The sequence below is a fragment of the Elaeis guineensis genome, chromosome 5, assembly GCF_000442705.2.
Source record: "Elaeis guineensis isolate ETL-2024a chromosome 5, EG11, whole genome shotgun sequence".
NCBI lineage: Eukaryota > Viridiplantae > Streptophyta > Magnoliopsida > Arecales > Arecaceae > Elaeis > Elaeis guineensis.
The window spans coordinates 19,053,780-19,125,868 of NC_025997.2; the positions used below are offsets into that span (position 1 = coordinate 19,053,780).

Sequence of the window (72,089 nt, forward strand, 5' to 3'; positions counted from 1 at the left end):
AACAAACACTAAGAATTTATAGTAGTTCGATGCCAACCTTGCACCTACATCCACTCCCCAAGTCTCTACTTGAGAATTCAATCTACTAAATGGATTTCAAGAATACAACATGTTGGACACCTCCGACCCTTGCTATCCAAGCAAGAATATTTATTTTTCAAGTACAAGCTAACTCTCAACAATCTAATTCAGGGTTCAGATCAACCCAACTGAGTTTTGAAATCCTCCAAAACTCAAAAATCTAAAAATAATATGAAAAAAATAGGATACAAAAAATTCAGCATAATATCCCTTAAATAAACATAATAAATGCAATATAAATACAATACTTAAAGGAAAAAAGTTTTTACTGAACATCCTCAATGAATTGCATACTTGATTGCTGTAGGAGAGTGGTTGGTGAAGTGTTTAAATGCTTCTATTTCTCTCTTTAGGGCTGATTGAGCTTTTTCGGATTTGAACTTGAGTGCTTGCAAAACTTTATGATTTTCTACTTCAAGAGAGTATTTATAGTCACTATTTACCCTTAAGAATATCTTAGAGTTCATTTCGAGCCGCTGGAGAGTGTTTAATGTGCATTAAATACACTAAAAATAGGCTGAAAACTAGCTGTTACGAACTCGCCCAAAATGGATCGTCCCATTGTGACTGGAAAGTCCCATGAGCCACCTCATTTGGCCAGATAGAAAGTTCAGCTTTCTATTTTGATTTCAGGGTATCAAGGGTCATCTCAGGTGGGTCATCCCACTGCATGGATCTTTCCAAGTGGGTCATCCCACTACATGCCATGAGCCAAAATGAAGTGTGCCGACTACCCAATGAAAGGGGATGACCTAGATGGGTCACTTCATTTTGTTGCAACCTAATTTTTTATGTATTTAAGATTTAAAACTTACCAAAATACTTTCAAATACTCTCAAATGGCTTCAAATCAATTAGACACTCTCAGAAGACTTCAAAAACTTCTTTAACTTGCAGAAACTTCAATTTTGGCACACTTGATGAAGCTTTTCAAGTCCAATCTTTTGGACTACCTGAAATATCACAAAAATATTTTTTAAAGATAAGAAACATATTAATAGTCTCCTCAAATAATTTGCGATTATCAAAATCATTCTTGAAGCAACAATCTCTTCCTTTTTGATGATGATAAAATATTTGAGTGTTCATAAAATAAGTCCTTAAAGCTTAAAAAATTTGGGTTTGTGAAGCACTTATAGAAATATGCCAAAGATTAATTATAAAAAATCATGAGATACATATTTTTAAAAATTTTAATGTTCCAATTTATTTTGCTGAAACTCATTTGTGAAGATATCAGAGTTTTTCTAAAGATTGTTCTTAGTCAGTTAAAATCCTTTCCATTCTTATTTGAAATAGATAAAATAATCATTTTGACCATTTTGAAAAAGATCTCTCCCTTTCTTATATAAAGAGTGTTCAATTTGTAAAAATTTTTCTTATTGAAGCAGAGATGGCTCATAAAAAAAATTTATTTTTTTTTTATTTTTAATATCAGAGCAATAAATGTGAAAGAAATATTTTTTTCTCTTTTTCTTATTTTGATATTAAAGCAAGAATGAAACTATTTGAACAAGAGTTAAAAAAGAAGAAATTGGAGCATTTTGTAAAATCAAAAATGAATGTGTTGAGTCATTTTGGTATCAATGCAAAAAATAAAATTATCGAAATACTCAAAAAAATAGATGTATTAGAATAATTTTTTAAATAGTATCAAAATGAAGGTAACAAAAATAGATGTGTCAGAGTAAAAAATGGACGTATCAGAGGTGTATCAGTGCAAAATACTATATCAAAGCAAAAAATTTAAAAGAGCATGTAAATTTAAAAAATTTAGATAGACAATACACTACTTTCTCCATTATGATACCATTCTCTCCCTTTTTGACATCATCAAAAAAAAATAGACTAAAGAGAATAAGATTTTTCATGATTGCATATTAGGTATCAATGTAATAGTGTATTCATTCAAGTATAATAGGCATTCATCCATGCATTCATCCAAAAAAAAAATGAGCCAAATAAAATGATAATAACCTCATTCATTAATACCAAAAAGAGAGGTTACAAGAGTCATAATGAGCATAAAGCTCTCATACATCCAATCTATAAAATATAACTAAGTAACCTAATACAAAATAATAAAATTAGTGAGACTAGGCATCAAGCACGAGATCAAGATAGGTAAAAGATGATCAGCCTCATCCTCGATCGAAGGATCTGGCCCGAGAGGAAGATATCAAAGGATGAAAAGTAATGAGCTGAACAAAGGCTGGCTCACTAGATGCAGAGGGTTTAGACTGAAGCTGAGTCCTAATAGCATCAAGCTGAGACAAGATCCTCCTCACTGTAAGTCAGAGCCCATCTAGATCAGTAGATACAAAGTCTCTGGAGTCTCTGATGTCTGTCCAAATCAGCACAAGAGAAGAACGAAGCTGGCTATGGAGTCTTTCTATCTCTTGAGCTAAATCATCCAACTGAGGTGAAGTGATGGTCGAAGTACTTGCTCCTCTTAATAGAGAAACTAAAATCTGTCTGATCTTTCTCTCAATATCAAAAATCCTACCACTAAATCTGAGTAGGGAGCTCTCCACACTCTCCAGTCTAGTACTCGGATCAAACAAGAGCTCCATCAATGAAGATATGTGTGGCACTATAGAAAAGTTCGAGGAAGGATCAGAGAAAGAACTCGATGGAGCCTGGAGATACTACTGCTGCTGCACCAACTGGAGGATCTACTGTTGAAACTGGTGAGATTGCTGAAGAAACTGATCCTGAAACTGCTGCTGCTGAACAGATAAGATCCCTGCCACTCTCTCAGCTAGCTGTCCCATATCAACATCCTCCAAGCTAAAAGTAGGCACGGTACGGCTCAATGGGGGTACTCTGACTGAGGGTCCTGTCTCAGACTTCGATACAGGATGATCAACTGGACTCTACTTGGGTACAGATGAAGATGGACCCTCCCCCTCATCATCCTCCTCCTCCTCCTCAACTGCAGCTACACGACCCTTGGTCCAACGGCCATCTACTTTGACAAACCCCATGCACCGAAGGGAGTGATTATTGTAGATGTCGGTATATGACAGTCTACAAACAACCTCCCCCTCAAAACTCACTCTAGACTCCCTAAAAATCATAGTGAGAGCTATGCCATATGGCAAGAGAGCTTTGGATCTGTTCAAGGCCTCCCTCATGACATCGATCATCAGGAAAGGTAGGTTTAGGGGAGTCTCAGAAACAACACAGTGCATCAAGCAAATATCCCTACCAGTCATCAAATCATATCTTCCCCCTCTAGGGAAGAAAATCCTAGACACTATGTGGTGGAGCAACCTCATTTCCATACTCAGATCCTTGGCTTCAATTTTCAAAAAATCTTCTATATCTTCTCTTCCAAGGATAGTCCTAAGTCTAATTTCTTTTTTTGGTAGCTCATTTAGGCAACTACCCTCATAAGGCATCTGAAGGAGTCTACCTAGCCTAGGTGCATTCAAAATGATTTGGACTCCCTTCACAGTAGACCTCAAAACACCATTAGAGAAAATCAAATTTGAATAAAATTTTTTGACCAAATCAATATAAACTGGCTTAGACAAACTTAGAAAAAATTTTCATCCTTGCTTAATTAATTTTTCTCCAATTGAAAAACCATCATGCCTCAAAAACTTAAAATCTACATTTCTTTCCAACGCAACCTTCCTTGCAGATAGAGGAATCTTACTTGGAGTGGCCGGTGGAGATGCTTGGGTTGGCTCTTGTGTTGCCTTCTTCCTCCGTTCCTCAGCCTCCAAAGATCTAACCGACTTTCTTCTCTGCGGCAATCTTATTTTGGAGGCCATGTCCCAAGGAGAGGATGAAAATTGATCAAGAGGGTAAAGAGAGATGTGAAATGAAGGAAAATTGAGAGGAGAAGAGGATTTTGGAGAGTTGCTCATGGATTTTGTGGGTTAGGGTTTGGAATTTGGGAAAATCAAGAGAGTGAGCCATGAGATCAAAAAATTTGAGGAGAGTAATCCATGATTTTATAGGATTTTAGAGTTTTTGGGAGATCTAGAATGAGATTCCTAGGTTTAGGATGAGAGGGAGAGAAAGGGTTTTGGGGTTTGAGATGCTCCAAAAGCCTATTTAATAGAATAGAAAATGGGTCAGCTCACATAAAATCTATTTGCCCGATCAATTGGGACGTCCCACATGGGTTGTCCCATCCAAAAAGGTTCAAGCGATAAGAAAAAAAATTTTAAAAAAAGAAAAAAAATTAAAAAAAAATAAAATTGGTCATATCGAGTTGAGATGATCATGAGAAATCCAAATAAATTTTGATATAATTTTTGATTAAGTATTTCAATAAAAAAAATTGAAAAGATATCTGAATAGCACTGATGATTTTTAATTATCTTGAAAAAATCTCAAAAAAAAGATAGATGGCCCCCAAAATTAAGATAATGATGTCAAAAAATTTTAGAAAAATTTTAGGAGTGAAATTTTGATTGAAAATCAAGCAAAAAGGTCTAAGATGTCTAATTCCCTTCTAATTTCATAAAATTTATTTTTATTAAGTACTTTGGTAAAAATATTAGCTAATTGATTTTCAGCGTTTATGTATTCAAGTGTTATGTCATTATTTTGAATATGTTCTCTTATGAAATGATGTCTAATTTCAATGTATTTTGATCTAGAGTGTAGAATTAAATTTTTGGTCAAATTGATGGCACTAGTATTATCATATTTTATGAGGATATTTTTAAGTTCAATATCAAAATATATGAGTTGTGACTTGATCCACAAGATTTGAGCACAGTAACTTTCAGCTGTAATATATTCGATCTCGACCGTAGACAATGCCATTGAATTTTGCTTCTTGCTGAACCAAGAGATTAAGGTTACTTCTAAAAATTGACAAGTTCCACTAATACTTTTCCTATCTAATTTACATCCAGCAAAGTCTACATCTGAATAACCTATTAAGTCCATAGAAGATTGTTTTAAAAATCAAAAGCCTAGATTTTATGTTCCTTTTAAATATCTAAAAAAAATTTTAACAGTATTTAAGTGAGATAATTTAGAATTTGATTGATATCTAACACACATACATACACTGAACATTATATCAGGTCTACTTGCAATCAGATATAATAAAGAGCCTATCATGCCTTTATAGAGCTTTGAATCAATATTTTTATCATGCTCATCTTTTTCTAATTTATAGTAAGGGATCATAGGTGTACTTATAATTTTTGAGCTCTCCATTCTAAATTTCTTTAATAGTTCTCTTGTGTACTTACTTTGGATGATAGAGATTCCTTCCTTCATTTGCTTAATCTGGAGTCTGAAAAAGAAAGTAAGTTCTCCCATCATGCTCATCTCGAACTTCTCCTGCATGAGCTTGGCAAACTCTTGGTATAAATCTTCATTAGTAGATCCAAATATAATGTCATCAACATATATTTGTATAACTAAAATTTCTTAATCTTTTCTTTTTATAAATAGAGTTGTATCAATTTTTTTTTTGAAATTTTTTTTTAATAAGAATTTACTTAATCTTTGATACCAAGCCCTAGGAGTTTGTTTTAAACCATATAATGCTTTGTTTAACTTAAATACATTATCTAAAAATTTATGACTTTCAAAACCTGGAGGTTGTTCTACATATATTTTTTTAGCAATATAATCATTTAAAAAAATACTCTTAACATCCATTTAAAATAATTTAAAGTTCATAAAACAAACAAAAGCAAGTAACATTCTTATGGCTTCAAGTCTAGCAACAGGAGCAAATATTTTTCATCAAAATTAATTTCTTCTTATTGATTGTATCCTTTAGTAACTAATCTTGCTTTGTTTCTTATTATATTTCTATCTTCATCTAATTTATTCCTATATACCCATTTAGTTCTTATTATAGGATAATTTTTAGGTCTAGCAACTAGTGTCCATACATTGTTTCTTTCAAATTGGTTTAGTTCTTCTTGCATGGCAATTATCCAGTTATGATCTTTTTCAGCTTCATCTATTATTTTAGATTCTAGATGTGAAATAAAAGCTACATAATTACAAACATCTTTAAGTGAGGATCTAGTTCTTACTCCTTGTGTCGGATCATCAATTATTAATTCTTTAGGATAATTATGGACATACCTTTATTCTCTTGGAAGATTACCTATGTCTTGAGGTTGTTCTTGAATGTTCTGATCATTGATGCTTTCATCCTCAGATTTTTCATCCAATTGATTCTTGTTTCGCTTAATTGAGTCATTAAGGGTGAGCTCTTTCATTCCATCTTCTATGATACCTGCATCATCAACACCTTCTTTCTTTCTTGATGGAAGATCATTAGTTTCATCAAAAAAATAACATGAATTGACTCTTTCACTACAGTGTTCTTTTATTAAATACTCTAAAAATTTTACTAGAAGTGAAACAACCAAGAAAGATAGCTTCATCAGATTTAGAATCAAATTTGCCTAAGCTATCTTTGTCATTATTCAAAACAAAACACCGACAACCAAAAATATGAAAATAACCTATATTAGGTTTTCTACCTTTTCATAATTTATAAAATATTTTTTTAAAATAGGACTTATTAAAGCATGATTTAAAATGTAATATGCTGTCAATTGCCTCTGCCCAAAAGTACTTTAAGAGCTTGCTTTCACATAGTATGGTACGAGCCATTTCTTCTAGGATTCTATTTTTTTTTTCAACAACTTTATTTTGTTGTGATGTTCTAGGTGTTGAAAAATTATGATCTATATATTTTTCATCACAAAATTTTTTAAAATTTTTATTTTCAAATTCAGTGCTATGGTCTCTTCAAATAGAAATAATTGATAAACTTTTTTTATTCAAAACTTTTCGATAAAACTTAGAGAATGCTGAAAATGCTTCATCCTTAGAAGCTAAAAATAAAATCCAAGTGAAACACAAAAAATCATCAATAATTATAAAATCATATCTTTTACCTCCTAGACTAGTTGTCCGACCAAATAAATCTATATGTAAGAGCTCTAAAGGTTTAGAAGTTGAAATAATATTTTTAGATTTAAAGAAAACTTGTTTGTTTATCTAATTGACATGCATCACAAATTTTATCTTTATCAAAATTAATTTTTGGCAAATCAAAAACTAAATTTTTTTTAATAATTTTAAAAAGTATATACATTCTAATATGTACAAGCCTATGGTGATAAAGCTAACTAGTCTCATTAATTTTAGCATTCATGACCATAAGACATTGCATATTTTGTAAGGATAGATTATCCAAATCAATCATGTATACATTGTCATGTCTATGTCCAATGAATCTAGTGCTAACATCAGAGAGACTAGTTATAATATACATAGATGATTCAAAAACTACTTTGTAATCTTTATTACATAATTGACTAATACTTAAAAGATTATGCTTAAAACCATCTACAAGTAATACATTTTCAATACAAGTAGAGGGAGTGATACCAATGTTACCAATGTCGATGATCTTTCCTTTGTCATTATCTCCAAAAGTGACCATCCCTCCATTCTTGACTTTTAATGTGATAAATTTGAGATTCATCACCAGTCATGTATCTTGAGCATCTATTATCGAGATACCATTTTCATTTTATTACTTGAGAAGCAAGACACACCTGCACACATGAAATCAAGTTTTAACCTTAGGTACCCAAGCTAACTTGGATCTTTTGGGGTTAGTCATAATGGTTGATGCGTAGTCGTTGATAGCACCAAAAATAACTCTACTCACTACATAGGTAGGATGAGTCGAGATCGTATCCTCAGGGACCTTGGGCTAAGTTGAGATTGCAAAATAAAAGAAAAAAGTATTATTTTTGATTTAGAAAATAAATTATCTTAAAATTGATGTAATTAGAAAATAAAGAGCTCAGGAGTTTTGAATTAATTTTATACTAGTAGAGTTGTATCTCTTTTTTTTTAATTAAATAGATGTGATTAATCTTAAGAAAAATATCTGTCTTTTCTCGGCATGCCCCGTACCCATAGATCACGGCACGTCTCCGAAAAGTACTAGGTAAACAACTCTTCTTTCCTCAGCACGTCCCGTATCCGTAGATCACGATGCATCTTCGAAAAGTAAAAGTTGTTCTTAATATTAATCTAACAAGAAAGTATAAATAAAAGCATATGAAGGAGAGCAAATAAAGAACTCATGATAATTTAAATAAAAAATATAATCTTTATTGCATATAAAGAAATACAAGAAAGTTTAGAACAATAAACCATCTCTGTGTTGTTACAAAATTTCTTCTCTACTCCCGAGACTGCTAACCTAACTGCTCATGAAGTAGTCCATTTCTTTTCCTCTATGCAAGGCTCTAGAAGAATTTTTGGGCTCCCCCCTAATGGGAGTACAAAAACTTTTTTATAGGTGTTAGGAGGGAGGAGTTTTATATGGTTTTCCGATGTGGGACTAAAGAATCCTCTTGAAGTATTTCCAAATATTAAATTTTTTCCTTTAATTTCCAGATCCCTCGCCACTGTGTCCGCCATGCCAAATTCCCCACGAACCCACCGTCCCGTGCGCCCGCTGCCACGTTCGCTGTCGCGCCCGCGCCCGCTGTCCCGCCCCGCGTCCATTCCATTCACGTTAACACTCTTTTTTTATTTCAAAAAGAAACTTTTGTTTCTTTACAATGACATCTATATCCTTTTGGGTTCCTTACATAGTATCTTCATTTTCTATAATACTGTATGCATCTTTTTTTATTTTAATTTTATTTTAAATCTAATTTTCTTCAAACTTGAGTCTTTTTGATCTATGAATCAGACTTTTTGTATCGACGAATACCTTTTCTGTAAAATATAAAAAGAAGTATCAAATTTTTAATAAATAAAAAAAATTAAATATAATTTTCTGCTTTAAATGACTTAAATTAAGTGTTTATCACACTCTCCAACTTGAATTTTGCTCATCCTCGAGTAAAATAGATATATCAGCATTGTGTACCGACTCGGTCTTGAATAAAAAATTAGGTTAGGCATCCCAAAAGATAAATGATACCTGGTCAGACCATTAAAAAGATATTTCATTGAATTATCAATTTGACCCAATTAGTGGCTGAGTATTAACTAAAGAAATTTCAAGAGTTTTTCTTTCACAAACTCCCCACTTTACTCTTTAAATCCTCTAACTTAATGTGAGAGAGGTTTATTATCTTCTTGTAATTTAGTCTCCTTATTATCCACTATTTTTTTTTTTAATATTGCCCACCTTTTTACGCGAACCACAATGCTTACTTAGGCGAAAGGGCCCGATTACTCAGTAGGAAACCAATATATTTTTTTTTTAAATAAAAAGCATATTTTAAGGAGAATTTTTGCATACCTTGACCTTTCCACCCAATCTCTCATGAAGCAGATTCTTTATGGAGATCAGTAAGAAAAGGGTTGTAGAATCACTCCTAAAATTTGGTCTAGTCCAAACCCTATCATTCATTGGGTTTTCTTAATAATTTATTCTTCAGTATCTCTAAAATTCTCTTGACCGTTAATCATTCATTGATTAGGATGCCTAATTGACTCTTAATCAAAATAAAATTCGGATACACAAAACTAATTATTTCTGACCATACTCGAAGATTTGATTAATTTCCTTCCCCCCCAACTTAATCTATATTGTCCTCAATGGAGTAGGAAAGCAAAAAAAATAAAAGGAGAGAGTGCACCTGGGATAATTTTGCTTTGGAAGTTGAAGATAGCTTCATTGATTAATAGGCTCTTGTTCTAAATTCTTGTAGCTGCAATAAAGTAAAAAAAAAAATAAAATTGTTGGGTTGCTTCCCAACAAGCGCTAAGTTTTACGTCTTCAGCCAGACGTCAAGTTTATTAACAGACTCTTCCATATAGAGCGGTCCTTTATTCTTAAAAAAAATGAAGATCAGTTAAAACAAAATAAAAAAAATTTGGGTTGCCTCTCAAAAAGTGCTCAGTTTAACATCTTCAGCCAGACGTCATATGCAATAAAACCAACAAAATGTGGGCAATGGCTCATACTTGATTGTCCATGGAGGAGTGGTTTTATCGTGTGGTGTATCCAACAAGGTGTTAACTTCTTTCATATATCCCTCAAAGTCATACACTCCAAAGTGAGCCAAGCAAGTATCTAAGGGGTCTGGTGCTAGAATTGTGGGTGTTGCATCTTCTATAATGTCGTCTAGTGTATTTACTTTGAAGCAACTATCCATTGATGGTCTTTGAGAAGCACCAAACACATTCAGTCTCAGTTTCTTATTTCCAAATGATATGTCCATGACTCTTGTCCTACAATTAATGCATGCATTTGCTGTAGCTAGAAAGGGTCGTCCTAAGATAATGAGAATTTGTCTTGGGTTGCCACTTAGTTTCATGTCGAGAACCAGAAAATCTACTAGAAAGTAAAACTCATCTACCTTGACCAAGACATCCTCAAGCATTCCACATGGTTCTTTAATTGATCTGTCGGCTAATTACAGTGTGACTGATGTGGGTTTTAGTTCTCCGAATCCAAAAAGTTCATACACTGAACTAGGTAAAAGATTCACACTTGCCCCTAAGTCCAGAAGAGCTTTTTCAATGTGATAATTTCCTATAACACAGGAAATGATGGAGGCTCCTGGGTCCTTAAGCTTTGGAGGAGTGGCATGCTGGAAGACAGAACTAGCCTGTTCAGTGAGGCATACTTTCTTTAGGATTTGTGATCTAGATTTACATTTTTGGGTGCACAAATCTTTCAAAAATTTGGCATAAGCAGGGACCTGTTTGATTGCGTCTAGAAGGAAAAGATTAATTTGGACTTATTTAAATAATTCCAACATCTCGTCAAGTCTTCCTCCCTTCTTATCTACAGGAATAGGGACTTCAGAGCATCCGAAAATGGGGCTTTAGGCAAGTAAGATGCTGGGTTTACAGGTTCTTTCCTCTCTTTAGATTTCTTCTTTTCTGTTGTAGCTGAAATTGGTTGCTCTTGTTGTTGGATTGCTTCAGGTTGATTTAAGATTTTTTCGTTTCTAAGGGTCATGATCGATTTGGCATGTTCGGAAAAAGTTTCAAGACCAATGGAGCTTTCAGCCATGTACTGACCTTTTGGGTTATTAATAGGCTGACTAGGTAATTTGCCTTCTTCCCTCCTACTGATAGCTGTTGCTAGCTGACCTATCTGGGTCTCTAGCTTCGCTATTGATTGCATATGGGAGTGAAGGAGTTGGGTATTCATTTCTAATCCTTTAAGTGCTTGCAGTATCTTTTCTTCGAAAGTCGAGCTATGAGTACTCGGAGTGGGTTGAGGAGGGTTCTGGTATTGTGACTGGGATGGATGCCTAAAAGTTACATCCGGGTAACCTGATCTTTGTTGCACCGGAGGAACCACTGGTTGTGATTTCCATGAGAAATTCGGATGGTTTCTCCATCCCGGATTGTACGTACTAGAATAGGGGTTGTTTTTTATCTATGAGTACTTTGGGCTTGATGGACTTGTTCTTGTACATGTTCAGAAAACTGTGGTGCAACCGGACAATCATTCACACAATGAGTGGGGCTCGAACACAATGCACATATATCTTATATCTGACGGGATGGAGAAGGTGACTGTCCCATACTTAATAATCGATCTAACTTTTGGAACAATTCATCTACCTTATGATGGATATCTATGGCATTTCCTACTTCATATATTCCACCTCTCTTTGGGTTTAATATGGGTTTATCTCTAATAGAGGCAGACATATGATGTAATAAATTTTCACTTAAAATTTCAAACAGTTGCCATGCCTCATCCTCACTTTTCAGCATGAATGTCCCACCGCATGATGCATCAACCATTTGTCGATGTCTTTCAGATAGCCCATCATAAAAATATTGGATTAACTGCCACTTGGGTACAGCATGGGGGGGATATTTTCTAATAAGGTCCTTTAATCTCTCCCATGTTTCATAAAATATTTCTCCATCTAATTGAGAAAAACTAGTTATGGCTTTCCTTATTTGATTAGTTTTTCCTATGAAAAAATATTTCTTGAGAAACTCTCCTTGCAGCTGGTCCCAGGTTGATATAGTCATAGAATCCAAAGTATGTTGCCAGTATTTGGCTTTGTCCTTAAGTGAGCAAGGGAATAATTTTAACCTAAGAGCATCATCGGAGAAGTTGTGAATTTTGATAATTGAGCATATCTCAAGAAATTCTTCAAGATGTTTATAAGGGTCCTCATTACTAAGTCCATAAAATGAAGGTAACATTTGGATTATACTGGACTTAATTTCATATTGAGTGGCCTCCACAGGGGGCACTTGAATACAAGGAGAGTAGGTATATGTGGAAGGAGTAAAGTACTCCTTCAATTGCTTGAGTGGATCGTTCTCCTGATTTCGATCCATATTTTTATGTCTGTTGGCTCTAAAAATTCTTTCTATTTCTGGATCAAAAGGTTGGATTTCTGGTCGTAACGATCTACGGCCAAGCATACACCTTACAATTATACTTTAGAGCAAACATAGAAAATTTTAGTTTTTATAATATATATATATATTTATAATAAAGTGAGAAAAGAATAAAAAAAATCTAAAGAGAAGAACCTAAGAATCTTAAATCTATGAAAAGAGAGAAATTAGTTAATGTTTAGATGTTAATTGCAATCAACTTAAACAAGCATGGACTCTCTATCCTAAGGTTAACTTAGATCTAGACAGCTCCTAACTTTCAAGACCGCCTTTGAGCACTCCAAGCTTAAGACTGACTAACTGACTCGGCCAGGTAAGCGTAAGATGTGGGAGGTTTCCTACTCGTTGCTTTCCTTAGACACCAACTGAGTTGGCCAGGTTAGTCAACGGAACCAATTGAAAATCACTTTCTTTAACCACTTGCCTTAGACACCGAGCAATTAATCAATCCGCACTCGGTTCAACTCTAGAGCTTTCTTATCCTATTGAGCTCGAAATTCCTAGGGCTGGCGTCTAGTTGATTTTAAAATTAAGGTCTGGGTTATGCAAATGCAAGGGAGTGATTTGTGGGTCAAGAAAGGGTGATCAAATCCCCACCTTATCTGATTAATGGGTTATTACCCTTAAGATTAATTATGGAGATGAGATGCAAAGAAACAAGGTGTCCAATCAAGTTAGAAATTTTTATATTTGAGGTTACGCTATTTTAATTAAGTGTTATGGAATATCAATGGCTTTTTTTTTAATTTAATTCAATCGTGTCAAGGTCCTCGACAATGATGCCAAAATTTGATGCGTAGTCGTTGATAGCATCAAAAATAACTCTACTTACTACATAGGTAGGATGAGTCAAGATCGTATCCTCAGGGACCTTGGGCTAAGTTGAGATTGCAAAATAAAAGAAAAAAGTATTATTTTTGATTTAGAAAATAAATTATCTTAAAATTGATATAATTAGAAAATAAAGAGCTCGGGAGTTTTGAATTAATTTTGCACTAGTAGAGTTGTATCTCTTTTTTTTTAATTAAATAGATGTGATTAATCTTAGAAAAAATACCTGTCTTTCCTCGGCACGCCCCATACCCATAGATCACGGTGCGTCTCCGGAAAGTACTAAGTAAATAACTCTTCTTTCCTTGGCATACTCCATATCCGTAGATCACGGTGCATCTCCAAAAAGTAAAAATTGTTTCTAATATTAATCTAACAAGAAAGCATAAATAAAAGTATATGAAGGAGAGCAAATAAAGAACTCATAACGATTTAAATAAAAAGCATAATCTTTATTGCATATAAAGAAATACAAGAAAGTTTAGAACAATAAACCATCTCTGTGTCATTACAAAATTTCTTCTTCACTCCCGAGACTGCTAGCCTAGCTGCTCTGAAGTAGTCCCTTTCTTTTTCTCTGTGCAAGGCTCTAGAAGAATTTCTGGGCTCCCCCCTAATGGGAGTACAAAAACCTTTTTATAGGTGTTAGGAGGGAGGAATTTTATATGGTTTTTCGATGTGGGACTAAAGAATCCTCTTGAAGTATTTCTAAAAGTTAATTTTTTTTCTTTAATTTTCAGATCCCTCGCCACTGTGTCCGCCATGCCAAATTTCCCGTGAACCCGCCATCCCGTGCACCCACTGCCGCGTTCGCTGTCGCACCCGCTGCCGCGCCCGCGCCCCGCGTCCATTCCATTCACGTTAACACTCTTTTTTTTATTCCAAAAAGAAACTTTTGTTTCTTTACAATGACATCTATATCCTTTTGGGTTCCTTACATAGTATCTTCATTTTTTATAATACCGTATGTGTCTTTTTTTTATTTTAATTTTATTTTAAGTCTAATTTTCTTCAAACTTGAGTCTTTTTGATCTATGAATCGGACTCTTTGTATCGGCGAATACCTTTCCTGTAAAACATAAAAAGAAGCATCAAATTTTTAATAAATAAAATAAATTAAATATAATTTTTTACTTTAAATGACTTAAATTAAGTGTTTATCAATGGTTTCTTTTGAAACTCATATTTTCTTAATATTTCTACCATCAAATTTATTAGATAAATATGAATAAGCTTTATGCCCTACTTCACCATATTTAAAATAAGTAATATTTGATAATTTTCTTATAGATACATTGACAAAAATGTTTTTCAAAAATTTTTATTTTCTTAGAGTGTTATAGCCAAGTCTGACTTTATCATATACAGCTTTTTGACTGTGAATGATTATCTGAAGTTTATTTGAACTTAATGTAAATCTATCAACTATAGGTTTTAACTTGGTTACCTCTTCTTTTAGTTTTTGATTTTTTTTTACAAGAGTTTTATTTTGACTAAAAAGTTCATCTTTTTCTTTTATTAGAGACTGATTCTTTAGTTATAATTCTTCATTTTTCTTATCAACTTCTTCTATTTCCTTAGCTAATACTTGGTTTCTTGATTTCAGATTTTTATTTTTTGTTTCTAATTCTTTTAGGTCATTTAAAAGTTTATGAAAAATTTCTAACAGTTCATCATAAGTAAATTCATTTTGAGTTTCAGATGTTACCTCATTTTCGTATGTCATAAGGCACAGGTTGGCTTCTTCATGAGATTCTTCATCAGTGGTGGAGTCATCACTATCGCTCCATGTAGCCATCATGATCTTTTTCTTCTTGAACTTTTTTTGACCTTTCTTGAGTTGGGGGCATTCTGATCTGAAGTGGCCTGACTTCTTGCATACATAGCAGATGATAGGCTATTCTTTTTCATTTTCTTTACTTGATTCCCCCTTAGCTGGTAGTCTTCTCTTAGTCCCTTGTCTTTCTCTTCTCATGAAGCGTCTAAATTTTTTGGTGATCAGGGCTAAGTCCTCATTTTTCTCGCTATTGTCTGATTTTTTTGTGTATTCTTCTTCCTGAGCTATCAATTTCAGAGTGATGCTCCTCTTTCTTTTGAGTTTCTCCTCAGTGTGTTGCTTCATGGTCGGTTCGTGAGTCATGAGGGATCCAAGCAGCTCCTCCAATGGTAGAGTATTTAAATCTTTGACCTCTTGGATTGTAGTGATTTTTGCCTCCCACAATCTTGATAAGGATCTGAGCACTTTTTTCACAAGATCACTGTTAGAATAATATTTATCAAGACTTTTTAAATCATTTATGATATTAGTAAATGAGTGAATATTTGAGTAATTGATTCTTTAGATTTCATTTTAAATAGTTCGTAGTTGTGCACAAGCATATTGATCTTATATTCTTTTACTTAGTTTGTACCTTCGTGTGTGACTTCTAAGCTATCCTAAATTTTTTTAGCTAAATTACATGTAAAAATATGATTAAATTTATTAGCATCCAAAGCATAATATAAAACATTCATGGCTTTAGCATTGAGCTGAGCCATTTTCTTATCAAATTCATCCCATTCATCTTCCGACTTAAGGAGAGACATACCATCAATCAATTTAGTGGGTGTGTGGGATTCATTTACTATGATACTCTACATATCATAGTCAAGTGCTTGAATAAAAATTCTTATCCGAGCTTTCCAATAGGTGTAGTTTGACTTATTGAAAAGTGAAGATCGATTTGTGGATTACCCCTCGACTAGGGATGTGCCAAATTGGGCTGCCATTGACCTTTAGCTCTTAATGGTTAAATCAAATAAGGACTAGAGCATCGGGCTCTGATACTACTTATTGCCCAGATATGGAGCCCAAGAGGGAGGGTGAATTAGGTCTTTTTAAAATTTTTAAGATTAGTGCACTTAAATAATGTGCTAAGGTATTGAGTGGAATGAGTTGATTTGCAATAAAGATAAAATCAAACATAAATGAGAGATAAACAAGTATTGAATACAAAGAGCAAGTAAAAAGATGCAAGCACAATAAACACTAAGAATTTATAGTGGTTCAGTGCCAACCTTGTACCTACATCCACTCTCCAAGTTCTTACTTGAAAATTCAATCCACTAAATGGATTTCAAGAATACAACACATTGGACATCTCCGACCCTTGCTATCCAAGCAAGAACACTTATTTTTTGGGTACAAACCAATCCTCAATAATTTGATTCAGAGTTTGAATCAACCCAATCGAGTTTTGGAATCCTCCAAAACTCAAAAACCCAAAAATAATATGAGAAAAATAGGGTATAAAAAATTTAGCACAATATCTCCTTAAATAAACATAATAAATATAATATAAATACAATACTTAAGGAAAAAAAGTTTTTGCTGAACATCCTCAATGACTTGCACACTTAATTGCTACAGGAGAGTGATTGGTGAAGTATTTAAATACTTTTATTTTTCTCTTTAGAGGTGATTGAGCTTTTCTCGGATTTGAACTTGAGTGCTTGCAAAATCTTATGATTTTTCACTTTAAGAGAGCATTTATAGTCATCATTTAGCCTTGAGAATATCTTAGAGTTCATTTAGAGCCATTGGAGAGTATTTAATACGCATTAAATACATCAAAAATAGACTAAAAATTAACTGTTACGATGTTGCCCAGCTATGCAACCCAAGAGGGGGGGTGAATTGGGTTTCTAAAAATTTTAGGCTTAATTAATTACTTATGATGAATGAGAACAAAGACTTTAAATCAATATTAATTTTTTAAAGCAAGAATGCAAGGATATAATAAAGAAATAAAGAGAAACAATAAAGCACACCACAAACATAAGGATTTATAGTGGTTCGGTGCCAACCTTGCACCTACATCCACTCCCCAAGCTCCTACTTGGGAATTCTAATCCACTATACTTGTATTCAACCTGAATACAAACCGTCGGAAACTCCAACACTAGCTATCCCAAGCTAGTCTACTTGTTTCCCGGGTACAAGCTAACCCAAAACACTCCGATTTCAGGTTCGGATCAACCTTCTCTTGTTTTGAAAACCCTCCAAAAATAAGAACAATTTCTCATAAATATTAAGATAGTTTAGAGCACAAATTAATACAATAACAGCTCCTTAAATGAGCGAATATAATAATAAAAATACTTTACTCAAATGAAGAATCCCCTTTTGGATTTTCTCAAGGTGGATGAACGCTTGAATGAATGCTTGAGAAGAAGATGATCTTTGATTGAAGACTTCTTGAAGGCTTTGAAAGATCTCTTGATCAAGGTTGAACAATATGCGTGCAAAATCTCTCTTTGAATGCTCTTGCTTTTCTCTTTCACAATCTCTCTTGTATATTGTGGATCACCTGTCTTTTTTTTTTGGGTATTTCGTTGATCTCAGGCTTTTTCGTGTAGATTTTGGATCCTTTTGTATATAGGTTTGATCTCTCCTTTTTGATCTTCAATTTCTTTCACCATTTGAAATATTTTATAGCAATAAGAAATAAGAGAAAACAATTTAGGCAGATAAAGAGCCGTTAGAGCAATTTTAGGAAGCATAAAAGGCAATTAAAACGGGCTAAAAACTAGCCATTGCGGATGTTTTCCGTCGCAGGGGTCGACTCATGAGTCGACTCATGCTTCAGGGGTCGACTCATGAGTCGACCTCTGTTGCAAAGACCAGAGATCTGGTTTCTGGAATTTTTTGGCTCAAATCAGCAGAGGTCGACTCATGAGTCGACTCATGCCTTGTGGGTCGACTCATGAGTCGACTCACAGGTCGTGCCAAGCCAAAAATCCAGCGTGCCATGGGTGATTTTTGCGTGCCAATCAGCTCACAGTGACATGAGTTGACTCATGAGTCGACTCATGCACTTCAAACCTTCATAACTTCAAAAATATAAGTCCAAAAATAATGAAATTTTCACCAATAGATTTCAAATCATTTGTTATACCAAATGGTACTATCAAATCAGGATTTTAGCAAAATTATGATTTTGCCCTTGAAGAGCATAAGGACTTTTTCAATTTAAAATTATTTGTATCCCTTCAATCTGCTTTGTAATCATCAAAATCAATCTAGGAGCAATAATCTCCCCCTTTTTGATGATGATAAAATATTTAAACAAAAGCATTTATGTGAAACACTAATTTCAAAAGAATGCATTATAGGTGTATATGCTTGAAAAGAGTATGATTCTTTTGGCATGTAATATAAATGGTCATATACAAAAATAATTTATCCATTTGCTTAAGGATTTGATGATATGCTCATTGGATTATGTGATTTTGGTGTTAGAGCGAAAAACTTGTTTTTGTTATCAGATTAAGCTGTATTTTGAAAATTTCATTCTCATTTGATTTTAGTTTTAGCATCAGAGCAAAAAAATACTTATGTGCTTTAATTGCTTTTTGATACAAAAAAAATAATTATGTGTGCCAAAGCATGTTTAAGAGTTGATTTGGAAACTGTATTAGATCATTTTGAGTTTAAGATGTATCAAAGCAAGAGAAATATAAATTTTACAATTTATCAGAGCAAGAAAAATAATTTTACAAAGTTATCAGAAAAATTTTACAATGTATCAGAGAAAATTTTATAATGTATCAGAGCAAATTTTATAATGTATCAGAGCAAAATTTTATAATGTATCAGAGCAAGTTAAAAAAATTTTAAGATGTATCAGGGTAAGATAAATTTCTTAAGATGTATCAGAGCAAGTTGTAATTTTGAAGTATATCAGAGCATATTTAAATTTTTAATGTAAATCAGAGCATATATAAAGAAGTAATTTAAAAGTTACTTATTTGCATTGTACTTAGCATTGTATTTTTGATATTGTTCTTTAAATTTTCAATTCATTCATTAATTTCTCATAATTTGTGGTTTTGATTGCTTTTTCTTTAATTGCTCATAATTTATGGTTTTGCTTTTGATGGATGGCTTTTTGTTTAATTTCTGTCTGATACCAAATTTCTCTTTAATTTTTGTTTAATTATTTCTCTCCCTTTTTGACATCATCAAACATGGTTAACTTCTCCTTTTAAAAAAATTCTTTAATTTCTTCCCCTTTAGAGTTAATTATAGATGTTTGCTCCCCCTTAATACAGCAATTATTAACAGCAAACAACAACAAAGAGAAGACAATATTTCAACAAGGAGAATATATATAACCAAAATATGATCAACATCATTACAAAAGGTAGAAATATAAGTAAAAGATGATTCCATTAAAGTCATAATTATTTCAATACATAGTTCATATTATAAAAATCAACCAGCTAATTGTCAATACATGGCCCCCAGATACAGATCCTAGACAAGACACTAACACTTAGGGTCTAGTAATGATCAAGACAAGTCAAGGATCGGAGTCATCAGATATGGTATGAGAAGCTGATGGATCAGAAGTGCGTCCTCTACCCCGTCTGCCTCTGGCACGAGCAGGAGAGCGAGATGAACTGGATGGCTGAGTACGCTGAGATGCTAAGGACTGAACAGAAAGGATGAGTCTGATGGAATCAAGTACGTTCAATGCTCTGAAAACAGATTGAAGTAGAGCAGTGAACTGAGTGGTAGCATGCTCACTCGATCCTCGTATCTCTTTCCTCAGTAACTCATATCCTCCCTCTAGTGCTCCTCTGAGCCTTCCAACCTCTGCAGTGAGGTCTGTGACCTCAATAGTAGACTCCTGTGGCTTGGGATGGGCCAAAGCAAGGACTTGCCCCTGCAAGTCTAGAACTCTGCCAGTCAGTCTCCAGACTGTGTCCTCAAGCTGCTGGATCTGGATGGACTGATCTGACATCATCTGAATCACAGTGGAGATGTGGGGAGTAATGGTCTGATCAGAAGAAGTGGCTCCCGGTGCAAAAGTAGTACTACTCCACTGACAAGATAAAAATAGGCCACACGCTGTGATATATGCTCGATCTGATCGTCAGCCAGTCTGAACTCTGATGATGTGCTCTGGTCTCTGGCTGATATACTGGTGTGGGCATCCTAATAAACTCTGAAGGGCCAGCCTCTGTATAAGGAATGAACTGGGTATCTGGTGATGCTGCCCTGAAGTCATGTACAGGAGAAGATGGACCTTCTTCTTCTACTCTGCCTTCAGTTCTGTCTTCAGCTCTTGTTTCAGCTCTATCCTCAGTTCTTTCTTCAGAACCCTTGATCCAACCACCATCAGTCTTTGTAATTCCCATTCTGTGCAGGCTGTGTTGGTTGAAAGTGTCCACATGAGATAGCTTGGTAGGTGCCTCCCCCTCACAGCTAACTCCAAACCTCCTAAATACTCTAGTAAGGGCCATACCATAAGGCAAGTGTGCCTTGGATCTGTTCAAAGTTTCTCTCATGGCCTCTATCATAAGTGCAGGAAGGTTCAGGGGGGTCTGAGTGATGACATGAAACATGATACAACATCTCTGCTGAAGTAGATCATGCCTACCACTCCTAGGAAAGAAGAGCTTCGTAACCATCTGATGTAGGATCTTCATCTCAATGGACAAAATCTTTGCTTCCAATTTTTTAAACTCCTGAATAAGTTTCTCCTAAATAATTCTGATCCCCTCTTCTTTTACTGGGAGTTCCATGTAGAATAACCTTCACTAGGCAATGTAATATTTCTCCCAATATACTAGAATCCAAGCAGATATCAATTCCCTTGACTGTTGAAGTCACTGACCCATTTCCATAATGTAGGTTCTGGTAGAATTCTCTAACTAGGTCAACATAGGTGACTTCCTTAAGGGAGCAGTAGAAATCCCATCCTTGGTTTTTAATTTGGTAGCAAAAGTAAAGCCCACTTTCTCAAAGAACCGAAAATCTATATTTTTTCCGGTTTCTACTTTTCTATCAGAAAGAGGATTCACACTGGGGCTTATGGAGGATTGAGAGGGACCTTGAGCAGATACTGAACTGGAGTGGGAGCAGTGAAGACTGAGCATGCCTTTTCTTTCGGACAATTTCTTCAGGCTCACGGATTGACTTTCTTCTTTGGGAAAGTTTCATCTTCGGAGCCATATTCAATATAGTAGCAGACAAGAAGACTTGGAGGAACGTGAATGAGTGGAGGAGGGATCACAAGAGTAAAGAGGAATTTTGGTGGAGAAAAGAAGTGGATTTGTGAAGATCGGTGAAGTGCTAGGGCACGTTCCAACCGCGCCAAACAATGCGAGAAAGCACAAAAAATCCCTTTCTAAGGTGGCAATTTTTGGTGGAGAGGAGGAGGGAGAATGCTTCGAATTGGATCCTTGGATTTGGAGCAAAAGAATTGGAGAAGTCGGCTTTTGGAAGGAGGACGATGAGAAGATGAGTCGTCTCACAAACAGGGTCCTTATAAAAACAATGAACCCGATGGAAGTTGGTGGGATTTACAAGTTTGCCATTGAGTCGACTCATGGGGGTCGACTCATGAAGTTCAGAAAATCAGAAAAAATATGAATAAATTCCAGAAAAATTTGAAATTTTGGGAGAAGAGTTTTGCTCAATGATAAGTTTTTAGAATGATAAACTTGAGCTTTTGGGATCAGGATAGATGTTGGAAATTGAGCTCTAATAGTTTTTGACATCAATTCTTTGGAATTGAGAAAAATTCAGGCATATGGATCTAGAATTCTTAGATTTCTCCTAATTTCACAGAATCTATCCTCACTAAGGGCCTTTGTAAAGATATCAGCTAATTGATTTCAGTGCAAACATATTCAAGAATTACATTTTTGTTTTGAACATGTTTTCTTATAAAATGATGTCTTATTTCAATATGTTTGGATTTGAGTGTTGAATTGGATTTTTAGATAGATTTATGGCACTTGTGTTATCACATCTTATTGGTGTTTCATTAAGTTTGATTCCAAAGTCTTCGAGTTGTTGCTTAATCCACAAGATTTGAGCACAACAACTTCCGGCTGTAATGTATTCGGCCTCAGCCGTAGACAGTGCCACCGAATTTTGTTTCTTGCTAAACCATGAGATTAGGTTAACTCCAAGAAATTGGCAAGTTCCACTTGTGCTTTTTCTATCTAATTTACATCCAGCAAAATCAGCATCTGAATATCCTAATAAATCAATTTGTGAGTCCTTAGAGTACCATAACCCTAGAGTTTGAGTACCATTTAAGTATCTAAGGATTCTTTTAACAGCATTCAAATGAGATTCTTTAGGATTAGATTGATATCTAGCACATAAACAAACACTAAACATGATATCAGGCCTACTTGCAGTTAAATATAATAATGAGCCAATCATACCTCTATAGTATTTTAAGTCTACACATTTACCTTCATCATCCTTATCAAGCTTACTTGAGGGATTCATTGGTGTGCCAATTGGTTTGCAGTTCTCCATTCCAAATCTTTTGAGTAGTTCCTTGGTGTACTTGCTTTGGGTGATGGAGATTCCCTCTTTTGATTTTTTGATTTGAAGTCCGAGGAAGAAGGTGAGTTCTCCCATCATGCTCATCTCGAACTCCCCCTGCATAAGCTTAGCAAAGTCTTGACAAAGGGATTCATTAGTAGACCCAAAAATTATGTCATCAACATAAATTTGTATAACTAGCATATCATTTTGATTTCTTTTAATAAAGAGGGTTGTATCTACATTACCTTTTGAAAAACCATTATTTAGTAGAAATTTGCTTAGCCTATCATACCATGCTCTAGGTGCTTGTTTTAATCCATATAAAGCTTTATTTAATCTAAAGACATGATTAGGAAAAGCATGATTTTCAAATCCAGGAGGTTGTTCTACATATACTTCTTCAGTAATATATCCATTTAAAAATACACTTTTAACATCCATTTGAAATAATTTGAATTTCATAAAGCAAGCATATGCAAGTAGAAGTCTAATAGCTTCTAATCTAGCAACAGGTGTAAAGGTTTCATCAAAATCAATTCCTTCTTCTTGATTATATCCCTTAGCAACCAGTCTTGCTTTATTTCTAATTACATTTCCATGCTCATCTAATTTGTTTCTAAAGACCCATTTTGTGCCAATTATTGAATAATCTTTAGGTCTTGAAACTAAGGTCCAAACATTATTTCTTTCAAATTGATTAAGTTCCTTTTGCATAGCATTAATCCAGTTATAATCATTTTCAGCTTCTTCAAAAGTTTTAGGTTCAAGATGAGATACAAAAGCACAATGATTAACTACATCTCTAAGTGAAGAACGGATTTTTACCCCATGCATAGGATCACCAATAATTAACTCCTTAGGATGGTTGTGAACATACCTCCATTCCTTGGGTAGGTCATTTGTACCTTGAGGTTGTTCTTGAATTCTTTCACCTCTCTCATTTTGTTCGTCTTCTTGATCCTTGTCTTCTGGAGTTGCTGAATCTTTCAGAGTGATTTCCTTCATACCTTCTATTAGTGGATCTGCATCATCAACATCCTCATTCTTCCTTGAAGGAAGATTGTTAGATTCATCAAAAACAACATGTATGGACTCCTCAACTACTAAAGTTCTTTTGTTGAAAATTCTAAATGCTTTACTAGTGGAGGAGTAACCTAGAAAGATTGCTTCATCTGATTTTGCATCAAATTTACCAAGTTTTTCTTTGTCATTATTTAATACAAAACATCGGCAACCAAAAATATGAAAATATGCAATATTTGGTTTTCTTCCTTTCCAAAGTTCATAGGGGGTTTTCTTTAAAAATTATCTAATTAAAGCATGATTTAAAATGTAACATGCTGTGTTAATTGCTTCCGCCCAAAAATATCTTGGAAGGTTGCTTTCACAAAGCATGGTACGGGCCATTTCTTCTAAGGTTCTGTTTTTCCTTTCAACTACCCCATTCTGTTGGGGTGTCCTGGGAGCAGAGAAGTTATGACCAATTCCATTTTCATCACAAAAATTTTCAAATTCTTGATTTTCAAATTCAGTTCCATGATCACTTCTAATATTTTGAATTGAAAACCCTTTTTCATTAGTGACTTTTCGATGAAATTTAGTGAAAGTATGAAAAGTTTCATTTTTGTGTGCCAAAAAGAAAATCCAAGTAAAACGAGAGTAATCATCTATAATTACAAAGCCATATCGTTTTCCTCCTAGACTAGTGGTTCTAGTTGGTCCAAATAAGTCCATATGTAAGAGCTCTAAGGGTCTAGAAGTTGAAACAGTATTTTTGGATTTAAATGAAACTCTAGTTTGTTTACCTAATTGGCATGCATTACAAATTCTATCCTTTTTAAAATTCAATTTTGGCAAACCAAGAACTAATTCCTTTTTAATTAATTTTGAAAGAGAATGCATGCTAATATGTGCAAGTCTACGATGCCACAGCCAACTAGTCTCATTAGCTTTTGCATTTAAGGATACTAGGCATTGCATGTCTAATTTGGCTAAATCATTCAAATCTACCATATAAACATTGCCATGCCTATGTCCTATAAATTTAATTCCATCGTTAATAGGACTAGTCACAATGCAAACAGATGATTCAAAAACAACTTTATACTCTTTATCACAAAATTGACTAATGCTAAGTAAGTTATGCTTTAAACCTTTAACTAACAAAACATTTTCAATGTATTTGGAGGTAGTGATACCAATGTTATCTATCCCGATGATCTTTCCTTTGCCATTATCTCCAAAGGTGACCATCCCTCCATCCTTAGTATCAAGCGTGATGAATTGTGATTCATCACCAGTCATGTGTCTCGAGCATCCACTGTCAAGATACCATTTCCTATTTCCTCCTTGGGATGCTAGACACACCTGCAAGCAAAGGTCAAGTTTCTGTCTTAGGTACCCAAGCTTTCTTGGGTCCTTTTAGGTTAGTCAAAATGGTTCCTTTTGGAACCCATATTTTCTTTATAGTTGTGTTTACAGATTTGAGGCATGTGTATGATTTATGTCCTATTCTACCATATTTGAAACAAGTGATATTTGTAGACTTGTTACTTGAATAATTTACATAAATATTCTTCAGAAGTTTTTGTTTCTTCAAGGGGTTATACCCAAGTCCAGCCTTATCATATACAGCTTTTTGATTATCTAGAATCATATCTAATTTATTTGAACTTAAGGTGAACTTATCTACTATAGGTTTCAGCTTGTTAATTTCATTCTTTAAGCTTTGATTTTTTTAATCAAGGTAGATTTTTCAATTGAAAGGTTTTCAGCTTGTTTCACTAAGGACTGATTTTCCAATTTCAGTTCTTTGTTTTTCTTCCCTAGTTTCTTTAATTCATCAATTGAATCATAGAATGCTTCATGCAATTCTTCAAAAGTAAATTCACTAGTGGATTCAGAAGTTACCTCATTTTCGTGTGCCATCAGGCACAGGTTGGCTTGTTCTGTTGAGGTTTCCTCGTCGGAGCTTGAGTCATCACTCGCACTCCAAGTCGCCATCATTGCTTTCTTTTTGAACTTTTTGGGACCTTTCTTCAGTTGTGGACATTCGGATCTGAAATGTCCCGGCTTCTTGCACTCGTAGCATATAAGGGGTTGATCTTTCTCTTTTCTTTGCTTTGTTCCCCTTTTGTGAACTTCTTTCTCATCCCCTGTTTCCTTTTTCTTAGAAACTTCTTAAATTTTCGGGTGATGAGTGCCATCTCTTCATCCTGTTCTTCATTTTCAGTGTCATCCGTTTCATAATCAGGCGAAGTTGTGGATTTGAGGGCAATGGTTCTTTTCTTTTTGACTTCATCCTCTTGATGTTGCTTCATGCTGAGTTCATGAGTCATCAAGGATCCAAGAAGCTCTTCTAGAGGTAGAGTGTTCAAGTCCTTTGCTTCTTGGATGGCAGTCACCTTGGCTTCCCAAGTTCTTGGTAATGACCTGAGAATCTTCCTTACTAGTTCACTGTTAGTATAAGATTTGCCAAGACTCTTCAAACCATTAATTATATCAGTAAAACGAGTAAACATTGCAGTTATGGACTCATCATGCTCTATTTTGAACAATTCATATTTATGCACTAGCATGTTTATTTTAGTCTCTTTTACTTGATTTGTTCCCTCATGGGTTACTTCTAACCTATCCAATATTTCTTTAGCAGATGCACAAGTAGAAATGCGATTAAATTCATTTGCATCTAGTGCACAATAAAGAACATTCATAGCTTTGGCATTTAATTGTGCCAATTTTTTATCCACCTCATCCCATTCTTTCTCGAGTTTGGTTGACTCCTCACCATCTATAATCTTGGTGGGTGTGTGAGGACCGTTCACTATAATACTCCACATATCATAGTCGAGTGCTTGTATGAATATCTTCATCCGAGCTTTCCAATAGGTGTAATTAGACCCATTAAAAAGTGGAGGTCGGTTTGTAGATTGCCCCTCGGCTAGAGAAGTACCGACATGGGTTACCATAGATCTTTGGCTCTATGATTGTTAGATCAAAGAAGGGCTAGAGCTCCGTGCTCTGATACCACTTGTTGCCCAGCTATGCAACCCAAGAGGGGGGGGGTGAATTGGGTTTCTAAAAATTTTAGGCTTAATTAATTACTTATGATGAATGAGAACAAAGACTTTAATTCAAGATTAATTACCTAAAGCAAGAATGCAAGGATATAATAAAGAAATAAAGAGAAACAAGAAAGCACACCACAAACACAAGGATTTATAGTGGTTCGGTGCCAACCTTGCACCTACATCCACTCTCCAAGCTCCTACTTGAGAATTTCAATCCACTATACTTGTATTCAACCCGAACACAAACATCGGAAACTCCGACACTAGCTATCTCAAGCTAGTCTACTTGTTTTTTGGGTACAAGCTAACCCAAAACACTCCGATTTCAAGTTCGGATCAACCTTTCCTTGTTTTGGAAATCCTCCAAAAATAAGAACAAATACTCACAAAGAGTAAGAAAATTTAGAGCACAAATTAATACAATAACAGCTCCTTAAATGAGCGAATATAACAATAAAAATACTTTACTCAAATGAAGAAACTTTTTTTGGATTTTCTCAAGGTGGATGAACGCTTGAATGAATGCTTGAGAAGAGGATGATTTTTGATTGAAGACTTCTTGAAGGCTTTGAAAGATCTCTTGATCAAGGTTGAAACAATAGGCTTGAAAAATCTCTCTTTGAATGCTCTTGCTTTTCTCTTTCACAATCTCTCTTGTATATTGTGGATCCTCTCTCCTTTTCTTTTGGGTATTTCGTTGATCTCTGACTTTCTCGTGTAGATTTTGGATCCTTTTGTATATAGGTTTGATCTCTCCTTTTTGATCTGCAATTTCTTTCACCATTTGAAACATTTTATAGCAATAAGAAACAAGAGAAAATAATTTAGGCAGATAAAGAGCCGTTAGAGCAATTTTAGGAAGCATAAAAGGCAATTAAAATGGGCAAAAAAATAGCCATTGCTGATATTTTCCGTCGCAGGGGTCGACTCATGAGTCGACTCATGCTTCAGGAGTCGACTCATGAGTCGACTTCTGTTGCAAAGACCAGAGAATGAGTTTCTGGAAATTCTTGGCTCAAATCAGCAGGGGTCGACTCATGAGTCGACTCATGCCTTGTGGGTCGACTCATGAGTCGACTCACAGGTCGTGCCAAGCCAGAAAACTAGCGTGCCAAGTAGAATTTTTGCGTACCAATCAGCTTATAGTGCCATGAGTTGACTCATGAGTCGACTCATGCACTTCAAACCTTCATAACTTCAAAAATATAAGTCCAAACACAATGAAATTTTCACCAATAGATTACTAATCATTTGTTCTACCAAATGATACTGTCAAATTAGGATTTTAGTAAAATTATGATTTTGCCCCTGAAGAGCATAAGGACTAGTTCAATTTAAAATTATTTGTATCCCTTCAATCTGCTTTGTAATCATCAAAATCAATCTAGGAGCAACACCAACCGTACTGACACCTGTGGCTATTGCTGCTACTGCTGCATGGCCTACACTGCTTCGGTGAGGCCTTTGACCTGCTGAACTAGCAGGTCGAACTGCTCCATATCGACCGTCATTGTCGGAGGAGGAGGAGGAGCCTGGAAAACTGAAGGCGAGGTCGGAACCTGAGATCTGACTGTGGAGGCCGTGGATCATCTGGTGGATGCCTTTCGAGGAGGCATCAGGTGAAGATCTAGTAGGGGAAGGAGAGGAGGATGTCGGAGAAGATGACTGGAGGCAATCCCGTTGAGCACTCCTTCAAGAACAAGGGTATTGCGAAGACACGCATCCTCCTTCTAGCGTCAATTATGTTGGTGCAGAATTTCGCCGAAGCCGGAGTTGCTGGAGTCGAGATGATCGCGGCCGCTGTCGGGACCTGCAAGGAAAGTCTAAATCGGAGTTGGAGGTGCTCCGGCAAGATCCTCCGATGCTCAAGTCAGTACTCTGCTTCAATAGAAATGGAGTGCTCGAGTGAAAATTTTAGTAGAATTTTGGGATAGAGTTTTTTAGCTTAGAGAAAAATATATCTGGGGGTCCCTTTTTATAGACAGAGTGTGTAACTAATTGACAGCAACGTCTGTAACCGTCTGGTAGTGGGCTATTCAGAGCCGCCTGAAGTTTATTACGGGGAGTAGTGGCGTCAGAGATCGCTCAGGGCCATATGGAGTTTGTTACAGAGAGTAGAGTGGTGTCCATTATCGCGACTTGCCAGAGAGTAGCGGAGCCACACAGAATCCATTGCAGAGAGTGGAGCAGGGTAGTGGCCAATGTCGTGACTTGCCAGAGAGTTCGGATCTGTCGACTGGAGCTCGGTTGGGACATCTGAGGGAGTGGAATGGCTCTCTATCCTGTTGATCTGAGAGAAGGTCGGATGTTTTCAAAGCTGCTGATGAGTCTACTGTTGTCGGATACCTTAGGCGCTGATACTACAGTGGGAGTCATCTGCTGTAGAAGCTCGGATGGAGACTTTCAGTTGGTGAAGCCCGGTAGGAGTCCGATTGCTAGAGAAGTCCGTCTGAGATTTGCTTGATGTGGAAGCTCGTCTGAAGATGATCCGTCGAAGAAGTTCGGTTTCATGAAGGATCTGGTGGAGGGTCGGCCGGCGATGGACCTCGAATGGCGTTGGGGAGGTTCGACAGACGTCGGAGGTGATCGATCGTTGTAAGAATCCAGCTGTCGGAGTCCGTCTGTCGTAGAAGCTCGTCCGATATCCATTCGCTATGAAAGTTCGGTCGAGGTCTGGTTCTTGCAGAAGGCTGAAAGGAGATCGCTTATTGTAGAAGCTTGATCGAAGATCGATTATCGTGGGAGCTCGGAGTAGCGATCTAATCGATGGGTCCTGTCCTGCTGTAGAAGCTCGTCTGGGATCCGGCTACGAAGAAGCTCAGCTGAAGTCTACCTGTAATGGAAGTTTGGAAGAAAATGTTTACAGTAGGGGCTCGAATGGAATTTGCTTACAGTAGAGATCTGGAGTAGACCGTCCGCTGTAGGAGTTCGGAGTAGACCGCTCGTAGTGAAAGTTCGAAGCAGACCGCTCATTGTAGGAGTTCGGAGCAAACCGCTCGCTGTAGGAGTTCGGAGTAGACCGCTCGTAGTAGAAGTTCGGCTCTCACAGGAGCTCGGTAAGAATCTTGAAGGTGGTCGACCATCGTAGAAACTCGGATCGAGTCCGATTACTGTAGAAACCTCGTTGTCGAAGAAGCTCGGATATTGACGAAGTCCGGAAGGAGTTCGGAGAACAGTTGATCACTGTAGAAGGTCGGTTGACAGTGAGGCCTAGAGAGCCTTTGGAGCGGTATGATAGATGGATGGGGAAGCTCATTGTCGGAGAAGTCCGGAAGCTCGGACGGTCGGGGGGGTTTAGGGTGACGCCACACAAGGTCAGAAGTCGGAGAAGCCCTGGAAGGATCGGTCTTTTAATTCTGTTGGTGCAGAATTTTTGTCGAAGCCGGAGTTGCTGGAGTCAAGATGACCGTGGCCACCACCGGGACCTGCAAGGAAAGTCTAATCCGGAGTTGGGGGTGCTCCGGCAAGACCCTCCGACGCTCAAGTCAGTACTCTACTTCAACAGAAATGGAGTGCTCGAGTAAAATTTTAGCATAGTGTTGGGATAGAGTTTTTTAGCTTAGAGAAAAATATATCTGGAGGTCCCTTTTTATAGACAGAGTGCGTAACTAATTGACAGCGACGTCTGTAACCGCCTGGTAGTGGGCTGTTCAGAGCCGTCCGGAGTTTGTTACGGAGAGTAGTGGCGTCAGGGGTCGCTCAGGGCCACGTAGAGTTTGTTATAGAGAGTAGAGTGGTGTCCGTTGTCGCGACTTGCCAGAGAGTAGTGGAGCCACGTGGAATCCATTGCAGAGAGTGGAGCAGGGTAGTGGCCATTGTCGTGACTTGCCAGAGAGTTCGGATCTGTTGGCTGGAGCTCGGTTGGGACATCTGAGGGAGCGGAATGGCTCTCTATCCCGTCAATTGGGAGAAGCTCGAATGTCTCCGAAGCTACTGACGAGTCTACTGTTGTCGGATACCTTAGGCGCTGATACTACAGATGGGAGTCATCTACTGTAGAAGCTCGGATGGAGACTTTCCATTGATGAAGCTCGGTAGGAGTCTGATTGCCAGAGAAGTTCGTCTAGGATTCGCCTGATGTGGAAGCTCGTCTGAAGATGATCCACCGGAGAAGTTCGGTTTCATGAAGGATCTGGCGGAGGGTCGGCCGGCGATGGATCTCGGATGGCGTTGGGGAGGTTCGGCAGACGTCGAGGGCGATCGATCGTTGTAAGAATCTAGCTGTCGGAGTCTGTCCGTCGTAGAAGCTCGTCCGATATCCATCCGCTATGGAAGTTCGGTCGAGGTCTGGTTCTTGCAGAAGACTGAAAGGAGACTGCTTATTGTAGAAGCTCGATCGAAGATCGATTGTCGTGGGAGCTCGAAGTAGCGATCTGGCCGGTGGGTCCTGTCCCGCTGTAGAAGCTCGTTTGGGATCCGACTACGAAGAAGCTCGACTGAAGTCTACCTATAATGGAAGTTCGGAAGAAATGTGTTTACAGTAGGGGCTCGAATGGAATTTGCTTACAGTAGAGATCTGAAATAGACCGCCCGCTGTAGGAGTTCGGAGTAGACCGCTCGTAGTAAAAGTTTGGAGCAGACCGCTCGCTGTAAGAGTTCGGAGCAGACCGCTCGTAGTAGAAGTTCGATTCTCACAGGAGCCCGGTAAGAATCCTGAAGGCGGTCGACCGCCGTAGAAACTCGGATGGAGTCCAATTACTGTAGAAACCTCGTTGTCGAAGAAGCTCAGATATTGACGAAGTCCGAAAGGAGTTCGGAGAACAGTTGATCACTGTAGAAGGTCGGCTGACAGTGAGGCCTAGAGAGCCTTTGGAGCGGCACGGTAGATGGATGGAGAAGCTCATTGTTGGAGAAGTCCGGAAGCTCGAACGGTCGGGGGGGTTCAGGGTGACGCCACATAAGGTCGGAAGCCGGAGAAGCTCTGGAAGGGTCGGTCTTTTATAAACTTTGGCCGGGGGGTATTTTATACCCAACAACACATAAATTAAAAAATTTAAAACTCTTTTCCAATCATAATTATTTTATATTTAATATTATTTAAAATTTGAAGATGTTTTTGATCTACAACCAAAATTGAAATTAAAATTGAAATTAAAATAAATTAGAATAAAAATCTGATTGGTTATGTTCTTCAATATATTTAGTTCGTGACTAGAATCAGATTCAAAATCAGCACCAATAGATTTGAACATGTGAAAGAAAGTTGTGAAAAAATTTTGGAGGATCGAGAGTTTCCATTTTTTTCTTTGAAATAAAAATAAGAATAAGATACTATCTAACAAATAACTAGAGTAGGATTCACAGCCTCCCCATGGACTACATGGTAAACAAAGCTTTTCTATTGATTGGGATTTGTATTTTTGGGCCACATATGGTCCATCTTGTAACTTGCGGCCCCTGAGATAAGATAAGATAAGATTTTAAGTCCGAAAAGCTAAGAGTACCCCTAACCTCACACTACAGAAAAATATATTTTTTACGACGGTATTTTGCCGTTGCTAATAATGACTTACCGTCGCAAAAGCGTATTTGCGACGGTCTTGCGACGGTATTTTAACTGTCGTCGTTTCGACCGCAGTAAAAACTTCGCGACGATGGAATACCGTCGCAAAAAATTTTTGCGACAACTTTTTACGACGGTAAATGCTTGCATCATAAAAAAGCGTCATATAAGATGTATTTGTGACATTTATTTGCGATAGAAGATACCGTTGCAAATAACTTTTTGCCACCGTATTTTGCCGTCGTAAATAAATATTTTATTTTTACGACAACTATAGCCGTCGCAAATAGTGGTAGTAAAATTTTTTTTATTATAGCAATCTACTGTCGTAAATGGTGGTAGCAAAAAAAAAAATATTTTTTACAGCATTTTGCCGTCACAAATAGTGGTAGCAAAATTTTTTTTTTCTTTACAGCACTTTACCGTCGCAAATAGTGATAGCAAAAAACTTTTTTTATTATCTTCGATACATTATTTACGATAGCAAATACTATCGTAAAAAATATAAATTATATTTTTATTAATTATATTTATTTTTTTATTCTTTTTATATAAATGTGCCTATGAACTTGTAACCATTATTGATACACCTGCTTATCAATTAGAAAGAAAATAAAGCATAATACTCAAATATTGAAAATAAATCCATTCAACCAAAAATAACTTGAAATGCATTATCCAATATTAAAAATTCATCCAGATTTTCTCAAACATAACATAAGTATTCAAGTACATATCCATTATCCAAAATACAATAAAAAACAAAACAGAACAAGAAATTCGCTTGCTTCATCTTCATGGACTTGTACCTAAACTTGAAAATAAATAAACAATATATATTAATTTAATAAATTATTACAAAAAAAATATAAAATGAGATCACCAACAAAAATAAATTTTTTAGAACAAAAGTTACAATGGAATCCACTTACAATTTCCAACTTCCTGCACCAAAGGATGTGCCAACAATATGAACATGTTCATATTGTTGGCACAAAGGTCTAATACAAGAAATTATTGTTTTTTATACTACACAATGGTCAGATTTACTTTAAAACTAGCAGCCAGCTTGAAGCTACCAATCATGCATAACATTTCAGTTTTTATTATCTTCCTCATTAAAATGGCTACAACTATTCGAGTATCATCTTGTACCCCTTGCTGACACCAAAGTCGGTAGCACTATAAAACCTTACTGTTATGCATACTTTTTCAGTTTAAGAATGGTGTTGATAGTTATCTGAACTGCTTTGGAGTGTTGATAGAACAATGGTTGCACTATAAAACCTTACTATTGTGACATTTCAATCACACAACTGTCAAAATAGAATAAAAGAAAATCGATAAAAGGTGCAGATGCTTGGCTTTTCTGCATATGGTAGAGCTAGACAAAGGCATTTCACTTGATTGAACCTGAGACTATATCCTGTAAAAAGGACAGGTATTGTGAACTATGGAAAAAGATAAATCCAGCCAATCAGCAGGGATTTCTCAGCAAATTACCAACAACTATACTGAAATTATAATTTGACATAATTGCTATATGATTCCTATTTGGAAATGAACCTGCATCTTAGGTTTTATAAAAAGGGCAGCAATGATGAACAAAAGTAGAATTAAATTTTGAGGTAAAATTTAAATTAATAAAGACATACTAGTTGATCTACCAACTGAAAATTTTAAGACAAACTGTAACTGTAGCTTATATACTGCCACAGGCCAAGCAAAGGCTTTCCAAAAATCATAGCCCTCGTAACAGATAGAAATTACTTTGGAGATCCAATCTTCACATCAATCCAAGTCAACAATCAAAAGACCCAAAACATCGACCAATAAATTAGAAGTACAGTTTGAAACCAAACTTTAATCTGGCGATCTATGAATCCTAAGCCCTAAAAAAATAAAATTAAAAAGAAACAAACAGACAAAACAAAACAAAGGCCACACTGGAATATCATACTAAGGTAAATCAACATAACCAAAATTCACCGCACAATTGGTCTCTGTTTTTATCTATATATTGATAAAAAGAGCCACAAATGTGGGGTTATGATAGACCTCCCGTCACTTTTGATGGCCAATGGAGTCAAGAGGATAGTTTTGCTGATGGAAGATAACAAATAGTAGGTAATGGTAGCACAAAATGACTTCAGCTACAAAAAGGCCCAAGATTAATTGTCATCACGTCCATTGTAACCAAGCTATCCACCAAGGTGAAAGGCCCCTTCACACTGGATGAATACAAATGAATCTAATAAGTTATATGTATGCGTATGTATCCGTTTGCCAGTCTGCAGAAATAATTTAATACCATCATACAGAAAGAAAAGAGAATCTGGACAACAAGAATATCATCACAAACCTCATCAGGCACCTGAGTGAATCTCTCATTTTCCGATGCATGTGTTTGGTGAGCACTAGATGCATCTGGAACCTATATATTATAAAAAGTTAAAAGATATAAAATTAATTATAAATAATAATCAATTAATATATAATATAAATCTAACTAAATAAATAAATCATACCTGCCCACTACTGGATGGCACCGAACGAGGAGTACCTACTGGGCTATGCGCAAAAGATCCACTCACCATCTGAGCACGCATCTGATGGAGTTGTGTCTCCAAGTAGGAAATCTTTTCATCAAACTCAGTTCGAAGCTCATCTCGAATCCTCCTAATGGTCTCCTCTGATGGTGCCTGATTAGATTGCTGATACAAACATCGCTTTGTCATGCTCGAACTCCAAGTACGCATCCGTCCATGTCCATCTTCTCCCATCACCTCCACAAAGATACGATCTTTTAGTTCTGGTGTGCACTCATCCTCAGGTACCTCCTCAAGTTGTCGTTTCATCTCTTCCTGTAATAAAAAATTATAATATTGACATTAATATATAAAATATACTATATGTAACGAAAATTTAAATTATGTACTTACTATACACTCTTGTGCATCCGCATCGATGACACCCTGCTTTGAAGTACGTGTTCTAATAAACACGCTTAGTCGATCTGTTTCTAATCCCTCTACTTCCATTTATTAACATAAATAATCCAAATATATATAAAAATTTATACTAAAGTTATATTTAGTATAAACTTATAATATTTTAAATATACATTTGCTCTAATAACAGAAAATGAAGTTCTCCCTGTCTTATGCAAGCCTCCCAACATCTTCCTGTTATTTTTGTTTCGTGCACACTGTGCCTACAAAAGTTATTAATGTAATTAAAAATATAATATATAGTTTTATTATATAAAAAGAAACTATCACAAAAGAATAAGTACCTGGATATCTTCTTTCCCCAATAACAAACAAGTATCTCCCACTGATCAGTTTTCACATGCGGAGGAGGTCTAGAGATAAGATTTTCTTTCCCTTGGTGCTCATCATAGTAACGACGCTTGATATAAGACTTCCAATTCCTCCACATCTCACCAACCGACCTTAAACAATTTTTTTTATATTCACTAGGGGCATCTGTGTTATCCTACAAAATTAAAATTTAACAAAATTAGTATCATATAAAATATATGAATATAAAGGACAAGAGTACTTATTTCGCACTCCTTCCAAATATAATCTACAATAAATACATAATTATAAAATAAAATTATAAATATATTTTACCTGCACCTCTTTCCAAATGTGGTCTAGAATATATTGGGGTATTTCTGTCCAAGATGCATATGTCAATGGGACATATGTCCATTTTTCGCTATTACCCCTAATTGACTCTTGAACTTACTTGCATTGGATCCACAAGGTTGCATATGAGCATCAAATACCAAAGAAACTTTCTGACCCATGCCCCAAAACTCAATACCGTGAGCCGTACCTCGACCTCTTCGTCTAGAAGTTGACTGACTCGAAATATCTAATTAGTATCCAAATACAATAATCAGATAAGATAGTACAATAATTTTAACTTTACATAAGTAGAATAAGTGATTTTACCTGCAACATCTGATGACTGTGGCTGATATAATGTGGTCTCTGATTGCTGTCTATGTGGCTGAGTATTATATGCTGAAAATGATTGTTGCTGTGACTCATCATGATTGGACTGAGATGATGAATAAGCCTGTAATCTATCCAACATGGATACACCACGTCTCCTCTTTGGAGCCATCCTATATGTAAAATATAAAAAGTAAGCATCATCTTCATCTTAACTAACAAATGAACAATAATAACTAACAAAAAGTAAATATACAGAATTTAACTAACAATGAATAATAATAACTTACATACAAATTTTCATAATTAACAATGGTCATTCGTCTTCATCCATCTCAACATCATCTTCGATGGATCTCATATCATCTACAGTTGTTCCATCTACACCTTCTCTCACCCAATGAACATCATCATCACGAGTATATATTGTCTCATCTAAATGTTGCTCGTTAAAAGGCTCTGCTTGAGGTACTGATTTAACATTATTTGAACCATCTTTTGAATACATATCAAATAAATCTCTAACTGTCATCTTGAGAACAACACTCCATCCTGATTCTATAGGATCTGGAATATAGCATACTTATTCTGCTTGACTTGCTAGAATGAATGGTTCATTTGAAACATCATTGTCATTATATAAAAGATGATTAAAATTGACAAGTGTCATCTTAAACTCATCTATCTTCTTCCCTTTGATATCATCAATCCAATCACATTTAAATAGCACAAATTGCATATCATTGGTATATCGAATCTTGATAATATCTATCAATCTTCCATAATAGGTTATATCTCCAATACTTGTATGCGCCTTGACAACAATTCATGGCTTTGAGTAGTTCTCTTGTTATTCTTATTAAGTTTGCGAAATCGAAAGTCGTTGATGATATATCCACCATAACGTCATACAAATTGGTCTGGACCTCTAGCAAAATGCTAAATTTCATCTGAGTACTGAATTTCAGATATTCTTACCTATATTCAATATAATATTTTAAACTTTCAAATTATATAAAAATTAAATGATAAATAAAAGTTTTGAATTAGAATTGTTATAAAAATTAAATATGATTACTTACATGCTCCATCAACCATGTGTGAAAAGTTGATATATGGATCTTTTCAATTTGATCATCTGATGAATGAGGGATTTGTCTTCTTAAATATTCAATGTGCTTCTTATAAATATTATAAACAATACTTTGAATAAGTATAAATTTGTTAGTATATCTTACAAGTTGATTATAAAACTTACATTCAAATAGGAGTTATAGTGTCAATATTTTGCAACACATAACGATGAGCTTGCTCCCATATGACTTCATCAATATATATTTTGGCTCCCTTTCCAATGGGACGACCTGAATTATTTCCATCATCATTATTCTGAATCGATCGATTTGATCTAGTTTCAACATCCTGTAAATATCTTGAACAAAAATTCATACACTCTTCCATCAAGTATCCTTTGGCAATTGAGCCTTCCGGATGAGCTCGATTACACACATAAAGTTTGAGCATAAGTAGATACCTATATAGATATAAATTAAATAAAATTTATATAACAATAAATTGAAATCGAAAGAGTATGACGTGCTTCATTTTATATAAATAATATTATCTTTCAATAGGATACATCCACCTAAATTGCACTGCTCCAGCAATGAGTGCCTCTTCTGCTAAATGTATAGGTAAATACTTCATTATATCAAAAAATGAAGGTGGAAAGATCTTCTCAAGCTGGCAAAGTGTTAAAGCAATACGATCTTGAATATACTCTAGGTCAGCCATCTTGTTCACCTTTGAGCATAATTGTCTAAAGAAATTTGTTAACTCAATCAATGCCTCAACCACATCCTTAGCTAATGCTTTGCGTACAGCTACAGGAAGTAACTATTGCATCAAAATATGATTGTCATGACTTTTTAATCCTCAAATACTATGTTCCTTTAAATGTACGCAGCGACTGATATTAGATGCATAACCATCTGGAACTCTGACATTTTTTAGCACTTTTAGGAAGATATCTTTGTCATCTTTGGACATTGTAAAACAAGCTGGAGGCAAATAAGCCTTACCAGACACTCATTGTTATGGATGTAATGCTTTTCTTATACCCATTTATTGCATATCATATCAAGAATTTAAATTATCCTTGAATTTTCCAATAACCCCCAATATTGTCCAAAGTATATTGTCACATACATTCTTCTCAATGTGCATGACATCAAGATTATGCCGAATCAAATTATGCTCCCAATATGGTAAATCAAAAAATATACTCCTCTTTTTCTATCCAGACTTTTTTCCACCTGAAGTGCCTTTTTGATTTTCTTCAATTTTTCTCTTTACGAGGTCATTCTTTTTATATTCTGTGAGCACTCCATTCAATTGATTTAGTATATTACAACATGATAATTTAACAGGCTTCCTTCTGTATTCTCCTTGACCATTAAAAGATATTCTATCTCTTCGAAATCTATGGGTATTCGATAAGAACCGTCGATGCCCTCTATAACAAAATTTTCTACCATGTGACAACCATGTTGATTCTGTTTGATTGTAACAAGAAGGACATGCAAGTTCACCTTTTGTACTCCATCCAGACAAATTTGCATATGCAGAAAAATCATTGATTGTCCATAATAATGCAGCATGATGTTGAAACATCTCTTTTTTTGATGCATCATACGTAAGTACCCCTCTCTCCCATAATTCATTTAGTTCTTCAATCAATGGTTGTAGATAAATATCAATCTTATTGCCCGGTCTTTTTGGTCCATCAATAAACACAGAAAGAATAAAGAAAGGTTGTTTCATAGACATCCACGGTGATAAATTATATGGTATTAGAACAACAGGCCAAGTGCTATGAGCTATAGACATTGATCTAAATGGATTAAATTCATCAGCTGCTAAACCAAGTCTAATATTTCGACAATCTACAGCAAAAGATAGATTTCATTCATCAAAAGTTCTCCAAGCAATTGAGTCTGCAGGATGTCTTTGAACACTATCTTTTATTCGTTCCTCCTCATGCCATCTCATTAACTCGGCAGTTTTTGACGACATAAAGAACTTCTGCAACCTCAGCTTCAATAGAAAGTACCGCACTTGTTTTGCAGCAATCTGATTATTCTTAGTAGTATCATCATTTGAATCTTCTGTAAATTATTTGTATCTAGAGCTCTGACATATTTGACATTTATCATGTCCTTCATCTTTGCCTCTAAACAACATGCAATTATTGGGACATGCATCCCATGTCTTATAAGTGAAACCCAAATCCGTGGTGATTTTGTTTGCTTGATAATATGAATTTGGCAAGCATACTCCTTCTGGAAATGCATCATTCAACAATTCTAGTAACAATGTAAATGACTTATCTATCCATCTACTTAGCACTTTCAAATGCAGTAATCGAACAATAAATGACAGTGAGGTGAATTTCATGCAATTTGGATAAAGTGGACGTTCTGCATCTTCAAGAAGTCTAAAAAAATCTTTTATTTCTTGATTAGACCCCTCGTGACCCTCATTCTCCATTAAATGATTAAATTCCATATTGTCATTTGACATTAAGATTTCAGTTGCCTCTTGTATCATTCCAACCATATCATCTTCCGTATCAAAAAAATCTCTACTTCCACAGTCTTGGTTAGATCTAGTAGGATAGTACGTCTCTCCATGATAAGTCCAAATCTTATATATCGTCAAGAAATCTTTTGTAATAATATGTTGTTTCACTACATGTTGGTTCTCAAGAAAATAATTTTTACACTTCTTACACGGACAATAAATCTTTGCATCATCTGTCTGATTAACATATGTAAAGTCTAAAAATTTATTGACCCCCTCAATGTATGTAGGTGAAGTCCTTTCTCACAAATCAATCCAACTTTTATCCATAACTACTATCCACTGATACTGTTATCGTTATGTATTCCCTGAAAACTATATACAATAATTTTTTTATAAATATCAAAAAAAATAATATTTATAAAAAAATAAAATTTACGAGGATAAATATCGAAACAGATACAAACTTCTTAGTAATATGAAGATGATCTCTTAAAATAAAAGAAGAATAAAATACTAAGTAAACTTTAAGCAGGAGGGTCTAATTTTAGACCTTTCAAAAGAAAAAGAAAAATATACTAGCAAATCTCTTTCACATATATGACATGACATACTAGCATAATAAAAGGAACCTTGACAAAAGGAGAGGAGTGAAGAGAGATTAATTTGTTGGAGTGGGTAGCCGAGAGAGATGGGGAGGGCTCCATGTTGTGACAAGGCCAACGTGAAGAAGGGTCCTTGGTCTCCTAAGGAGGACTCCAAGCTTAAGGAGTTCATAGAGAAATATGGGACTGGTGGCAATTGGATTGCCCTCCCTCACAAGGCTGGTAAGAGAGTGATTGAGGTCCTTATCTCTTTTTCTTTTCTATACCTTTCTTCTGACTACCTGTTTAAGAGGGAACAGACATGATCTTCTTTTAATAGGAGAGAGAGATTTGGTGTCATTATGTGGACGATGGTAATTTGACTGGTTTGATTGTTGACGGGGCTAAAGAGATGCGGGAAGAGTTGCAGGATGAGATGGCTCAACTACCTGAACAATTAATACAATTAGATTTCCAAATGAAAGGAAAGAAAACAGTAATAGCGCCCCTGTAAGTTGTTGGGCACGTGCTATCTGCGCTGACAGGTGGGGCCCTCAGCCACTTCCAATAGGCCATCCAAATCCCACGGTGAATAACACGCCACATTAACTCACGAATTCTTGCGCGTTATCCACCCGTGCATGGGGTTCGAAATCTGCGCTGATCTACCTGAGCATGGTCCCTGCAATAATTTCTCTATCAGCTCCGAAACTAAAATATTTTTTAGAAATTCCAAAAGGGCCGATATTTCTACAGCATAAGTCTAGGAAGAGGGCAGCGCCGAGATTAAGCTCACAAGTCACAACCAGCGGTTGTCTTGATACTTCCTGAAATGCGATCAGATTTTTAAAATTGTTGTTGGAAGTTGCTTACCTAGCAGTTTTATTTGATTTAATCAACTAATTTATTCAACATTGCTGCATGATGACAAGAAGTTTGCTTAGTCCCGTCTGAGTCCACCTTTTTTTTATAGGTTGACAATTTTTCAAATAATTGATAGGTCCGATTGATGCTCGCACCAGAGATGGTATGTAGCTGATAAACCCCATATGTTCTGTGTTTTTTTTTTTCGTAAGAATATGTTTTGTGTTTTTAAAGACACTATAAATGCAATACTGAGGAAAAGGTCACCACGATGAATCCATTGTGGGTGTCGTCTTCTATTGTTTAATAAAAATATAGTATTATAATTACATGATTTGAAACATAATTTATGGATAGTTATCTAAGTAGTGGAGAAATTTGTCCCAGGTGACAGACAAATTAAAAAACTATAGAGATCTTTATTTACGTGTATAATGGCTAATCTAAGCGCCTTTTGTGACCAAGTCCAATGCGCCGAATTGAAGACTTGCCATCCTTGTGCTTACCTCCTGGCCTTTTTCAGGTCAAAGCTCGTACGGTAGTTTGGAGGGTGATGATGCAAACAAGATTCGTGATCTTCTATGGTTTCTAACAAAAGCTTCAGAGGTGGCAATTTTTTGTCCTGCCCTATTAATCGCACATTTTTATCCTGAATAAAATGGGTTTTGGTCGTGCATTCCTTCGACTAATTTTGGGTCTAAACCAAATTGACTTGTCCAAATATAAACCCATGTCGAGCCTCATTTTTCAATCTCTAGCAATTTTATCTGGTGGTAGTCTAGGTTAGATAAACAATTACTAATTCACGCTATATCCATTTTTTAATGAAAATAGCATAAAAATCAAAATTTTGCCACCCTTAATGGAATTTAAGGTTTTTTCTGAAAAAAATAAAAAGAATAAAATAGGGCCTTTTGAGCAATTTTAACCAATTAAAATGGCTAAGATTTGAATAAGAAAAATTTAGTCCAAATAAGTTCTAGATATTTGAGACTATATAATCAGGCAGTAGATTACATGAATAATTAGATTCTTGCATTGTTTTCCAACTTGGAGTCATCTGCAACGTATATTTTTTTGTCATTTGCAACTTAAAGAGGCGGCAGAAAGTTCAAAACTAAATTCTTCGAAGTGGTGATACGTCAATTCACATGTTTTGACTTTTATCTTTTTATAAAAAAAAAATCATGTCATATAATTAAAAGATAAACATATCTAACCTCCTTTTTCTCCTTTGAGTAAAAAGAGAGTAGTGGTGAACCCGACTACTCATTAGAAATTTATTCAGGTAAAATGGCGAAAAAATTTATAGAATTATGATAAAAAGGTATCGTAGAAAAAAAAATAAGAAGATATAAAGATAATAAATAATAAAAAAAATATCAAAACATAATCAATAAGAAAGCCCAAAAGGTCCTACTTCAAAGGGAAACAAGAGGATCAAAGACGAGACTTAAAGAGTAGTATCCATTTGTTAAAACAGCGGCAGCAATTGGGCCTTATGGAAATCACTATGATGTCGTGCCTGCATCTTAGTCTCCTACCAAAAGCTCATTAAGGGAGGGTAGGAGAACCCAAGAAATAGAGTCCTATATTACTCAAGAAACCTCATTAGAGGTAGAAACTGAGGCAAAAATGCCATATGCAGCAGCCACAAGGGATTTGAGCTTGTTTCACATCGCATAGAAGCCGAGTAAATTAAAGTATCATGTTTATAGATTAAGGACCAATCATTAAGGAGATGAAGTATCTTAAAGACCACTGAATAAGAATCAAAAGATTGATGAAGGAATATTCAGCTATTCCTTTTCTTCCAACAACACTAGACTACAGCCGCTATGAACATGAAGCTAGCATACTGCAAGTTTTTAGAAAAAGAGCTATATCTTTATTTTGTATAAAGATCCCAAAGACTTCCAGCAAGAAGAGTAACCAAAAGCTGATTATAGAATACAGTCTACATAGAGATAGCAAAAGGATAAGATAACACGATGAGAGACTCACTCAATTGAGTGATCACAAAAGGGACTACCACCCATAAAGTGACCGGTTATCTTTTGCAAAACCTCTTTAATGATAAGTTTATTGACTTGACTGAGCCAAAGACAACATCTAACTTTAGAAGGAGCATTAATTAAGTTAGAAATAAAAATAAATAAATAAATATGTACCGTACATCACAAACTATTTTAGTTTTATTTATAGATAGAATCATAGAAAGATCATTTTATAGTGTAATAATTTAAAATTAGTAAATATTTTATATAGAAAATATATTTCAATAGTAATAATAAAATTTGTACTATGTTTAAGATTCCTTCGTTCTATCAAGTTTGCCAACCAATGAAATTTATTTGATTCACAAACAAAATTTTATTTTATAGTAATCATCATCAAGAACTGTTTGCTTACTTTTTTTTTTTTTTTTTTGACGAACCAAAGAGACTTCTGTATTTACACACAGAGTCACCAAATTTTATTCCAAAAAGAAGAGGTTCTGTACAGATGAGAATATACAATACATCAAATTTTGTTTAAATCCAAAACAAAGCTCCAACACAAACAGAATACAGGATAGACGACATGATGAAAGTTTATATCGGAAGCCAAGACAAACAGATTTATAAATTTCTGATAGAACCCAAGTCTTCAGAATTCAAAACAGCTTCAAGGCCCATCAAACCTGAACAGAAAGTAGCAGCAACTACATAACCAAGAAAAGTAAGATTTCAAGCACATGTAGATGGTCTTGAATCCTCATAGATTGAGACATAGGCCGAGACTCAGAAGAAGCAAGAGAAATCTTCTTCATATAGAGGAAGAACAGAACTTTCTTCATCACAATCTCATCAGAACAATCCCACAAATAATAAGACGGCAAGAAAAGAACTGTTCCGAAAGGACAAATATATCTGCAGATAGTCCAATATTGAAATCTAATTCCTCAAATTCCTTGGGTTGCTCATCCTCTATTATCTCTACCAAATCTCAATCTCCTGTCAGTTCTAATCCTCCTTTCATCTTTATTTCTAAAGTTTGATGCTTATTTTTTTGCTATCTCAATTTTATTAATTTGTATAAAAGATCATGGCAAATCTCTAATGGAAAAATAAGATATATAATACAAACACGGCAAAAGAGAACAAGCCATCTCGCATTTGACATCTCTTGAAGTTACAAATGGTAGAGTGAGGTGGTAGAGAAATCTTTTGAGGATGAGAGTTGCCATTGAACACAATTATGATTGGAGCTGAGCTAAAAACTCTCAAGTACATCCTGGAGTATGATCACTTTATTTTTAGTGCCTAAGACAGATTAGAGTGAATTATGAGATTTCAAGAATTTATTCTAGAAGAGAAAAATTTGGCTATCATATTAGATTGCAAACGGCAAGCTTGATAGAGATTTGGAAGGGCCTCGCAAGGCAGAGTATCAAGGATCCATGTATCCTTCCAGAAAATGACATCAAGCCCATTTCCAATCATAAATTTGATTCGATTCTGGAAGGGTGGGAGGCTCTTAACAACCTCCTTCCACTCGCTAGAATATCGACATCTAAACTTCCAAGCAATAATTTTTTTTTTTTTTTAAATAGGAGCACCTAAGGAGTTTCTTCTCTAGCTCCATTTTTCAAGTAGAGCTTCATTAGAGATTTCAAATGTTTGATACATCTAAGCCACCCTCATCTTTGCTGATACAAAACTTAAACCAACTAACTTTGCACGATAGTCCATTAGCATTGTCACCTCCTTTCCAAAGAAAGGATCGATGGATGCGATAAATCTTTTAGCTATGAGGATAGTTTGAAGAGTGACATATAGTAAAGGAGAATAGAAGATAATACAGAGTTTATTAGGACCAGCCGCCCACCAAATTAAAAAAAGAAATTTGCCATTCCAAGCAGTAGGTCTTCCGTGAACTTTGAGGAGCAAGGACATCCAATTAGCTTTTGTTAGTTTTGAATCTCTAAGTGGAAGTCCAAAAAAAGTAATAGGCAAGGATATAAAACTATAATTCAACCACGAGGCACAAAGATAAAGTTCACTGTCCAAGAGTGAACTAATAGGGGCAATAGTATTTTTTTGAAAATTAATAGATAATCTAGAGATAAGCTCCAAAGAATAGAGCATCAATTTTAAGATCGAGATCCAGCACTTATTAGCAATGGAGAAAATGAAAGTATCATCAGCAAATTAAAAAATTCTAATACTACCCTCAATCCAAGAGGTGCCTAAATCTTAGAAAAGATCGTGAGAAGCAGCCTCATCAAGAAGCTTAACCAAGGTGTCCACAGTAAAGATAAAGATGAAAAGAGAGAGAGGATCTCCTTAATGAATGCCAAGATTGCACTTGATCTAGTCACCCACATCTCCATTAACACAATTAGCAACTTTAAAAAAACAAAAGATATTTTCAAGCCAGCCGAGCTATCTGATTGGCAAGCCTCTGTGCTTTAGAAATGTAATTGAGTAGTTGAGATTATGCCTATCAAAGGTCTTAATTACGAAAATCAAGTTAACATAAAATCCCTTTTATATCGAGGTGCCTAGGATGGTAAAGGACTTCATGAGCATAAAGCATATTATCCAATATAAATCTATCTTTGATATAGGCAGCTTGGGAAGGATCAATTAAGGATTCTATAGAGGACTGCAACTGATTAGCTAGCACCTTAGAGACAATTAGCAGCTATAAATTAAGTTAATGGGTCTAAATTCATAGGGACGACATGCTACATCCTTTTGGGTGTAAGAAAGATCAAAGCGTAGTTGAATCAAGATTGCAAATATAAAGTTATTGAAAGAGAGCGAAAAGATCCTTGCTGATTAAATCCTGAAAAGATTGAAAAAACCGCATTGTGAAATATTAGGACTGGCACTCTTATCCCTTTGAAGCTAAAGATGGCCATATTAACTTCCTCCATAGAAAAAGGGGCATCAAGAGAAAAGTCAATTTGAGAAGGGGTGTAAACTTGCTTCCACCTAATATCAATAGTAGCCTTTTTGGGCTGAGAGAAGAGGTCTTTAAAGTATAATGAGAAAGCCTTAATGCTTCCACATTGATCGGTATAATGCTGACCATTGCAAAAGACATTAGTGATAAGGTTGAACTTTTTCCCCGCAGAAGCCACTTTATGGAAGTAAAAAGTGTTGTTATCTCCTTCCTTAAGCCATTTCACCTCGGATTTTTATTTTCAATACATCTCCTCCCTTTCATAAATTTCATGTAGCTCTCTTCCAAAGGCTACTATATCATCAAAATCAGGTTTAGATAGAGGACCAAGCTCTTCGTTCCAATCTAACAGCAAAGTCTTATTAAGGAGGTCGAATTTGAGAGCTTCTTTAGCATTCACCGTATTGGAACTCCAGATCTTGAGGGCTGACCTCGTCTCTTTTAACTTTGTAACTAGTGTATCAGCAGCATTATCAATAGGCAAGGAGGCCCTCGAAGCACCCTATATGACCTCCTTAATAGAATCATGGAGAAGCCAATTTCTATCAAATTTAAAGAGACCCCTTTTGATGGAATATAAGGCACAAGTTAGCCGAATAGAAATATGATCCGAGAAAGAACTGGCCAAGGCTCATTGATTGGCATTGGGAAAAAGGTTAGACTACTCTGGGGTGAGAAGAAAACGATCAATTTTTGCTAGACTAGGAATCTCTCTTTGGTTGCTCCAAGTAAATCTTTTTCCTTTTAGGGAAAGATCAATAAGATCAAAGGTATGAACGAAGTTGATGAAGCCAAGGGTGACAGCTCTAGATTGAGGGTTGCCATTCTTTTCATGAAGCTTATAGGTTGTATTAAAATCCTTTCTTAATAATCCAGGGGCCAGAAAAGCAATATGAATATCAGACAAGACTTCTCAGAATGCATCAGGTTTTGAGATTGAGCTCGATGGGACCATAGACTACAATAAAGCACCAAGATTCATTGATCACTATCCCTCCAAAAAATGGTAATAGAGAAGGTATGATTCACCTGTCTAATTGGAGAAAATCTTGCAGAGCAACAACCAAGAAGAATACGACCAGTAGTACCATCCATTGGCATAAAGAGAAACCTAAGAATCAATGACACCCCTCGAGAGAGAATGGAGGACTGCTGGGGATATGTTATCAAGTTTGGTTTTCCAGAGACCAACAACGAATCAATCAGTCGAGGAGAAAAAGTCTTTGACTACTCGCCTTTTGAATGGATCACGTAGATAATATCAACGATATAAAAGGTAAGGCTCAGAAAGGTGACCAATGGGGAGAAGATTAATAAACTTCATTCCACTAGAGGTAAGAGAAATAAACCAGAACAAGAGGAACAAACTTTCAGAAAGGAAGGTAGCTGTCAGCTATCTTTGCCCTCTTTATCTCCAAATTGAGAAGAAGTTGATGGAGCTTTGCTGCATCATTATCAAAGACAGAGAATCCACATGTTCTACACCAGCCAATGAGAGATTCTTGTGAGAGTTGATGGAGAGGTAGAGCATCGAGATCATGAGGAGGCTCATCGGGTTGCAGATCAGAAGGAGACTCTTGTTCTAAAGTACCAGCCAATTGTTTCTTTTTATGGTTAGTAATCAGTCGAGCAGTAGCTTCCTTAACGGCTAGTTGAGCTTCAGTCTAAGCAATCTCGATCTTAAGGGGTTCTGAGTTAGCTATTGGAGGTAGTGATGAGCAAAGTAAGGGCAGAGAGTCATGAGGAGCAGATGGAGTACTGTCATTCTTTAAATCCAAAAAGTGAGTGTGTTCAAGAGATAGTTGTTCTGGGGCCAAGAGGAGATGTGCATCAGGGCCATCAGATCGATCAACCAATGGGCACCTAGGGACTGAAGGATTCACGGGCTTGGCTTGATTAGGCAAGGTTGAACCCACTGAGCCCTAGGCCACGTGGTCCGCGTCTCTCGGCACATCGTCCGTGTCTCATCTTGTCATAGTGGATCCCATGAAACCATCATAAATCTGACACATTATCAAGTATCACATCACATTGAGGATCCCTTCGACACACCGAATTCGGAAACGATGGAGAATCAACAGGGAGGAGGCGGATTCAAAACCATAGGTTAGGTTATAGAGAGGGCGGATTTCTTTGAAAATCAAAACCCCCAGAAGGTTCTTATTTGCCACGTACTTCACCGAGAAGAAAGAGGGCAATCAGTGCATTGATTTCTAAGGGAGTAATCGATATCGAATCGATTAGGAGGGTTACTCAACAGATCATCTGTGCAGACTTGGCCAGGACGCCGATCAGCTGAGTGAACTCAGGCATCTCTTAGACTCGAGTTGAGGGAAGGAGAAGAAGACGGACCACCATTGTTATCAAAGTTCCGGCCATTGGTGCTTGGTCTAGTGAGATCCCTAACAACCCCATCTTAAGCGGCATCGAAGTTGAGATTGAGAAGTGGATTGCCATCATCCACCCCAGCAGATGAGGAGTGGTTCAGGTGGGAGAGGAATTGTTAAGATCTGTTGCTGCCTGAGAGTCCTCATAATTTGGAATCAGAGTTAGATCGGCAAAGGAGTGAGAATGTTGTTCAAGGCTCAATATGCCAATTTTGACCATCTAAGAGAAATCACAAGTGAGATCTCGACATAACGGATAAAAAGAAACACCGCTTCAACATCCACCTTCCATGCCTAGGATAGAGGAAGGAAGAACCTCTTGAAGAAGACCAAATCTAGCAATCGTTCTTTGAATGGAAACAACATTCCTACACATACATGGAACATTGGAGCATCAAATAAGAGCACGAGAAAAAAGATTGTGTTGATGCCCACCATATTCAATGGATTAAGGCCGGATGGAGAAGGAGAAGTGACGAGTTTTGAGAGAACCTTTTCTTTGAGCAAAGAAAATTTCACCTCTACTGAGAAATGGAACCAAGAAACAATTGATTCCCAATGGACGAGGTTTCCAGTTGAAGTCAAACAACTGTTCTTTTAAATACTTTGCTAACTGGGAGCAAGAGATAGGTGAGTTATTGGCAGTTGAAACTTGAATCAGAGCCACGATCAAAGCCTCAGAGACTACGTTGCTTATCTCAGCGTCAATGAGGAGGAAGAAATAGACCTCAAGTAGCCCACCAGCCGCAGGAGAAGCAGGATGCTTGGGCACAGATAGAAAAGAGTGGGTACATACTCTGATGGAGTGTCTGTAGCTACGGTAAGAGAAATATATCAGTCTATTTCTATAATTCTTTTTAAATATTTTGGATCTCTGTAGCCCGTATCTTTCTTACTGGAAACGTTTTTTTTTGCCCCCCCCAAATGGAGGATGAAGAACGGAGGGCATCTTTGTAGCTCTTGTGAGGGGCACTATGGTACGGCCAGGGACCCAAGATTCCATTGACTCCCAATGGTTGTGTCTCAATAGCGGCTTCTATGCGTCAGAAGGGACCAACGGAACGGCGTTAGCTCCCATTCTGCGGCTGGGGGAGGAGAAGGTATCATGCCTCTTGCCGGCATCAGCGTTAGCACGGGCGAAACAAGGATTATTGCTCCTAATAGAAAGGCCAGATCCATGGGACCGCCTCCGTCACCACGCCCTCTTGGTGGTCTTGGCCATCCTCACCACCACACCACAAACTAGCCCTTTGGAGACCCAAGTGGTCAAGTTTTGTCAACCACTCTCTCCAATTTCTATTATCATTTTGATCATCTCCCAAAATGCCTTTTCACAACGAAGCTCTCTTGGATCACAACATTCGCTTCTCCCTCTGCCCACCATTTCCTTCCTTCTGGTCTTCTGAGACCAAGAAACCACAAATTCTCCCCCAATCCACCATTTTCGAATCCTTTTCCTTCATTCTTCTGGTTCTTCGATCGTTTCTAGGACCTCGCCGTTTAGGAATGCGGGGTTGGGTCCGCGTCTCCTTCCCAAGCTGCCACCGTGAGTGCTCTTACCTCCTCTTTCGATCTCAGATCTCTCTTTCTTGCTATTTTTGTATCGGTTGATTTTTTCAAATGCTGCGAAAATTTCGTTCTTGATTTCTTTTTTTCTCACTTGAACCGAGAAATGGCAGCGTTCTCATTGTTTTCTTGAGTTCTTTTTATAGATATTGGTAGCTTTTCTCTGTTTTCTTAGTTTTTTTTCCTTGAAATATTTGCTCTTTATCTGCTTTACTGAAAAGATTGAGAAGCCTAGGAGCGGACGGGTCTTTTCTTCTTCTTCTTCTTTTTTTTTTTTTTGATCTTTTAAGACGAAGATGGTTTGAGAAATCTTCATAACATTTATCTACATATGAATAGAATGGAAAGGAAGAGGAGAAGCTACTTTGTGTTGGTTCAAATCGGTATTGGTTTGGTAATAAATCGAAGAGAATTGAGTCACGTGGAAGACGAGGAAGACAGGAGAGGTGGAAGAAGCGAAGATGGAAACCTCTGTTTTTCTTTTTATGATGCAAAGATGGAAAGCTCTGTGAATTCTATCCTACTGTTGTATTAAGATATTTCTTTTTATCTTTCTCTAATTTGTTTCGGACTTCTTGTTGCTCTCTTTGGAAGCATTTTAGTTTAAAAGACAGTGGCTTCTGTTCATGGCTTTGTCGGAAAAATCAATATTTGATAATTCATGATTTTATGTCATCATACCAGTCTTGGGGGTTTATTTGTTGTGCATAAAGACAATTCTTTATGGTATATATCTTTATATTTAACCTTCAACTGTAATCTGTACTGGTAATTTCTGATTGATGTCATGTTTCTCTAAAAGTTAACTGACAAATGTAGACCTATAAAATTGTTAGTTTATTCTGGTGAATTTTCTTCGCAATCTCCATTTAATATCTCACCACCTCTCTTTTTTATATTCGACATAGTTTAACCAAGTGCTGGACCAAGATTTTTTTTGACAAAGAAACGAGACTGGTGAGCACAGCTCAAAGGTCACCAGATTTTATTAAAGGATAGAATTTATGCCCTGTGAGATATACTATTCATATCAAAAATAATGCTAAGAGCTGACCAAAAGACAGGAGATTCAGAGGATACAGTTAAAGGCCTTCAGCATAAATTCAATGTTCCATCGTCATTATCTCCCGGCGTCCAAAAAGGAGCAAAATGATTACCATTAAGGAAGACTCAGAAGTAGTATCTGTATAGAAATGAGACATAGCATGTCTGCCAAAAACATCCTTCGTCATAGTCACAGAGATTTGTAGCACCAAGCATGTTCGGAGAGTTAATATCCGAAAGGGAATCAGCCAGTTCACAATAAGGAGACTCAGGGGAAACAGAACCGGTGATGAGCATCCACGGAAATTCAGATAGAATCCAAGAGAACAGATTGGTACCCAGCTTGACCAAGATGACAGCGGCAAGAATTCCTGGTACCCAGCTTCAAAGATCGAAAGAGTACCAGTGTCCATAGCTGGCGGCTCCAGACTCAAAGAAGAGAAGAATTTCGTTGTAACAAGATGAGGCCTCTGAGAAAGAAAGAACAAGCACTAAAAGATGAATTAGTGTGGGATTGTTTGGATGACCACACAATCGTGTTCAAGTGCTCAACTCAGGAGCATTCAAATTTACCAGGATCCTATACTTCAGGTAAGGATTAGATGCACCATTCAATTATTTCTGATTGAATACTTTGAAATTTGAGATATGGTGTTGCAATTTTATGCTCACAAACAGCATAAAAGTGATTTGATTTTATCTTCTGTATGGACAAAGCATTGGACCTATCTGTGAAGAAGAGCTAAAGATGTTGCATGATCAGCATTTACAGGAATAGAATCTTTCCTAATCTGTTTCTAGTTTGCAAGCACAAATCAGGCAAGGTAGCCTTTTTTTTTTTTTTTTTCTTTTTTTGATATTAAAAAAGTTCTCTCCTTTTACTTCCTCCCAGTGGGGTTCAGCTCCATCCAGAATTTATTTTAAATATCTACAGTTCGACCACCGAGGAGGAACGCCTCAAGCTGATTTATGTCCTTATATTTTTTCTGCGGACTCCGGATACAGACTTTGTTATTAATATTTCTGCTATGGAAATGTATAGAGGCAATCAGGGACCTGTTAAAAATAGATTCCGGTCCTCTTCGACTACTTGATGATCCAGAGATATTCTGAAGTTAAGTCTTATTATTAATGTTTTTGTTATGTGACGTTTATCCTGTGACATATCTTGGTTTCACTGCCTCTACATAAAGGAACTGTAGCTGAGACAGTAGCCGGCAACTGAGACATGTCGTCGGCATTTTGTTAAGGTTGATTCTTTCAATCTTTTGCAGATGTCATATTAAACTTTTCTATTGTAATTTCCAAACCTAGTTTTTACGTTCTTAGTTCAAATTACAGATTGGTTTTTTCAATGCTTTAAAGCATAAAGGGAAATTGGTGAAACTGCCCTGAACGGTACCAGCAACCAGCTCCAGATCTCGCCAAGTAATGAGGCTGGTAAGTCTAATGATCTCAGTTGCCATAGGTGCATTGAGTATGATTTTGTTTGTGGATTGGGCAAGGTGCTTGTAATTTCTTGGCATGAATTGTTTCTTATATTTAATGATGATATTTTTGAGATTTGATTGCCATTATAGGTATGCTAGTTTTCATGATGCTCTCTCCTGCATTCTGTGAATATGTTTTGATCAGTTGAAATGATTTTTTTTCCCCTCCATTTCACGTAAAGATAAAAGAGAGATTTCGTTTATCCAAATCGCCTCTGTTCATGCAACATAATTTCACGGTGCCTAGTTTGAGAGAATAGTCTCTAGAGTATATTTTGTCAAGCAGATGGTTATCTGTATTTTGTTCATCAGAACAGAGGCAGAAGTATCAGAATTTTTGAATGTTGCTTTTGAGAGTGATGTTTTCATTCATGTCAATAAGACGCTCAAAGACTATATTTATCCATATGCTAGCGATTTTCCTTGCTCTCTCCAACGCAGGTTATGATTTCTGAAAAAAATAACAAGGCATTTAGATGTATCTGAAATCTATAAAATCTATTACATCGTGAAATTGAGTAAATTTTCTGAAGTTTTCGAATTCCAACGGGCAAGATTTTCTTCTACTCTGACATTCACACATTTGCCTTCAAAAGATAAGCTCTAAACCTTATGAAGCTCAGTACACAAGAAAATAAACCAACAGTTCTCATGGCACTGCTTCATATCAAGTTTGTAGGCTTAAAAAGGATAAAATTTGCTGTGGGGCGCCAGGTGGGTCCATCTAGTATGAACGTACTTGTCTCTGCAAAAGCATGGAATCAAATTTTAAGAGTGAAGTACCAGAAAAATAAGATTCAGAAGCAAGCACCTCCTTTTCCCCTCGTACCCACCTCAGAAAACAGAGGACACTCTCCATCATTCCCAAATGGAGGTAAAGAGCTGCCAGAGACCGGGATGATGCACTTCCCCTGCTGCTTGGCTTTCGGATTTCCCATCAGTTGGGGGCCGGATAAGGGAGGGGACAAGTGCAACACAGCAACCATGGCAGCCACGGTTGCCGACACCAAGTAATTGGCTAAAACCGGAGGCAACCGTACGCCGGGGATGAAAACATACAAAAGGAGAAGGCCGAGGGTGAAGGTGATGAGACACAGAATGAGATATACCATGGACGCCGAATCCATCTCGCCATGCTCTGGAGGTAGAAGGGAAATCAGAGATCCAGCAACGGCGATGGAGAGGGCACCCGTGACTGCTTCGATTAGCCTGCGTTGGCCTGCTCGGCCGGCTGGGCGTTCTACAGCTGGGTTGTGGCGATCCATGGGATGTGATCACAATGAGAATTTGGGGGTGCAGACATGAGTGGGGGAATGAAGAGCAGAAGAGCAGTGGGTTAGAGAGAGTTGGAAGAGGGTATCTTGTAACGTCCACAAATGCTAGACGGGACCACCATCGCACGCTTTGCTCTCGCTGATGCTGTTGCTGCGGTGGCCAGGCGTCTCGCCTCCGGTAGGAAAAAATATTTGTTGCTGTAATGCTATGTCAAATTTGTAACAAATTAATAAAAATTTTTATATTTTATTGATTATCATATATTATATTAATTTTTATGAATAATATTTTATATTGATTCCCGTGAATCTTCATACTGTCCGGTGTATTTCACTGATTTTTAATTTTTTATTGATTTATTATAAGGGTAACATGGTACCATAGTTGCAACGAATATTTTCTCGGTAGGTAGGTAGGCACGGCTTTGTGTTTTTTATAAGGAAGCTTGTGGGATGAAAATAGAATAGTCTATAGGATCCAATACTACTTTATGGACGACTTTGACATATCTGTTAGGGATGGCATCATCTGCAAAAGAAATGAATTCTTCTGACAGGAAGAAACAAGTGAAGGTGACGCACGTGGCCATCTCTTCTAATTTGTCAATGTGTTTCCATTTGTCATTCATAAAAGAATTCGAGATGAAGTTGGGATATGAAGCGTGGGGGACGTTTGAATTCCCGGCAGATTTGCGATGACGTTGGCTGGAGGCAGATTCGGTGGCTTCTTTTATTTTTTTTTTTGCTGATGATGTTCCCTTCCAAGCACAAAGGGAGGCAGATTAGCTATGTAGCTTGTGGTACATACAGCCATATAGATCAATGTATTCACTTATTATTCAGAGAAAAGGAGACCCGACTCACTTTATTGGTCCATCCAGGCAGCCGATGTTCCTGCAATATGCCGGACATGAAAGTTGTTTGCTATCTTAGATCAAATAGCTAAATCGGGGGGAGGGAGAGAGAGAATATTCGAAAAAGTAAATGAAATGAGCGTCATTACCCAAAAAAAAAGTTGAAAGCAACGTCACCGCATTATCCCATTAATAGATTCAACAACCAACGCGGTTTCTTTTGTCAGCTATTGGGACAATAGTATAAGACATGTGAAACTTCTGCATAAACAACACTTTTTTGTTTAAAACACGCTTCTGCATGATGCTGTCCAATTCATTAGCATGAGAAGGGTAATTTTGCAGTGCATTTTTTCTTTTCCATAGACTTTCAGTGGTTTAAGTCATTGATGCAGATCAAAGCCCAAGAGCTTATACATTCAGAAATAGAGTTTTGAGGATTCTATTGCAGAGAGGTGTTTTATTCTTTTTTAATGCAGAAGAAGAAAAATGAGTCCCAACAATTTTTGAGGATGACTCTATGTAGAAAGCTGATTTCGTCAGTTTGTTTCTCTTTTCTATGAAAGAAGGAGGCTTTACTAAAAAAATTTCAAAAAAAAAAAAAAAAAAAGAAGAAGGAAAATGAGTCAAAAAACAAATTTTCAGGAGGCTTCTACGTAGAAAGCTGATCAAGTCTGTTTTTTTGTTCTTTTCTGTGAAAGAAGAGGTCAACTGCTTTTAAGAGACGTTTACCAAAAACTGCTTTTAAGAGACTAGCGAACGGGTATGGCTGCTATCATGAGAAGCAGAAGAAAAGGATGAGGGTCGTTATTATCTTAAGAAGCGGAAGACGAATGGGAAGAGGACAAGGGGTTTCCAGGGAACAACCATTGCCATTTCCGAATGAAAACGGAAGCAGCAGGCGTCCAGCCAATTTGCCCTTTTTTTTTTGGGTAAATAGCCTATTTGCCATTTAAATGATATATAAATGTAGGAAGTTGTCCTCTCATTTGGAAGAGAGGAGGAACTGATCTAAGCGTGCCGAGGAAGGACGGTCTCATCTTTTACTCCAAATAAATTTCCGATCAATCAAGTTAAGATCAGAGATAAAGTCAGCACACCTTTTGTTATATTGAAATCTCCTCCCACCAACCATGGACTTTTGGTTTGCAACCAAAAAAAAAAACATGCACCTTTCGTTATATTAAAATCTCCTCTCAACAACCATAAGCCATTAAAAATATTACGGATATGAGATAGCTTTATAAAGAAATCATCACGAAGCTCGCTTTCACAAGGCCTATAAACTGAAGTGAAATAAAATTTTTTATTCAAAGCATGGCAACACAACTCCACTGAAAAAAAAAAGACATGCACCTTTCGTTATATTAAAATCTCCTCTCAACAACCATAAGCCATTAAAAATATTACGGATATGAGATAGCTTTATAAAGAAATCATCACGAAGCTCGCTTTCACAAGGCCTATAAACTGAAGTGAAATAAAATTTTTTATTCAAAGCATGGCAACACAACTCCACTGATGATGAGAAGGTCAATTTATCAGTATTTTTGAGCGTCAATCTTCTAGTATTCCAACCAACAAGCAAACCACCTGCCGTGTCTTTGCAGTGTCCATTTAATATCTGACCACTTCTCTCTCTCTTAATTCGAGATAGTTTAACGAGTGCTTGACCAAGATGTCAGCAGCAAGCAATCCTGGTACGCCAGCTTCAAAGATCGAAAGAGCACCAGTGTTTATAGCCGAAGGCTCCAGACTCAGAAGAGAAGATTTCCGTCTGGGATTGTATTGATGGCCACATAATCATGTTCGAGCGTTCAAATTTACGAGGATCCTATACTTCTGATTAAAATTTTGATTTTTGAGATACGGGGGTTGCAATTTTATGCTCACAAACAACATAGAAGTGATTTGGTTTGATCTTCTGTATGGACAAAGTATCGGACCTGTCTATGAATTGAAGGAGCTAAAAATGTTGCATTATCGGCATTGACAGGAATAAAATCTATCCCAATCTGTTTCTAGTTTGCCAGCACAGATCCGGCAAGTACCCTTTTTTTCATTGATAACAGGTCATTTGGCTGGAGTTTCAAAATTCCACCAATGCTTGCTTGGAGGCTCAAGAATAATTACAAAAGCTCCATATTCTAGTGGCAGAAGTTCTTCTCGATTCAGGTCCTGGTCATGTGGTATATATGGAACAATAAACTAAGGGTATTTTCACTGCAACTTCCTTCTATAAATTTTTAAGCATAAGAGGGATCAAATGGAAGCATGCTTCTCCTCCGTGGAAGGTTCCAATCAAAATCTAGTGCTTTCTTGGTTATGCTCAATGAATAAACTAAACACCAGAGACAACCTTCAATGGAAGCTTGGAAAGTATATGAGGGCGTGTATTCTGCATCGGCTCTTAAAGGATAGTGATTTAACAATAACATCGTTTGCAATTCTACAAAACATGGTTATATTATTTCCTATGAACCACACATGGTCGTTAATAGTTCATCTAGAAAAAGCAAAGGCTTATTGATTCATTGAGAATGATAGTGATTTAGTACAAACCCAAACCTGCATAAAAACATCATTTTAGTTCTTATACAAAGAAACAAATGCTTTTTTTGACATGACGAAGAAAACAAATGTTGAAACTAGGAAGAATATAGTTTTAGGTTTTGTTGCCAGCATGATCAGATGATGTGCCCGTTTATTCTAGTTGACGAGACCATAAGAGAGATAATATATAAAAACATTACTGATTGAATAATATTTTAGTAATTAATTAATTAATTAAGAGCTAACTAGCCGCATCAAGAGCACGGTGCATTGCCACCAAAAGCCCAAGAAGCCCTACCGATTCTTTTAATTATTTGAGTGAGTCCTCGGGTTTTAATATGCTTGCATGGGTTTTAAAAGAGAAATTGAATATTTTATCTTTACCCTTATTTGATGATGATCCTCAGGTATTCTGAAGTTTTTCTTATTATTAATATTTTAGTTATGTGATGTTATCCTCTGACATATTTTGTCTTTTTTTGTGATGCGAGGATTAGGGAACACTACAGCATATATTAGCTAAAATAAGAATGTACAACTAGTTGTGTGTGTCTATTTATATGTCTATATAATAATAAAAATAAAATGATCAACGGGTTTAGATGTGAGATTTCGTGTTGATAAGATTGTGGAGCAACATTCAATATGCCATGTGTCGATTCTAATACCCAATATTATTCTGATTCCACTCTCGAGGACGAAAGCCTCCCGACCAGATCCACTTAGCGCCCTGGACGGGTGGGACGACCGACACGCCGCACTCCGCCGCGTCATCGGCCCTAGCTTCGCCACGCCCCCCGGGGGACGAGTCCGCGGCCGCTCTCTGGGCTAAGGCCGTTCTCGCGTTCTCGGCAAGGATCGGCCCAGGGGAGATCGATGTCGCGGCGTCCAGTGGTGGATGGCCGCTCCGGAGGAGGTACTCAATGGAAGAGCGGCGTACGTGAGGGAGGCAATGGTGGCGCTGAGGCTGGCCAAGGAGGTGGTCGGGATGCATCAGGAGTGGAGGCGGTGTGCCATCTCAACCGCACCGGAGGCTTCTCCAGGCTCTCGCGAACTCCACCACTGCTTGGCCCTGCCTTCTCCTCGAGATCCTCTCCGAGGCTGCACAGGTCGACTCCTTCCAGGTCTGCTGCGCTGCCCAAAGAATAAGATGTAAAAAAATCCCCAAACTTCCGAATTCCAAAACCCTAACCCCTCTGGGTGCAGCCAAAGCTGGTGATAAACAACATTGATGTGCTTCGAAAAGCCACTTCGACAGAAGATGATTCAACAGTGTCTGCCGCGATGTACCACGACAGCTTCATATGGAGATTGATAGCCCTTGGTGTGAACGAGGGATGGTTCCCGTCACCTTGTGACATCAGATAGGTAACATCCCAACGCTGTTATTTAGCATTTTTTTTTTGGTTGTCCCTAAGAGCAATTTGGCTTTTTCATAGGAACTGTGGATCTGAGTTTGACAGCTGAATTTATTTCGTATTGCTACGTAAAGTTATAGAATAACCTTCTGCAATATTTTTATTTTTATATTTTTAAATAAAAATATAAATATAAATAATATAATAAAAATAAAGATACACATGTATTAGGAATGACATGTAAGATATAGGATAATTTTTGTAATGCTATGTATCAAATTTTATTTTTTATTTTTTATATTTTTAAATAAAAATAAAATAATATGATAAAAATAAAAAAAATATATATATTTATTTATTTTAATATTTATTTTTATAGAAAATATATACATAAGCAATAAATCAATTCATAATAAAATTAACTGCTTAAATAATAGAATCCGCTGATACATGCTATGGTAAAAAGAATTTGATTTTAAAATTCAAACCAATACTACAAGAGAGTTATGCACATGCTACAAAAAAATTGAGGATGATTACAATGAGAGGCAACTACCGACCTCTTAGTTTGAAACAAATGGTTTAGTTTATGGATAGCACATTAATGATAGATATTGATAAAAAATAAAGAGAATTTTATATTTTATTTATTCTAATATTTATTTATATAGAAAATATATATAAGCAATAAAATCAATTCATAATCAAATTAACTGCTTTAATGACAGAATCCGCTAATACATGCCATCGTAAAGAAGGACTTGATTTTATAATTCAAACCAATACTGCAAGAGAGTTATGCATATGCTATAAAAAAATTTGGAGATGCTTATAATGAGAGGCAACTACAGACTTCTTAGTTCGAATCAAATGGTTTAGTCTATGGATAGCACATTAATGACAGATATTAATGATCGAGAAGCTCACATATGCACCAATCATTTTGAATTTGCTTCATATTCTGAGATTAATACCAACAAAAATGATATTAAATATTTAACAAATTGGTATTTCAAAAATGAAAAAGATTACCAATTGTAAAATCAAGTATACTGAAATATAAATTAGTGCCAGGAGCTTTATATATATGCACCAACATAATTTTTTTTTTTTTTCCTGAAGAATTTCAATTTTTTCTAATGTTACTACTAAGCTTTATGTGTGAATTCATGCATTAGAATTATCAAAATAAAATTTAGACAAATAAAACTTTTCTCTTTATATCAAATAATTTATATTTTATTTTTGATGCTTATATAATTTATTCTACAAACCTATCTTATAACATTCTTGATTTTTAGATCTATCAATATTAATAGTATAAAAAATATTATTATTATCAATCAAAACTCTGCAACATGGGGGTTGAGGGCTAGTGTGTGTAAATAAATAATATATATATATATATATATATATATATATATATATATATATATATATATATATATATATATATATATATATATATATATATATATATATATATATATATATATATGATGTAAATTACTATTTTTTCGTCAGTTCATGCCAGCTGATAGGATTAAGTTATCCAAACCTCACTACAAAATTATAGTATCTGTATTCTGTGAAACAATTCTGTTTCTGAATCCAGGTTCAGAAAACCGACATCAAAATCTGAACTGTACGGCTATCATATTTTGGTTTCACTGCCTCTACTGAAAGGAGCTATTATTGCAAAACTTGAAGAAGAGACAGCAGAAAAACAACCAGCAACTGAGACATCTGATTGGCAATTGTTAAGGTTGATTTTTCCAATTTTTGTTAGATGTCATATTAACTTTTGTATTATAATTTACATACCTAGATTTATCTATGTGCTAGCGATTTTTCTTGTTCTCTCCAGCAGCAGTTTATGATTTCTTTAAAAAATAACAAGGCAAGGCATTTGGATGTATCTGAAATTTAAAAGATTTATTATAACGTGAAAATAAGTATAAATTTTCTGAAGTTTTCGATTGTCAAGGAACAAGATTTTCTTTTCTCCTCTGGCATCCAAACATTTACCTCGAGAAGTTAAGCTCTAAAACTTACGAAGTTCCTTGCACATGAAGACAAACCAACAGTTTTTCATGGCACTGACTCTTGTCAAATTTGTAGCTTTGAGAGGCGCGGGCCAGGAGGGGCCACGTCGTATGCACTCGTTTCTACAAAAGCATAAACTCATAACTTAATAAAGAGCAAAGTACCAGAAAAATAAAAATACATTGACGTTAGAAGAAGAACATCGCTCTCCATGATCTGGGGGTTTTTTTTTTGCCTAAACACCACTTTATGAAAGTCCACAGACACAATCTGTGGAGTACATAAATTCTTTTTTGACTGAGAGACTATATTGTGGTATAAAAAAAAAAAGACATCATTAATTTCACATTGATTGGAATTAAAGAAAAATCTAATTTATATAGAAAGAGAACATCCTTCCCACGTGAGGTGCCTTTTAAAAGATCAAACTATGAGGCTCAAAAATGATACATATAGCTTCCGGACTATAGATCGTAGACTAAATCAGACAATATCTCACGTGTCGAGTTAACAAACATATTAGTCTCCTGTCCAAGTGTTTACAAGAACAGCCCTTCAAATATTAGCATGTCGTGCCATAGGGAATTCAGCAGAACCAGATGAAAGTACTTCCGTTGAAAGACCCCATTGATAATGGCTGAAGCTCGAGAATTGGTAAATGACCGTAGGCAGAGATTGAACAAGAGCTCTAGCCCAAGGAAAATAGCTGCAATCTCTTTGATATGGACATAGGATCGATGTTTCAAACTTCAGGATGTCAAAATGATCAATTTTTAAACTTGATTTATCTATATTCTAGTGATTTTCCTTGTTCTCTCCAAAAGCAGGTTATGGTTTCTGAAAAAAATAACGAGGCATTTAGATGTATCCGAAATTTATAAAATATATCATAACGTGAAATCGGGTAAAATTTCTGAAGTTTTTGATTTCCAAGGAGCAAGATTTTCTTTTCTCCACTGGCATCCAAAATTTACCTCCAAACGATAAGATTTAAAACTTACAAAGTTTCACCACACAAGAAAGATACACGCTAATAAAAGCTGGGTGGCTCTTGCATCCCAGTTTCATCAAAAAAAAAAAGAAGATACACTAATAGGTTTCATGACACTGATTCATATCAAGTTTGCAGCACTGAGAAGATAAAATAAGGGGACCAGGGGGGTCCGTCTGGTATGAACTTTCTTGTTTCTACAAAAGCATGGGATCAAATTTTAAGAGTGAAGTACCAGAAAAATAGGATTTAGAAGCACACGACTCCTTTTCCCCTTCTACCCACATCATGGAACAGAGGACACCCTCCATCGTTCACAAATGAAGGTAAAGGGCTGCCAGAGACCGGGGTGATTCACTTCCCCTGCTGCTTGGTTTTCCGGAGTTCCCGTCAGCTGGGGGCCGGACAGGGTAGGGGACAAGTGCAGCACAGCAACCATCCCAGCCACGGTCGTCAACACCAAGCAATTGGCTAAAACCGGAGGCAACCGTACACCGGCGACGAAAACACTCAAAAGGAGATGGCCGAGGGCGAAGGTGATGAGACACAGAATGAGATATACCACGGACTCCGAATCCATCTCGCCATGCTCAGGAGGTGGAAGGGAAATCAGAGATCCAGCAACGGCGATGGAGAGGGCACCCATGACTGCTTCGATTAGCCTGCGTGGGCCTGCTCGGCCGGCTGGGCGTTCTACAGCTGGGTTGTGGCGATCCATGGGATGATCACAATGAATTAGGAGTTGCAGAGGTGTGAGAGGGGGAATGAAGAGGAGAAGAGCAGTGGGTGGAGAGTCGGAGGAGGCATTCTTACAGCGTCCACAAATGCTAGATACCACCAGTGGGGTAGGCCTCTGTCGTGCCACCGGTTTTGTCTGTTTACAGGGAAGCCTATGGGATGAAAATAGAATAATGACATCGGACTTTGAGGGATGTACGGGGATCCAATAGTCATATGGATATGGGCCCATCGTATGGTTGACTCTGACATATTTGTCAAGGATAGCATCATCTACCAAACATGACTTTTTTGGTTACAATACCAAACGCGACCTTGATAGATGGCATCATCCACTAAACATGGCTATTTTTCGCTGCTGTTGAGGTGTATGATCCTGAAACGTAACTGAAAAGTGGATATAGTAGAAATGGTTACTTGCTCCTGCCAGGCTCATAAAAAGAGCATGGCATTTAGAGCAATAGACATGGATCGATGTAATTGAAAAGTGGACTCTGGTGTACAGCCCTCTCACGTGCCACCCGGTTTTTATTAAGACTATAAAATGTTGCAAGATTTTGATAGGAAACATGCACTAGTTGTAGCTGTTGCTAAGGTGTAAGAATTGATCCTAAAACATAAGTGGGAATTTACAACAATAGATAATGATAGATTTAACAGAAGATGGGTCGCATGTAGTTCCTATCTTTCCTAGCTATAAATGGTCCAATTCAGGTGCAAAATGACTATAATTCTTTCAGCCCAAATTGGTCTCTCCGGACTTCTTTCCCGATCTATATTAAAATATTGAAAGAAAATTAGTAAGATGTGTTCAACGAAAATATATTTGTTTTCTAAAGTAAAGATATATGGAAAGATAAATAAATTATTTACGATAACAGTAGGGGAAAAGAAATAGGAACAAATTTAATATAAATAAAAAAATAAAAATAAAAGGATGAAGGAATAAAGAGTGTTCACCACTTGATCCAATAGGCATGGATATTGATGGGATATCAATTCTCCATGTCTATGAGGTGTCAATTCTCATATAATGTCTATGGCACTGCAAAAGAGACGAATTCTTTTAACAGAAAGAAACATATGTGGGGGAGGTGGCCGTCTCTTTTGATTTTATCAATGTGTTTGAATTATTCCATCGGAAGAGAATTCGAGCTGAAGCACGAGGGATGTTTGAATTGCCGGCAGATTGGTGATGACGTCGGTTGGATGTAGACTTGTTGGCTCTCTTGTTTTCTTGGTGGACCCTTCCAATCCGAATGGAAGGACAAAGGGACAACGAAAGGACAGACTAGCTATCCAATCTCGTGCTCCATACAGCCACATAGATAGATGTATTCACTTGTTATTGCCATGGTCTATCTAGCCAGCCGATATTCTTGCAATATGCTGGATGATTCTACGAAAGAGAATATTGAGAATATTTCATTAGTTGTTTGCCACCGCCTCTCTCCCTCTAAATAAATAAATAATAATAATAATAATAATAATAATAATAATAATAATAATAATAATAATATAATAATATAATAATAATAATAATAATAAAGAGACGGAGGAGACCAACGTCACCGCATCATCCCATTAATTGATTCTACGACAGTAGAAGAAAAAATGAGTCAAAGCAAATTTGAGGACGATTCTATGTCGAAAGCTGACCCTGTCGGTTTTTCTGTTCTTTTTCCAGGCACGGCTGCTGTCGTAGGAAGTAGAAGAAAAGCACGTGGCTCGTTGTCACCTTACGAAGCGGAAGACGAATGTGAGGAGGACAAATGCTTTCCAGAGACTTGGGAGAAGGCGTGCCTATGTACCTTTCCTTTCTTTTTTTAATCGTGATCCTTTCTTTTAAAATAGTTACTATTTAATTACGATCGGTTACTCTTTGCCTTTACCTTGATTTGTATATTTAATAGAACGCGGGGAGCAGAATAGCGCCCACAACCAAGCCTGGAGCGGCGGGCATACTTCTGGGATGGAACGAGGCCAAACTTGATCTCCTTCTAATAAGATTGGCAAATTCGGCCTTTGATAGGATGCTGAATGCCCTGTGGGCCGACTGAACGCTCCCAAAAACATCTTTTCTAAAGTGAACAGTTGGAAATTAGATCAGCTTTCATAGGATATTTGGTTATTGGAGGTGACTTTGACGCAACATATAAACTGCACAAAAGGAGTGGATATCCACAAGTAAAGAAGATCTCCAAGGCATTCAACATTTTTATTAGATCCTATCAGCTTGCTTCTTAAAGGCCAAAACTTCACTTGGAGTAACCGCCAAGAAGCCCCAATTCACGCAAGGTTAGATAGATTCTTGACATCCACTAATTGGGATGATCTCTGTCCAAATGCAGTACAGACAACTCTCCCTAATCCTCATTTCAATCACGACACATCTCGTTGACATTCACTGGTCTCCATAATGCCGCTTCTCCTTTTAAATTTGATAAAAGTTGGCTCTTGTTTGAAGGCATTAATGAGGTTGTTGAGAGAGCTTGGAGCTCCTCAAGCATTTCGGAGGATGTACTCATGAACCTTGTGCAAATATTGAGAGCTACTGGGACTGCCCTCAAAAAATGGTCCAAGCTTACAAAACAAGCTGCTAGAGGAAAGAAAGATTTGCTTCCTTCGATGATACATAACATTGACGGGAGGGAGGAGAGTTTTGTACCCAGTCAATTTGAAAGGGAGACGCAGAAATCATAACAAAGCCAATTGCACCAATTTTACTATGCTGAGGAGATATATTGGAAGCACCATTCCAAAGTTAAATGGCCGTTACAAGGCAGCAATAATACTTTCTTTGTTTCACAAATCAGCCAGCCTTCGCAGAAAATGTAATTTGATCGCTGGTATAGAATGGGATGGCCCTGAAGTCAGTGACAGCAACGGTATCCAGAAGGTCTTCAAGGACTGCTTACAAAATATTTTTGATGTGGAGTCTATTATGCAGTAGAATCTTGATTGGAACCTCATTTATCCACGCAAAGATGTCCACCTTAGCCGCCTTTACTTAATTTTGACGAGATTAAGACTGATGTTTAGCTTCAAAGAGGACCAAGTCCTGAGCCGTATGGATTTACTATGTACTTCTTCTAAGACTTTTGAGCCCTTGCTCAACTAGATCTTATGCAACTCCTTGCTCAACTTCATGCCTCTAATAAGGACCATTATTCGCTGCCTAATAGTCTGTTCGAAGCGCTAGCTTCTGCTCTCTATCAGCTACTCTCTAGGATCTGCTGTCTGCAGTTGCTGAGCTATTGCTGCATCCCAAGGCTCTACCGTTGCCTACTACCACCTCTGGGCTCTCTGCCGACCACACATACTTCTGTCTGCCCATAGAGCCTCTTAAAGGCCTCAGATTGAGTGTAGATCGGAGAATAGACTCCTATTTAAACTCTAGAACCTTCCCAGGCCATCAAATCAAGCCCCAGATCAATCTGATCATGCCCGCCCACACCGCAGGCCGTCGGGTCGCACATCATTCCATGAGAACAGTCGTGAGCCACGAGAAACGCAGTAGGAAACGAGGCTGGTCCACCATGGACCGTGCGAAACCTGAGGGGAAATGCCCTTACACTCGCGCACTTGGCCACGCCTGCAGTAGGCCCACACATGCCCTCATGCTGGGCTGCGCCCATGCTGGGCTACACGCCCGCGGCCGACCTGCACGCGCCTGGGCTGACTTGAGCTATCGGGCCTAGCTCGCACTGCCTCCGGCCTATGGGCCCTCCGATGGCCCGTGGGTCATACTAACTACTTTCAGTCTTCTCTCACACGCATCTCCTCCGTCTGAACTCCATTTGGATAGTTTTAGGCTCGTTGGATTTTGTTCGTTATTCTGGATCTCGTTCTAAGCTTATTGTGGATCAAATCTCTAGATATTTTTCTCAACATAATAAATACGTGATGCATTATCATATGCCAGCAATCAGCTCCGACTGGCTATGCACGAAAAGTGAAAGGTAGGTGTCCTAAAGCCAATCGAATTTGTAATTCGATGGCACTTATCTTTATAAAATTTTAACTCATGTATTGACATTTATATATTAATAAAGATATTTTTTGATTCATCATTTACAGCTGTGTCTTTCTATTTTTAAAAGATAATGATGAACCCCATATATTAGGATAATAATTTTTTAGGTCATGAAGTGGTCATGCCTGTAAGATCTAAATCCTAAAATCCTAATCTAAAATCACTCCTAGTCATAGGAGCATTGAGTCGGGGATCAATTCTCCGAGTAGACTGGCACATCCTATGTATGCTCAAAGAAGAGGATGGTTGATTTTATAAGTTACTTGTGTGAGACACTAATCAAAGATATGGGTGCTCATTAGATAATGAGTTCACTGAATTGATCTACTAAAAGAGAACTTCTTATGGAAGCCTTCATACATGTTAAAAGAAGGTTCTCTAAGTAGGAATTGTGCAACTGATCCTTAGATCTAAAATCATGAAATCTTATTCACATAAATCCATATTTTAGTTCATACTCACTCATGACTAAGTCATAAATGGATATTCCAGATATGGTGGATTGTGTATGAAGGTTGTGAATTCGGTCAATAAGAAATCAATCACTCCTGATAAGAAGAGTTGTCATCCTAAGCTATCTCATTAAATGATGACTCAGAAAGTCTTTGATCAAAGCACAAGAAGATTAGAAATAGTTTCTAATACTTCTTTAATTGAGTCTTTATTAGCAAGATGAGATCCATATGGATAAGTGTTTGAATTTGACATAATTCCATACCCATTGCTTATTCGGGATGAAGATGAATCGAAGGTTTGATTTGCATGGTAACTTATCACTGAATGATATTTTTAAAATTTTTATCAAATTTTATATTTTTTGGATAAGTATGATACGTTGCTAGACATCAAACTTGCCTTATAAGTTTTCATGAATTAAAGAGTTTAATTCATGAGTCAATTAGAAAAGATTCTAATTGGACAACTTGGATCGGCATGTGATTTGATTTAAATTAGATCGGCTCTAATCTAACTTGGTTAACATAAATTTAAACCAACTGCCAACTAGATATGGAACCCAATGGGTCATACACATCAAGAAATTGATCAAAGAATTAATTGGATTCATTTTATCGGTCAATTGAATCTAATTAGGTGGCTAATTGGCAAGCTAGCACTTGTAGACTAACCCTTGCTCCTAACCAAATTAGATTTGGCTTAAATCTTGTTTAATTGGGCTTACCTATTTATGTAGGACTCTTAATAGATTGAGCCTTATCAGATGAGTATTAGTTTGGGCATTGAAAACTTTCTCCACGCCTCTTGGAAAGAGTCTAAGGGGGCGTGGACTCTAGGCGCGCGTGAGATTATGCAATGAAATTTAGTGGCGTGCAAAAAGATTGAGAGTCCTTCTATATGTTAAACATCTATTTTATTTGGTTTTCAGATGGATAAGGAAATCATTTATGCACCCCTTGAATTCTGATAAGATCAGAATTAAATCTGAATTGATATGAAAATATTTGTTAGATGCCAAACTATAGAAGGATGTAATGAAAAATTTTATCGATTTTATTTTGGTCGGTTAAGACTTTTTAAGTATCCTTTTTATCTGAAACTAAGATCCATGTGGAGCCCTCTCAGCCTCTATTTGGATGGCACAAACTTTAAAATGTGCCATGGCCAGATGGGGCATCAAACATCCTTTTATTTTTGACGCGCATGGGATGAAGCGACACGAACAGTCACAAATTCATGTCAAGATTTCTTCTCGCTGGGATATAATCATGCCTTAAAACTTATGCCATCAGAAGCCTCGTTCAAAGAGATTTCCAAGTGACAAAATCTAAAATTTTTTGATTTAAAAAAGAGCATTGAATGCTTATCTGATTACAGACAGATGCGAGCAGAACCTAAATCAACGTATCTAAAAATTAAGAATCCTCAAATAAATATCTTAATATTCCGATATGCTAATTTGAGAAACACGTGAAGAGGCATATCTGAGCCCTTCTCTGTGCCCTTTCTGCTCTTATAAATGAGACTCATTTTGAGAGTCCAGGCACTCAAACTCTCAGACAAAATCAATCTCTCTCTCTTTTTTATCTTGTTAGGACATAATTCTTCTATTAAGATAAGTCCGTTGATTTTAAGACAAGGCTTAGGAAGAGAGTAGGAGGTGATTTAGAGAGTAGAGAGAGTGAAAAAGAAAAGCTAAAGGTTCATCTGAGAGGGATCTTGATCTGGGTTAGACTAAAAGGCTCAATTGGTGAAGCAGTTCATAAACAAGATTCTGTCGGAGCAATTTTTTGATCAACTTCCTGTGTAGATCAATGTTGGAGGACTCACACTTTGGGATCTTGTGGAATCGATTATCAACTTCTTCCTTTCTTTATCGACTTAATAAGTATGAGTTTTATACCTATTAGTTATTATTTACTATATGGTTAAGGGGGTCCTAGGATTTTGGATTTTTGGGAGACTTGAGTTTCAAAAAAAAATTTTGAAATTCATCTTCTGTTGCGCCCCCCTAAAATCTAACAGTGGTATCAGAGCCTTTTAATCAATCCAATCAAAGAGTATTTTTTAGTATATATATATTATGTTTCTGATTGACATTGATTAGGAGTTTTAATTTCTGACTAAGCATTAAAACCCTAATCAACATTGGAGATATGTTTAGAACTGGTTATCAAACATTATGTATAGTTGCCCTAGCATAGCAGTCGACGTCTGCTATGTGGTAAATGGTTATCCTAGAATAATAATATAACTATCACCTTGCACACCATATGATGTTATTGTTACTTTGATTATAGCATGTTCAAATTTTTATCATAGTATAAGGATATGCATGAGACCATGAAAAATTCTCATTAAAGTTATATTAAGTTGTAGTGATAAATGACTATAAGCTAATCAATTTTTGAATCGATTAAATTAATTGATATCCAGGAGTGTTTCAAGTACGGTGGTTATTTAATTAGTTCCATTTGCTCGCCTGACCAACTTGTTGGTGTCTAGAAAAGCAACGGAGGGGCCCCACCAATTTTATATTAATATTTTTCTGATCAATTGAATTAGTTCGAATCTTAAATTAGAATTATTTGATATTGAAAAATTACTACTAGGGGCCTTCCTTTATACTAGGTTTATGTTATGACTAGAATTATAATAGGTTTGTTGTGTAACCACAAGACCTACTATGGGGATAGTTATAATATAGTTCTGATGCATATTAGATGCTTACGGTATTTTGGAGTATGCTGTTTTGTTGTGTAACCACAAAGGCATCATTATTCAAATCTGACTATATGGAAATGAAGGGTCTAACTTAACTAATACTTTATAGTTTGTTGTGTAACTACAAAGCTATAAAAATTTTAGAGGTAAGAATATTGTTGAGAGTTGCGTGGGATGTAATTGAAAGGGTCTCCTACCTTTGAACTTGTAGAGATTTATTGTGTAAACAAGATTGATATAAGGAATTAGGATTCAACCCCACTTAAGAAATCAAGATACGATTTCTCGTTTACCGTAGGAGAGAGTTATGATATTCGATAAAATAGTGAAAGATATAACTAGATAGAAGATCTTATCTTGTTGTAAGTGTCATTATGAGTGATCTAATTGTATGTTATTCTTATTATATAGATAATTTTATTATGACTTATTCACTCTCATTGCAAAGCATCCTAGATAATAATAAGTTAACCGATCTAAACTTTATGGACTGGATGAGGAACTTATACATTATTTTTTCGTAAGAAAATCTCCTATATTTTGGATACTCTCAGCTTTGATTCTATTAAGGAAGATGTTATCGAGGAGAAGAGAGTCACATATAAGATATGGCAGAATGATAGTACTACTGTCAAGTGCATCATGTTGGCCTCTATGAGCAACGGGCTACAGAGGCAACATAAGAAAATAGATTCTCAATCCATACCTTAACCTTAAGGAGTTATTTAGAGAACAAAGTTGGACTGCTAGATATAAAATATCCAAGCATCTTTTTTGAGCCAAAATGACTGAAGCACATCGATTCAAGCCCATGTGCTTAAACTCGTTGACTTGATCACTAGATTAAGTCAATTAGGTTTTCACATGGACGGTGAACTCAGTCAGAATCTGATATTGCAATCTCTTCTAGACTCCTTTTGGTTTGTTATTAACTATTATATGAACAAATTGGACACATCATTGTCAGAGCTACTTAATATACTTAAAGTAGCAAAAACCCACATCAGGGGAGAAAAGGGTACTGTTCTTCTTATGAATAAGAAGAAAACTGGTAAGAAGGGTTCGAAATAAAAATTGAACCCTAAGAGTAGCACCTTCAAAAGAAGAAGGCTAAGGATGTTATCCGTTTCCACTACGGTAAACCAAGACATTGGAAAAGAAACTACAAAAGTTTTCTTGCAAGCGTGAAGCAGGGTGCAAGTACTACACAAAGGGTATGTATATAATACAAACCGCTTTATCATTAAGTTATTCAGCTAGTAATCTTTGGGTATTGGGTACCGTCTATGGTTCACACATCTAAAATCTTTGTAGGGACTGCAGAGAATCCGAAGGCTGAAGAAAGGTGACTTTAAGCTGTTTGACATTAGTGGAGAGACATATATGTCGAAGCTGTAGGCATCTACCTATTAAGTTACCTTCTGGTAGGGTTTTGAAACTGAAAGACTGCTACTATATACTGAAGATAATTAGGAATATAATATATGTACCCTTATTATTAAGATAAGGTTTTGAAATAAATATAAAGGGTAATAGTTGCTCTATTATTCATTCTAATAAAATCTTTGGCATTGGTTTTATTAAAAATGATCTTCTAATTTTATCACTTAATGATAAAATTTTTCATATTAATATGAATATGAAAAGAAAAAGAGAGGATATCAATGAGACATATCTCTGGTATTGCTGACTTGATCATATTAGTGAGTGTCAAAAATAAATAAATTATACCAAAAATATTTCTTTAACTCGTGTGATTTTGAATCATATGGGACTTATGAATCTTATCTCATATGAGAAGATGACTAAGACTCCTTTTATTGGACATAGAGAAGGGCAATGAGTTGTTGGCACTGTACACTCTGATGTATATGGGCCTATGACGACAAGGCTAAAGGAGGATACTCCTATATTCATCATATTTACTCGATGATCTATCTAGATTCAGATATATATTTTTATGAACACAAGTCTGAAAGATTTAAATAAATTTAAGGAGTATCAAAGCTTGATCGAGAACAAACGGAAAAAGGTATTAAGGTCTTCGATTTGATTGAGAAGGAGATACTTATTCAATAAATTTTTTGATCATCTTAAGTCCAAAAGTATTCTTTCTGAATGGACTCCTCTCTATACACCATAATTAAATGGTATAGCGGAAAGGAGGAGTCACACCTTGTTAGACATGGTGCGGTCTATGATGTGCTTCACTGATCTGTCAATATCTTTCTGGGAATATACCTTGAAAACTGCTGCATACATTTTAAATAGGGTACCTTCCAAAACTATTCCTAACACTCCATATGAGATATGGATGGATAGAAAACCTAGTCTTAAGCATCTTAAGATTTGGGACTGTCCAGCTTATGTCAAAAAATAATTTTGGACATAAGTTAAGTACTAGATCTAAAAAATATAGCTTTGTAGGTT

The 72,089-nt window shown here is 36.4% G+C and overlaps 1 long non-coding RNA gene and 1 other non-coding gene across 2 annotated transcripts; one reads left to right on the plus strand and one right to left on the minus strand.

Moving 5' to 3' along the window:
• Positions 1 to 11,894: 11,894 nt before the first annotated feature.
• LOC140858354 (small nucleolar RNA R71) lies at positions 11,895 to 12,000 on the plus strand. The gene has a single exon (XR_012141918.1). It is a non-coding gene; the product is annotated as a small nucleolar RNA R71 (small nucleolar RNA).
• A 22,339-nt stretch (positions 12,001 to 34,339) lies between these two features.
• Positions 34,340 to 34,623, minus strand: LOC109505657 (uncharacterized). The gene is made up of 2 exons (XR_012141266.1): positions 34,554 to 34,623; positions 34,340 to 34,422 (listed from the first exon to the last, which is right to left on the minus strand). It is a non-coding gene; the product is annotated as an uncharacterized lncRNA (long non-coding RNA).
• Positions 34,624 to 72,089: the final 37,466 nt, after the last annotated feature.